At 36.6% G+C, this 72089-nt stretch overlaps 1 pseudogene; it reads left to right on the top strand.

Annotated features, from left to right (window-relative positions):
• The first annotated feature begins 36339 nt into the window (after positions 1-36339).
• Positions 36340-55893, top strand: LOC103266439 (annotated as a pseudogene).
• The last annotated feature ends 16196 nt before the right edge of the window (positions 55894-72089 follow it).

Raw genomic sequence — 72089 nt, 5'->3', positions numbered from 1 at the left:
TGTATGTATCCACTACAGGAGCACCAGTTTTTGTAAATCAACTACTAAGTAAACAAAAAGAGGACATTGACTAACACACAATCATAACTGGAGATTTGAATATCCACTAACAACCCGAGATAGAACATCAAGGCAAAAAATCAATAAGGACACTCAGAACCACAACTCGATGCTCATCCAAATGGACTTAAAAAACATCTTACAGAAGACTTCACCCAACAATTACAGAGTATACATTCTACTTGTCAGCATATAGAAAATAGTCCAAGATCAACCATATTCTCAGACATAAGTCAAGCATAAGCGTATTCTAAAAAATTGAAATAATACCATGTATCTTTTCAGACTACAGAGGAATAAAAATAAACATCACTGCCAACAAGCTCCCCCCACAACACACAAAGACATGGACACTAAACAACATACTGCTGAACAACTCCTGGGTAAACAATGAAAGCAAAACAGAAATTAAAAAATCCTGGAAACAAATGAAAATGAAGATACATGTTATCAAAATCTCTGGGATGCCATGACAAAATCATTTAGAGAAAAGTATATAACTCTGCATACTCACATAAAAAAGTTGAAAGATCACAAGAAAACAGAATAATGTCACACCTAAGAAAGCTAGAAAGGCAAGACTACCAAAATCCTAACCTCAGCAGAAGGATCCAGATCACCAAAATAAAGTTGCAGTTGCAGGATATAGAAGATAAAAATATCATCGAAAAAATAAACAAGGCAAAAAGCTGGTTTTTTGAGAAAATAAATAAGATCAATGAACCCTAGCCTGATTGACAAATAAAAAAAGAACAAAAACAAAAACAAATACAATTAGAAATACAAAAGATGAATTTAAAACTGACCCAGAAGAAACTCAAAAGATTATCAGAGATTACTATGCACATGTATTTGCAAATGATATTGAAAACCTAAAGGAAATGGAGGATTTTCTGACATTACACAACATTCTACTCTTGAAGCAAGAAGAAATTGGAACAAGAAAGAATAATAACAATCCAGGAAATGGACTTCATTATAAGAAAGCTACCTAAAAAATAATAATAATAATAATAAAAACCTCTGGACCAGATGGTTTTCCAGCTAAATTCTAAAAACATACAAGGTTGAGCTGACACCAATCTTATTGAAAGTATTCTGAGCAATCAAGAAAGATGGAGCACTCCCCAAATCATTTTAAAAAGCTAACATCACACTGATACTCAAACCTGGCAAAGACCCAACAAGGAAAGAGAACTACATGCCAATCTCCTTCATGAACACAAATACAAACATTCTCAATAAGAACCTAGCAAAGTGGATCTGAAAAACACATCTGAAAAATCATACAACATGATTAAGTAGGATTCATTCCCAGGATACAGGGCTGATTCAACATCCACAAGACCATAAACATAGTTCAATACATCAACAGATATAAAAACAAGAAACACATGAGACACAGAAAAAGATTTTGACAGAATCCAGCATCCCTTCTTGATTTAAAAAAAAAAAAAAAAAACCCTTGAACACATAGGCACAAAAGGAAAATTCCTCAAAACAATAAGAGCCATCTATGATAAACCCACAGTCAACATAATGCTCAATGGACAGAAGGTGGACGCATTCCCCCAGAAAATGGGAACAAGGCAAGTTTGCCCACTTTTACCGCTTCTGTTCAGCATAGTGCTGAATGTCCTAGCTAAAGCAAGCAGGCAGGAGAAGATAATCCGGTGTATCTAAATAGGAAAAAAGAAAGTTAAGCTATATCTTTTTGTGGACAACACAATCCTATACCTTGAAAATGCAAGGGAGTCCACCAAAAACCTTCCTGTGCTGATAAATGACTTTGGTAAAATTTTGGGAAACTAAATCAACATGTAAACGATACATGCTGTATTTCAGTATATCAGTACCAAACAGGCAGAGAATCAAATAAAAAGTACAATCCTATTCAAAATAGCTGCCAAAAGGAAGGAAGGAAGGAAGGAAGGAAGGAAGGAAGGAAGGAAGGAAGGAAGGAAGGAAGGAAGGAAGGAAGGGAGGGAGGGAGGGAAGGAGGGAGGGAGGGAAAGAGGAAGGAAGGAAGGAAGGGAAGGAGGAAGGAAGAAGAGAGAGAGAGAGAGAGAGAAAGAAAGAAAGAAAGAAAGAAAGAAAGAAAGAAAGAAAGAAAGAAAGAAAGAAAGAAAGAAAGACTAACTTTGGAATCTTCCTAATCAGAGAAATGTACACCTTTACAATGAAAACTACAAAACATTGCTCAAAGAAGTCAAAGAAGACACAAACAAAAGGGAAAGTATTCCATGCTCATGAATTAAAAGAATCAGTATTGTCAAGATGTCCATCCTACCCAAGGCAATGTACAGATTCAACACAATACCTATCAAATTATCAACATCATTCTTCTCTGATCTGGAAATGACAATATAGAAATTCATATGGAAACAAAAGAAGGCAGGAATAGCCAAAACAATCCTCAGCAAAAGGAACAAAGTGGGAGGTATTACTCTTCCAGACTTTACACTTTACTACAAGTCTACAATAATCCAAAAAGCCTGTTACTGGTACAAAGGTAGGCATATAGACCAATGAAACAAGGCAGAGATTTCAGAAGCAAAAACCTGATCTCTCAACCAATTCATCTTTGACAAAGCCATCAGTAACAACCATGGAGAGAAGGGACCTTATTTGGAAATGGTGCTAGGAAAACTGTCTGACCACATGCAGAAGAATAAAACAGGACCCCTACCTATCACCATATACAAAAATCAACTCTAAATGGATCAAAGACCTAAACATAAAACTTCAAACTATAAGAAGAAAACATAAAAGACACACTTATGCACAGAGAAGTAGGCAATCAATTCACGACCCAGTCTCCAAAAGTAAATAACATAAAGGCTATGATAGACAAGACAAATGGTAAAACTAAAAAGTTTCTGCACCGAAAAATAAACCATCAAGAGAGTGAGGAGACAACTCACACAATGGGACAAAAAATATTTGCCAATTGTGTATCTGAGAAGCACCAAACACAAGACCAACAAGGAACTCAGATAAGCTGAAAGGAAAAAATAATAATAATCCCATTAAAAAGTAGGGAGAAGACATGAATAGACACTTCCCAAAAGAAGACACAGGAGCAGCCAACAGACACATGAAAATATGATAAACTTCCTTAATCATCAGAGAAATGCAAATCAAAACCACTTTGAGATACCATCTAACCCCAGCAAGGATGGCCATCATTAATAAATCAAAAGGTACCTGATCTTAAACCAGAAGTGAGGACCAGTTGGAGGTCCAAAATAGTATGGTACTGGTACAAGAGTAGACAAATAGACTAATAAAACAGACTAGAGAATCCAGAAATAAACCCAAATTTCCTCAACAAGGTGATCTTTGGCAAAGCAGACAAAAACATACACTGAAGAAAAGACATTCTATGCAAGAAATGCTGCTGGGAAAACTGGAAAACTACATGCGGAAATATAAAACTTGAACCATGTATTTCACCATATAATTCTTTTAAAATTATTTTGCTATGCAGAAGAAACAATGAACAGGGTAAAAAAGGCAACCCACAGGATGGAAGAAGAGATTCACTAACTATACGTCCAATGAAGGACTAATATCTATAATCTACAAAGAACTCAAGCAAATCAGCAAGAAAAAAGCAATAGCCTCATTAGAAAGTGGGCAAAGAATGAACAAATATCCTTCAAAAGAAGGTATACAAATAGTCAACAAACATTTTAAAATGCTCAACATCACTAATAATCATGGAAATGCAAAGTCAAACCACAATGAGACATCACCTTACTCCAGTCAGAACAGCTATCATTAAAAAATAAACATAAATTTAAAAATAGATTTTGGTGTGAATCCAGTGATACTGAAACATATAAACACTGTTGATGGGAGTGTAAATTAGTGCAACCTCTATGAAAGTCAGTATGGAGATTTCACAAAGAATTACAGTTTAAGTAGATCTGCCATTCACTCCAGCAATCCCACAACTTGTATCTACTCAAAGGAAAAGAGGTCATTATATAAAGAAGACACCTGCACTCATATGTTTATCACAGCAGCATTCACTATTGCAAAGATGTTGAATCAATCAAAACACCTATAAACTGATTAGTGGAATATATATATTAGCTGATTAGTGGAATATATCATCTTAAGTGAAGTAATGCAGGCATGAAATATATATATTAACTGATTAGTGGAATATATCATCTTAAGTGAAGTAATGCAGGAATGAAAAACAAAATATAGCATGTTCTCACTTATAAGTGGGAGCTAAACTAAGAAACTACAAAGGCATATAAAATTGTACAATGGACACTGGAAACTCAGAAGGAAGAGTGTAGAAAGGGAGTGAGGGATTTAAGGAAAAAAAACTGTGTTTTTCCTGAAAGGAGTCATAAAGTCAACTGGAAAGATTCATATATGGGAACCAGTTGAACTTGATTTGAAACCCTCATCACAGAAATGACCTTAGGCTTTTGGTGTTTTTTCTTACTCTAGAGACCTCTCATAATGTCATTGGTGTTTTATAGTTCTTTTAGAGATATTTCCCTTCCTTATTTAGGGGTATTCCTAGGTAATTTATTCTTTGTGGCAAGTCGAAATGGGATCGAGCTCTTAATTTGATCTTTGACTTGAGCACTGTTTGTGTCTAGAAACACTATCAAGTTCTGTACATTGATTTTGTATCCTGAGACTTTACTGAGGTCATTGATTCAGGTCTAAAAGCTTCTTGGAGGAGTCTGGTGTGCAGCCACTGAGTGCCCAGAGGTGTGCTTTGGTAAGGTGTTAGGGGACCTCTGCTACCTCTAGTTCTCTTGTCAGGAAAAAGAGTACAGTCTGAACTCCAAATTTAGAATAGTGGGAACTCCAGGTACCTGGAGTTACATCTGTGTGTTGAGCACAGAGAGTAGTGGAGTACCAAGGACTCTGCCTCTGGGGAGAGGGTGGTTCCGGTTCCTACTCCAGGTGATTGGAGCACAGGAGGCCTTGCCTTGTTGTGCATGGATGACTGCCAAGGAAGTGTGGGGAAGTTTAGGCTAATAATCCAAGTGTGTAGAGATGAGGGTCACCTAACTGTTGGTGCTAGGGACTGGGGTACACTTACCCAACAGATTTAGGGGGCTAGGCTGTTATGTCCCACAGTGACAACTGTAGCTCCATTCTGGGTCACAGAACTGACCTTGGCTTCAGGACTCACTACCTGGGAAAACTACAGTGTTAAAACTCTCCCACCCCTCAGACTGCTGATTCAAATGCAGAGGGGTGTGCTGTGTGAGAGACTAGACTTGGTATGGCTGGAGTCATGGGGGTGAAAGACATTTATGAATTAAGAAAGGTAGATTTATTTTTTAAAAAATACATTATGCAGGGCACCACGGGCATAGGCATCAGAGAGCAATCTTAAGGCTGCTGTTTGCTATCTGCAAAGAGGCAGAAGCTAGATGGAAGTATTTATAAGACCCCACCAGGGTCCAATGTGGGTGGAGGTGGGGGGTTGTTTTAGGGGCAGCTCTGCAAAAGGAAATGTCCAGAGGTTTGTGAAGTGGCTGACTGATTGCAGGGTTTTTATTCTTTAAGACGGGATTAATTGGCCGGGCGCAATGGCTCAGCCTGTAATCCCAGTACTTTGGGAGGCCGAGGCGAGAGGATTGTCTGAGCCCGTGGGTTCGAGACCAGCCCAGGCAACTTGGCAAGACCTCTTCCTTACAATAAAATAAAATAAAAAATTAGCCAGGCATGGTAGCGCATGCCTGTAGTTCTGGATACTTGGAAGGCTGAGACGGAAGGATTGCCAGAGTCCAGCAGTTTGACGTTGGTGTAGCCGTGAGCATGTGTGCCTCTGCACTCCAGCCTGGGCGATGGAATGAGACTCCAACTCAAAAAAATAAAAGGGTTAATTAACAGCAGTAGTTAACAATAGTTAATTGCTTCAGGAAAAGGTTAACAGCAAATGTTTACAGCTGGTCAGTAAGCTTTCACAACTCTTGATGTTATCGGTCAATTACTTTGCAACATTTATAAAATCTCATCCTGAGATTTTCTTTCTCAATTAACCCAATTAATGCTGGTCTTGTAGGGCCTCATATTGCTCCACAGTGAGGTCTCTCCTGTTGGTCTCTTTCCACTTAAACTGCTTTCCCAGTTGTGCAGGAGTGGGGGTTCCCTCCTTTTCCTCAATATTACTGGGACTCACCACCTCAGCTAGTCTGGGAAGGAGGCTGGGATTCTTAACAGTGGTGCTCACTGAAAAGTTCTGGGTTGCAAAACTGGCATAGACCATAGGATTCACTGTTCATGAGAAACCATGACCGCTACAACTTTTCTTCTGCTCATGCAGGTTTCAGAGCATGGGAGTGGGTGCTCCCTGATAAATGCCTGTTGTTTAGGTTGTTATTCTGGGAGTTCCTTGGTATTGCTGGGTTCCCTTGCTGCAGTTGCCTGGAGGAGTGAGGCAGGGTGGAATGTCTAGGCAGTGGCACACACAGACCAATTCTGGGTCAAAGTTCCAACCCTGGCAACTTATCTCTCTGAGAGGGAAACACAACTTGCAGGTGTGCTCTGCTGCTCCCAACCACAGACTGGAATGAGCCCAGATTCAGTTCTAAGCCCTAAGGTGATCTCCATGCTTTGTTCCAAGTGTGGGAAGTCCCTACACCATTTCAGAGCAAGCAGCTTTGTCTCTGGGCTAAAACCCAAGTGCCTACAGAGGCCATTGTTGGTGCGACAGTGGTCTCTGATCAAAAAATGGTGTTTTCTTAACTGACTCAGATTTGGGAGAATGCCTGTGGCTTTACTGGGTGTCTTTCCATCTCACCAACACTTGGCTTTCCCCTGAGATAGCTCCAGGGCCCAGGAGAAAAGGGGTGTCCTCCCATGGCCTATGTTATGCAGAAACTTTTCAAGTATGTCTTGAAAGGAAGGTTTCAGTCCTATCACTTGGCCTGGGATTTGCACTCATTTTTTTTGTTTTTTTCTGAGAATCACCTGTACAGGAACTTTTCACCTGTCTTCTGCTGAGATGGGCTGTCCTTTCCCATTCTCATGATTATCTATATTTCTTTTTGAATTGTGGTTCACTGTGTATGGTGTGTGTGTGTGTGTGTGTGTGTGTGTGTGTGTGTGTGTGTTAACACTATTTCACAATTTTCCAATGGCATGCTGGAAAGCCTCCAATCTGCCAAACCACAAACCATTTCTAAGTGAGTTCCATAACCTAAAACTTGTTCATTTCTCTTTTGTCTTCAAGATTGAATAATAGACCAATCTAATTTTTTTTCTGGAAAATTTTTATAAGTTGAATTGAAAAGGTTTCCAATGATTTTTCTAGCTCCTCTTGACCTTTCTCATGAAGAGGTTTTGAGGGAGTCTTTAATAGCCTCCTCGGACTTGTTCCATTCTACCACTACTATCCATTTTTAAGCCTCACCATGCCACCAATATCATCTCAATAAATCAGTAAATGTCAGGGAGTCTTGGATCTTAGTTTTAACTGTCTATGAAAATGCTAAATTCCTCAGAAAACTTTTAAGGATTTTTTTTCCCTGGAACAGGAAAGACCTTTCCTTGGAAAACTCAGTTTTAGAATATGAAGTGAAGGTGATTACAGCAGGCAGGTATGGCTGATTAGAAGGTTTTAATTTTTAAGTTATCTGTCTAATAATCTGATCTTATTATTTTCAGAGTGAAAGTGTAACTTAGCAAAAATCTTCATAGAATGAGAGTTTGTAAGTAGAGACCAATAAATAAAAGGGATAACCAAGGCTATTTCAGTCAGAGAACAAACCTCTTTGGCCATGTCCTTAGGCTATTAAGGTTTTTGATTGCTTTTTGTAAATAATCTTTTAAGAAGGCAATTTTTTATTAACTTCATACTTTAGAATTCCCATGTACTAATGAAAGACTATATCCCACTGTTTCTATGAGTGTTTTGACCCCCTTTTTCTAATATGACTCAAAAATAAACAATTTTTCACATAATTAGAAGTTTTCCATTACAGTCATCTTAATTCTAAGTTTTCTGTACTAAGGATAACCCATTTTTTTCTAAAAATGCACATAATTTTTATACTTACAATTAGTTCTGGGCCCATAATTTTTATACTTACAATTAGTTGGAGTCCCAGAAATTGGAATACCAGATTCCAGTTTGAGAAAGTAAATCTTTTTTGGTTGTTGTTGTTTTTTTCTGTTTTTGTTTTGCCTTGGTTTGTTTTGTTTTGTTTTTCTTTTTGTTTTGTAATTTTTATTTTAAAAATGTGAGATATAATTCAGAATTAGGTATACAAATTAGGTATGCAAATATATACCTGTATAGGTAAAGCTTGGGCCTGGCTTTGATCCCCACTTCACCTGGTTTGTAATCAGGTACCCTTATTGATGAAGTATGCTTCCCCCTTTCCTGGCAATTTCCCATTACTGTCAATCCTTTTCTTATAGTATTATGATAAGTGTTTAGGATCTACTTATGAGTGAGAGCATGTGCTACTCAGTTCTTTGTTTCTGTGATAGAACACTCATTACTGTAGATTCTAAGTCCATTCAGGATGCTGTGAAGTTCATAATTTTGTCTTACATTATGGCTGCATAATATTCCATCATGTATATATGCCTTTTTTTTTAATACAGTCCACTTTCAATGGACAGCATGGTAAGTTAAATGGTTTTACTATGGTAAATAATGCTGCAAAAAAAAATGCGTGTGCAGATATCTTTTTCATAGAATGATTTGAGTTCCTCTGTGTATATTCCCAGAATGGAGATTGCTGGGTTGTAAAAGATTTTTAGATCTTTTAGGAATTGCTACACTGTTTTCCACAGAGGTTGTACAATCCCACCAACAGTGTAGAAGTGTTCTCTTTACACTGCATTCTCTCCAGCATCTGTTGTTTTTTGAGTTATTGATGATGGCCATCCTGACTGGAGTTAGGTGGTATCTCAGTGTGGTTTTAATTTGCATTTCTTTGATGATACATGAGACTGAACATTTTTTCATGTATGTGTTGACTGCTTGTATGTTTTCTTTTGAGAAGTGTCTATTCATATCTTTTGCCCACTTTTTAATAGGACTGTTTGTCTTTTTCTTTGAGGCACATTTGAGTTCCTTGTAGATTCTAGATGTTAGGCCTTAGATATACAGTTGGAAAATATGTTTTTCACATTCTGTGGGCTGTCTCCTCACTCTCTTGGTGTTGTATTTTGCTTTGAAGAAGGTTTTCCGTTTAATGAAGTCCCACTTGCCTATTATATCTCTTATTGCATGGACATCTGGGATTTTGACCAGGAATTGGTTGCCCACTCCAATTTTGTAAGGGCATCTCCTGCATTTCCTAAGATTCTTACAGTTTTAGGTTTTACGTTTAGGTCTTTGATCCATTTAGAGTTGGTTTTCATGTTGATGATAGGTAGGGGTCTTGTTTCCCTCTTCTGCCTGTGGTCATTCAGTTTTCCCAGCAACATTTACTGAATAAGTTCTCCTCTCCTCAGTGGTTGGTGGGGGAGGCTTTGTTGAAGATTAGTTAGTAGAGAAATTGAGGCTTTGCTTCCAGAATCTATACACTGTTCTATTGGTCTATATACCTTTTATTTTGCCAATACCAGACTATTTTGACTATTCCAGTCTTACAGTAAAGTTTAAAGTCTGGAAGTGTGACACTTCTCACTTTGTTTCTTTTGCTGAGGATTATTTTGGTTATTCATAGTTGCTTATGTTTCCACATGAACTTCTGCATTGTTGTTTCCAGGTCTGAGAAGAATGATGCTGGTAATTTAATGGGTATTGGGTTAAATCTGCAGATTGCCTTGAGTAGGATGGATTTGTAACAATGTTGATTCTTCCAATCCACGAGCATGAAATATTTTCCATTTGTCTGCATCATCTTTGATTTCACAAAGTTGAAATCAAAGTTGTTTTCAGTGTTTTGTAGTTTTTGTTTTAAGGGTCTTTCACTTCTCTGGTTAGGAATATGCTGAGGTATTTCTTTTTTTGGTATAGTAATGTAACTATCCTTTGCTAGTTGATTTTGTATCCTGAGACCAAAGTCGTTCATTGGTGCAAGAAGATTCTTGACAGATTCTCTTGAATTTTCAAGGTATAGAATCATATCATCAACAAAAAAGGACAACTTGACTTCTTCTTTTCCTATTTGGATGCTCCAGATTTCCTTCTCTTGTCTGATTGCTCTAGTTAGGACTTCCAATATTATGTTGAACAGTAAGGGAGAAAGTGGACAGTCTTGTCTTGATTCAGTTTTCAAGGAAAATGTTTCCAATTTTTGTCCATTTAGCAATATGTTGGCTGTGAGTTTATCGTAGATGACTCTTACTATTTTGAGGTATGTTCCCTCTATGCATAAGTGTTCAAGAGTTTTTATCAAGAAGTGATGCTGGATTTTATTGAAAACTTTTCCTGCATCTAATGATATGCATTATCATTTAACATTTCCTGCATCTAATCATATGATTCCTATTTGTACATCTGTTGTTGTATTTAATTACCTTTATGGTCTTGTGGATTTTGAAACCTACTTGGTCATGTTGGATGATTTTTGAGATGTGTTGTTGGATTCAACTTGTTAGAATCTTGTTGAGTATTTTTGCATCTGTTATCTATCAGGGTTATTAGCCTGTAGCTCTCTTTCTTTGTTGGATCTTTACCCAGTTTGGGTATTACTGTGATGTTAGCTTCCATAAAGGATTTGGGGAGAGTTCCATCTTTCTTGATTACCTTGAATACATTCATAGGATTGGTATCTGCTCCTACTTGTATGTTTTATGACTTGTATGGTTTTTTTTTTGGTAATATATATATTTTTTAATGATGGAGTCAATTTCCTGGGATGTTGTTGTTCTATTTAGGGTATCAATCTCTTCTTGTTTCAATCTTGAAAGATTGTGTGATGTTGGAAGTGCTCCATTTGATTTAGGTCTTTGAGTTTGTTTCCATAAAGGTGTGCGTAGTAATCTCTGATAATCTTTTGTATTTCTTTGAGATTGATTGTGACTTGATCTTTTTCATTCTGATTGTGTTGTTTTGGGCCTTATCTCTCTTTATCTTGGTCAGTCTGGCTATGGATTCATCAATGTTGTTTATCCTTTCAATGAACAAGCTTTTTGTTTTGTTGAAATGTTCTATGATATATTTGTCCTCTATGTCCCATTTTTGGATTTTTATTTTGGTGATCTGGATTCTTCTCCTGAAGTTGGCTCCTTTAGGTGCTTTGTTAGGCTGTTAAGTTGAGATTGTATATTTTCTTTACATTTGTGCATAGAGCTATAAATTCCCCTATTATTGCTTTCATGGCTCCCAGAGATTTTGGTAGGATGTATCTTTGTTTTCATTTGTTTCCAACAATCTTTTCATTTCTGTTTTGATTTCTGTGTTGACCCAGGAGTTGTTCAGCCTCATGCTGTTTACTGTCCATGTCATTGTGTGTTTTGGGAGGATATTGCTGGTGGCAATGTTTATTTTTATTCCACTGTGGTCTGAGAAAGTACCTGGCAGTATTTGATCTTGTGAAATTTCCTTATGCTCGATTTATGCTTGTTGATCTTGCAGTATGTTTGTTTCATGTGGTGATGAGTAGAATGTATACTCCATGGTAGCTGGGTAGGGTGTTCTGTAGGTATCTATTAAGTCCATTTGTTCAAGGGTCATGTTGAGGTTCTTGATCTCCTTGTTGATTTTTTGCCTCAGTGATCTATCTAGGATTGTTAGTGGAGTATTTTTTTTTTTTTGAGTTGGAGTCTCACTCTGTCGCCCAGACTGGAGTGCAGTGGCCGCTTCCAGTCACCGCAGCCTCGACCCACTGAGCTCCGGTGATCCTTCCGCCTCAGCCTTCCGAGTGGCCGGAATTACAGGCGTGCACTACCACACCTGGCTAATTTTTTTGATTTATTGTAGAGATGAGGTCTTGCCCGCCCAGGCGGGTCTCGAACCTTCGGGCTCAGGCAACCACTCACCTCAGCCTCCCAAAGGCACGGGATTACAGACTGAGCCACCGAGCCCAGTTCAAGTTAGTGGAGTATTTAAGCCTCCAATTATGCTAGTATTAGAACCAATGTCCTTTTTAAGTTTACTTAGTAGTTGTTTTAAAATCCTGGTGTTCCTGTGTTGGGTGCATATGTGCATAAGATAGATATTTATTGTTGATGGACTGAACCTTTTGTCATTATGTTGTGTCCTTTGTATTTTTTTAAATTTTTGATAGCTTGAAGGCTGTTTTGTCTAATATTAAATTCATGACTCCTCCTTTTTTTGTTTTCCATTCACCTGAAAGTTTATTCTTCATCCTAAAACTTTAAGTCTGTGGGTATTCTTTGTCATGAGGTGTGGTTCCTGGAGGCAGCATATTATTAGGGCATGCTTTTTTATTATTTTCTATTCTGTGTCTTTTCAGCTGTTTATTTAGTCCTTTCATGTTCAGGCTGATTTTTTTTTTTTTTTTTTTTGAGTTGGAGTCTCACTCTGTCACCCAGACTGGAGTGCAGTGGCCGCTCCTGGCCACCACAGCCTCGACCTGCTGGGCTCCGGCGATTCTTCCAACTCAGCCTTCCGAGTAGCCGGAATTACAGACATGCGCTACCACACTCGGCTCATTTTTTTGATTTATTGTAGAGATGAGGTCTCGCTGCCCAAGCAGGTCTTGAACCCGCGGGCTCAGGCAATTCACTCACCTCAGCCTCCCAAAGGTGTGGGATTACAGGCTGAGCCACTGAGCCTGGCTAGGCTGATTATTGAAATGTCAGTTTTTCCCTGTCACAAGGCTCTTATAAGGTTGTTTTGATTTCTTTTAGCTTTTGTGTTCAAATACATGTGCACTTTTCTTTTTGTGGGTGTGCTGTGTGCTATATTGCTTCTGTGTTTGTGATCTTGTGAAGTATATGGTCTTTCTTTTGTTCCTTTTTTTCTGTGCAAAGCACATTTTTAAGAACCTCCTGTAGAACTGGTCTGCAAGAAGCATATTCTCTTATGGATTGGATGTCTGGGAAGGATTTTAATTTTCCATCACTTATGAGGCTTAGCTTGGCTGGGTAGGAAATTCTTGGTTGAAATTCTTTATCTTTGAGAGCATTAAAGATTTGGGTCCAATCCCTTCTGGCCTGTAGTGTTTCTGCTGATAAGCCTGCAGTGATTCTGATTGATCTTCCCTTGTAGGCAGTCTGACCTTTTTCCCTTGCTCCCTTTAGGATTTTTTCTTTTATACCTAGTCTGTATAGGTAAATTACTATGTATCTAGGGATTGGTTTTCTTATAAGATATCTTGCAGACATTCTCTTAGTCATCTCTCTGACCAGATTGTCATCTCTCTGATCTGATGAGAAAAGTTTTCTTTAGTGGTCTAATGGACTGCTTATTTCAAGGTGTTTTCCATTTTTCTTTCTATTTCAGGTATACAGATCAGGCATAGGTTTTGCTTCTTGATAAAATCACACAACTCTTGGAGAGTTTCTTCTTTCTTTTAAAGTTTTTAATCTATATTTTTAGTATTTTGTGTTATTTCCATATTTTGTTCTTCCAGCTCGGAGATTGTTTCTTTTCTGCTTGATCAGTGCTGCTTTCTATGCTTGTTGGTTTGTTAATTACTTCTTGAATGGAGTGTTTTATTTCTGTTATTTCTATGTATGCTTTCTTGAGTCTATCCAACTCCATTGCAATTTCATTTAGTTGTAACCCTTGCAGTTTTTATATTTATTCATCCTATCCAATTAGTCTCTGACCTCTGTAATTACGTTCTAGGTACAATTATTTTTGGAGATAGTTTTTGTGCTCTAATAGCTGTTCTTTCAGGCACTGTCACTTTGTTGGGGTTCTGAAGGCTACCAGTGACTTCTTGCTTGTTTTTCTTCATTTGTTGCAGTTCTCTTCTCTTTCTCTTTAATTCCATTGCATCAGAAGCAATCACTTCCTATATTTGCGCTACTTGCTGTCCTTCCCTGAGGCAGGCATCTAGGTTTATTCAATTATGAAATAGAGATGTAAGTGGGGTGTTGTGCTATCTCTTTGTAATTTTGAGCAGTTCCTAAGGGGTGAGGGAATAGCCACAAATATTAAGAACCTACTGATGAGCCACAAAGCTACTATCTGATGAACGAGCCACCTGGGATTTGCTTTCCATCTCTACACAATATGACCTTACAATGAGTATTCCTGTGTAGCACCTGAGTCCAACTCTGAGTATAAGAGAGAAAAGAGAGGGAAGAAGGAGAGAAAAAAGGGAAAGGAGAAAAATAAATAAAGAAAGCATATACAGAGAAACAAAGAAGGAAGAAAGAAGAGAGAAATCCAATCAACAAGCAAACAAAGCCTGCTAACAAGAGAAGAAAACTAAAAAAGTGCAAAAACAAAACAACAAAAAAGCCAAAACACCTGCTGATAGAGTTTTTTTTAAACCTTTAGTATATCACTTTGAAAGGGGGAGCACCCTCTTGTGGTGGGTTCTGCAACTGCTGGTGTGTTACTACAGGTTATCTCATCGCTGTTGAAATTTGAGATATTAAAATCTTCACCACCTGCTGCCTGCAGCTGATAGCTAGCTCGTGCCCTTGGGGAGGTGGGGAAGTAACTTGACTCAGCATCTCCAAGGATCTCTTCTCCTTCCTCTCCCTGCATGATCACAGCTCCCAAGGCGTTCAGTTTGCAGTGGGGGAATGGGGCCTCTGGCCTCTACCCTGCCATCCTGAACTCTTTTGCTTGTTACTATGGCAGGGGAGTGAATCAGCTAGGTGTTCAGCAGCTTCCTTCTCAGCCAGGTCTGCTGTTCCATGGAGACTGCCCTGGAGCACTTCTCTGCCCAGGTTTTAGACTGACTGCTCAGTTTCTCTACAGATTGTTGTTCTTGCTGCATACCAGGTCAGGAAGAATAGCTCCCTCCCCACCAAGCAGCACAGGCTCTGAATCTCAGGTCCCAGTGGCAGAGCCTTGCAGTGTAGTCTGGTGCTGAAGGTGGTGGCAGCAAGTGGAGGTTTGGGATGGCTGCTCCCTGCCATTTCTTTGGGATTCTACCTCTGGATCCCTTACTGTTCTCCCTCCACAATCCTCACAGTCAGTGTCCATCCTGATGCTGTGGTGGGGTGGAAAGTCTGACAATGGCAGTCACTCCAGCAGCTTCTTACTGGGAAGGGCTTTGTTTATTTTAGAAAATGGTACTCAGCTTCTGCACCCTGGGAGATATTAGGGTCCAAGGAGAGTAGTTGGTGGCATCAGCTACTTCACCAGGAGAACGCTGACCACTGAGTTCCTACTCAGTCAGTCACTCACACACACACACCCAAAATTGTCCATACACTCACTCACACAAGGACTCATACAGTCTGACTGGCTCCACTTCCATCTCCCCAGGACTCTTGAGACTAATTTTCTATTCCCTCAGAACCCGGTTGTCCCAACCCTCCCATAACACCAATATGGGAACATTAAATTATTTACCATGTTCATAAGTAATACAATACTCATTTTATTTTAAACTTAGGCACACTAACTGACCAAAATAAGGAGTATTGCAAATATATGAAAGTTGCATGATTTTATTCAAATATTATATTTCTAGTAAAATGAATAAATTAAACTTCCTGAGTGCTCAAAGTCCTCATCAAAAATATACATCAGGGAAGTGGTATTTCACCAATGTGGTGTAGGTTGACAAAAACCTAAATGTCTATATTGGTGAGAAAACCATCATTCAAATCTCACAACAAATATTATCTCATCTATATATGCAAAGACTTCTTCTAAAAATAAACAAAAATTTTGATGCTGAGAGAATTATAAATTAAGTTCAGAGCAGAATTTTCTGTGCAACTTATCTAGACAATGGATACATTTTAAAGGAAAATGTAATAAATATAGTCTCATAGTAGATAGTATTGTTAAATAATGCATAAAAGCCTTAATTAACTTTCTCAAGCTTATCCTGCAATACATGCAACAGATTAAAAGCTTATCTGAGAGACCTGAGTTGGTTCACCAAGTTCTGCTCACCCTACAACCTGGGACCCAGAGGTGATTGCCACACCTCTCTGGGATCAGCCATCATTGTTATAGAGAGAAAGTTTCAGGAGCAGACACAGAGAGATAGACACCCCACACCCATGCTGGACCAGGCATGGACACCTCTGATCTGAGGAGGAGACTTGGAAACAGCAGCAGCAGTGGAAGAGTTGGATGAGTATGGATCTGATTCACCCTCCTCCCACAGCAGTTCATGTGACATCTGACCCATGCTAAGAGCAACCCAGTTGCTTTGCACTGAGAGTGAAGAGGATGGCGGAGATACTGGAACCTACTCCCTACCACAGCTGTGGTCAGAAGCAGCAGTGGTACTTGGGAAAGAAACCTGAAGTTCTAGAAATGGCCACAGAGGGAGTTCTTTTTCTCTCTGTTTTAGTTTATGCTTAAGTATTTGGTTTTTTATTTGTTTGGTTGGTTGTTGTTTTTTTTAATGTATTTTTTCTGTTTGCATATGGGTATTTTTGAGGGTGAGTGCATCATCAGGTATTTTTTGTTTGTTTGTTTGCTTGTATGTTTTGGGTTTTTTGTTTTTGTTTGTTTCTTTCTTTCTTTGTTAGTTGGTGTGTCTGTCTGTTTTCCTTCTCCTTCCCTCTCTTCATCTTCCTTTCATCTCCTTTCTTCCTTTTTCCATTAATTTACTTTTTAAAATCTCAGTTTAATTTCAGGGGGCATAAATACACCCACACTACATGGACAGATTGTAAGGTAGTAGAAAGTGGGTTCTGCAAACCTGTCAGCAGATACTATGATCTGCAGATAAATCCTGAGCAACAGCTCCCCCATAATACTTTAACTCTCCAAACTACAAAAAGCACAGTCCACCATCCCCAATTCAGCATCAAAATTAAACAAATCCAGAGGATATACATAAGTAAGAATTGGGGACTGAGGAAACAGAAGTGAAAGCTAATCCCCATCACTGAGCAATGGAATTAAAGAAAGGGGGAACAAAGGGAAGAAAAGCCATCACAAATGAAGATGACTAAAAGGAAGAACACAGGTCACATGCAGACCTCTGGGAAGACATCACTTGAGAATACAGACTAGAGGTTCCAGTAAGATGGCGACAGAATAGGCAAGACCCTGAGATTCTCCGAAAGTGAGTACCCAAAAAGAATCTTACTTTCCCTCCCCCACCCCTCTGCCCACCGCCAGCAGCACCAGTCCGAGGCCTGAAGACCCTCAGACCCACACAAGGCCAGCAATTGAGGCCTCTAGGCTGCTACTGCTCCACTATAGGCGGTTCCGAGCCCCAGCTCTGTGAAGAGTCCAGTTACCTCCCCAGTTACAACATTTCACCCGGTGGTCCTTGGATACCACCTTGTGGAGATCTGGGTTCCCTTGTTGGCTACACTGATTCGCCCAGTACTCAGCCACTGTGAGCTCTCTCCCTGACATGGGCATCCAATCCAGAGGGCCCAGTGCTCACTTCCCAGAGTTCCAGCTCTCCACCCTGGGTTCTGGGCCCCTGCCCAACCCTACTTCAAGCCACCGTCACCCAGCGAGGCTCTAGGCACTTGCCCCTCAGAGATACCAGCTCCATTCCTGGCTGAAGTGCCCTGTGTGGGGCCCAAAACCATTGTCACAACTCACCACCCACCCTTTGGATCTCTGGTCCCTGCTCTGGTGGAGGCACCCAGCGTGGGACCTTGTGGTTGTGTAAGGGAATAGTATATCTTAAGAAGGTGCTGATCAGCTGCTCTCAGCTCTTGATTCCAGAAGACGAACTCCCAGCTCCCTCCTCCAACCCAAGCCACTGGTGGCACACCAGATCCAATGCCCAACTGTATGCCTGACACTGGAGACACTCCACCATAGCCCGTCATACTGGATCACCCACAGACCCCGGCGATTGAAGAGAAAGGACAGGTGGAGAGAAATGATCCTCGAAAGAGGAGCTGCCCTCCTTGGTCATTTTCCAGGCAGAGACTTGCATTGCTCTGCCCATCTACAAGCAGTCTTCACCTTGGTTTCTAAGGTAGCATCACTAAACAGGAGACAAAAGCCCACCCTCCCATCAGTGGCCTGGGTTGGAGGAGAGAGCTAGGAGTCCCCTCTTCTGGAATTGAGAGCTGAGAGCAGCTGATCAGCACCTCCTTAAGATATACTGTTCCCTTACACAAACATGGGGTCCCACATTGGGTGCCTTAGCCAGAGTGGGGACTGGAGTGCCAAAGGGCAGATGGTGAGTGGTGAAAGCAGCTTTGGGCCATGCACAGGGCACTTCAGCCAGGAATGGAGCTGAATTAGAAAAAGGCCACTCAGGCCTGTTGCAAACCTCTCAGGCAGCAAGAGGAGGGAACCTACCCAAGCTTGGAATAAATCTATCTGCTGGCAATGAAAGCAAAGAGGAGAGGCTAGAGATCAGAGCTCAAGAGACTTTAGACACTCAAGAAAGATTTCAGAGCTAGTATGGTTTCTTATTTTGATTTCTGATTTTATTGTTTAGACTGTTTGCTTTGCTCACTTTTGTTTGCTTTTTGATTTAGACTACCTGTTTGTGTTGGGGGAAATGCATCAAAAGGCATGATTTTATTGGACTGACTTTATGTAATTACCAGTATGATTTAGGGAATTTTGTTTGTGTGTCTGTTTCTCACTCTTTTCTGGCCTTGTGCCTTGTTTTCACTTGTTAGTTGGTATATATGCCTGTTTTCCCTCTCACTCTTCTTTCTCTCTAACTTCCTCCTGACTTCCCCTTCTTCCATTATTTTCCTTTTTTGTACTTCCTTTTGTTCCAGGGAACAAACCTAAACCCTGCTACACAGATAGATTGTAAGGCAGTGGGAAATGGGTTCCAGTGTGCCCAATGGTGGATATTGGGATAACAGATAAATTCTGATTCACAGCTTCCCCCTCAATTAAACTTCAAAATTGCAAAAACTACAGCCCCCAACTGACAGTCCAGCCTCAAAAGTGAACAAAGCCAGAGGAACCTCAAAAGGAAGAATGGGAGATTTAACAAAAGAAGTAAAAGCAACCTTCCCTGAAAAACAGAATTAAAGAAGGGAAGGGAAAGGGGGAGAGACAAAAAAATCTACAAAAAATGAAGAAAAGCCAAAAGAAAAACATGGGTATCTCCCAGATCCCTGGGAGGTGAGACACTGAGAAAACTGACTTCAGAATGCAACCAATGAAGAGCCCCCAGAATGACTAGTCTCAAATTACAAACCTAGATATCAAGACATTAATGGAGAAATTAAAAAGAATTGAGGAGAGACAAGAAGAAACTAGAAAGGAGTTGATAACTGAGATAGCAGTAGTAAAGAATACTAGAATGAAATAAATAACAAACTGATAAGCATGGAAAGCAGAATTAGCCAAGTAGAAGAAAGAATCTCACAGCATGAGGATTAAAATAAAGAACTATCCCAAACTGTCAAAAACATAGAAAAGAAGCCTTAAAAGACAGAAACAAAGCTTCAAGAGATGAGCGATTACTTCAAGAGACCAAATCTAAGAGTAATTGGACTTCCTGAAAAAGAGAGACAGAGGCCACCCTGGAACAAACATTTCATGAGATTATTGAAGAAAACTTTTCTCATCTCATCAGTGGTGCGAAAATTCAAACATAAGAGATTCAGAGAACCCCTGCAAGACAACAAATGAGAAGACCAACTCCAAGACACATAATAATTCACCTAAACAAAGTAGGTATAAAAGAAAAAACCTAAAGGTAGCAAGAGAAAAAGGCCAGATCACCTACCATGGAAGATCAATTAGAATAGCAGGAGATTTATCTACAGAAACCCTGTAGGCTAGGAGAGCTTGGAGCCCTAGCTTCAAAGATCTAAAAGATAAAAATTTCAACCAAGAATTACCTACCCAGCCAAACTAAGCTTCATCAGTGAGGAAGAATTAAAATCTTTCCAGACATCCAATCCCTAAGAATTTATGCTGCCACCAGGCCACCTCTATAAGAAATAATTAAGAAAGTATAAACACAGAAGGAAAGGAAAAAAGAACAACAATGTTTTTCACAAGATGACAGGAAAAGAGTAAAATACACACAAACAACCCAAAAACCAAAAGAAAGACAACAAACAAAGAGAAACAACAACAACAACTCAATAAGAACTTTATGATAGGGATTAACTCTCATATTTCAATAATTAGTCTGAATGTGAATGGACTAAATGCACCACTGAAAAGTCATAGAATGGCAAAAATGATCAAATATCACCAGGCAACAATATATTGCCTTCAAGAGACCCATCTCACTAGAGAGGACACTCACAGACACAAAGTAAGAGGATGGGAAACAAATTTTCAGGTGAATGGAACACAAAAGAAAGGAGGAATCATGATCCTACTTACAGACAAAATATCATTTAAACTATCAAAATTTAAAAAGATACAGAGGCCACTACATAATGATAGAAGGTTCACTCTAGCAACAACAAATATATATTCTAAACATATGCACCCAACATAGGAGTGCTAACTTTCTTAGAGCAGCTTCTAGAAAAACTCAAAAAAAGATATTGACTTTCATAGCTGGGGACTTTAATGTCCCACTCACAACCCTAGACAGATCATCAGGACAAAAAATCAGCAAAGAGTTCTGGAACCTCAATGGGACTCTTGACCAAATGGACTTAATTGATACCTACAGAACACTCCACCCAACAACCACAGAATATTCTACTCATCACCACAAGGAACCGACTCTAAGATCAACCACATACTTGGCCATAAATCAAGCATAAACAAATTTCAAAAGTTTGAAATTTTGTCATGCACCTTCTCGGACCACAGTGGAATAAAAATAAACATCAACAACAACAAGATTCCCCCAAAACTCACAAAAACATGGTCACTCAATAGCATGATGCAAAACAACTCCTGGGTCAATAATGAAATCAAAACAGAGATTAAAAGATACCTGGAACAAATGAAAATGAAGAAACATCCAACCAAAATGTCTGGGGCGCCATGAAAACTGTAGTAAGAGGGGAATTCATATCTCTATAAACACACGTGAAGAAAATGGAAGGATCACAAATTAACAGCCTAACAAATCACCTTGGTAAGCTGGAAAAGCAAGACCACTGAAACACTAACTTCAACAGAAGAATCCAGATCACCAAAATAAATGCCCAAATCTGGGACATAGAAGACAAAAAGATAATATTAAAAAATCAATGAAACAAAAAGCAGGTTTTTTAAAAGGATAAACAAGATCGATGGCCCCCTAGTTAGACTGGCCAAGAAAAAAGAAAAAAAAAGCCCAAATAAATACAATCAGAAACACAAAAGATGAAGTCACATCTGACCCTGAAGAAATACAAAAGATCATTAGAGACTACTATGTACACTTGTATGGAAACAAACTTGAAAGCCTTAAGGAAATGGAAGACTTTCTGACATCACACAAACTGCCTAAGTTGAAACAAGAAGAAATCGAGATCCTAAATAGTCCAATACCAATCAAGGAAATTTACTATGAAATAAGTAAACTAACTACAAAAAATAGCCCTGGACCAGATGGTTTTCTAGCAGAATTCTATAAGACGTTTAAGGAGGAGCTTATACCAATCCTACTGAAAGAATTACAGGCGATTGAGAAAGATGGAACCATTCTCAAATCATTTTATGAAGCTAACATCACATTGATACCCAAGCCAGGTAAAGACCCAACAAAGAAAGAGAAATACAGGCAAATATCTTTGATGAACACAGGTGCCAAAGTTCTCAACAAGATCCTAGCAAACTGGATTCAATAACACATCTCAAAAATCATCCATCATGACCAAGTAGGCTTCATCCCTGGGTTGCAAGGCTGGTTCAATATTTGCAAGACAATAAATGTAATTACATACATAAAAAGATGTCAGAACAAAAACCATATGATTATATCATTAAATGCAGAACAAGCTTTTGATAAAATCCAGCACCCCTTCTTGATAAAAACCCTCAAACATCTACGCATACATGTAAAATACCTCAAAATAGTAAAAGCCACCTATGAAACCCACAGTTAGCATATTCCTAAACAGACAAAAATTGGAACCGTTTCTCCTGAAAAGTGGAACCAGACAAGGATGCCCACTTTCTCCTCCTGTTCAATATAGTATTGGAATCCTGGCTACAGCTATCAGAAAAAAGAAGGCAATCAGTGGTATCCAAGTAGGAAAAGAGGATGTCAAGTTGTATCTCTTTGCAGTTGTTCTCTTGAAAACCCAAGAGAATCTGTCAAAAGCCTCCTTGCACTGATAAAGGACTTTGGCAAAATAAATGTGCAAAAGACAATCACATTTCTTTATACCAATAATAAACAAACAGAAACCCAAATAAAAAGCACATTTCCATTAACAATAGCCACACACACACGCAAAAAATACTTTGGCATCTTCCTAACCAGGGATGAAAGACCTTTACAATGAAAACTCAAAACACTGCTCAAATAAATCAAAGACGACACAAACAAGTGGGAAAATATCCCATGCTCATAGACTGGAAGAATCAACATTGTGAAGATGTCTATCTTACCTAAGGCAATCTACAGATTTAATGCAATACCCAACAAATTACCAGCAACAATCTTCTCAGAGCTAGGAAAAAACAATACAGGTATTCATATGGAAACACAAATGACTAAGAATAACCAGAAAAATCCTCAGCAAAAAAAAAAAAAAAAAAAAAACCCAGGAGGTATCACATTACCAGATGTCAATCTTTGCGATAAAGCTACAATAATCAAAACAGCTTGGTATTGGTACAGGAACAGGCATATAGACCAATGAAATAGAATTGAGATTCCAGAAGCAAAACCTCAATTTCTCAACCAACTCATCTTCAAAAAAGCCTCCACCACCTACCACTGGGGAGAGGAGAATCTATTCAGTAAATGGTGCTGGGAAAACTGGCTGCCCACATGCAGAACATTCAAACAAGATCCCTATCTATCCCCATACATAAAAATTTACTCTAAATGGATCAGAGACCTAAATGTAAAACCTCAAACAATAAGAACCTTATAAAATGCAGGACACACCCTTATGGAAATTGGAGCTGGCATCCAATTCATGAACAAAACCTGAAACGCTCAGTCCATAAGAGATAAGATAGACAAGTGGGACCTCAATAAACTGACAAGCTTCTGCAAAGCCAAAGAAACAATCAAGAGAGCAGGGTGACAGCCCACAGACTGGGAAAAAGTATTTGCCAACTCCAGGTCTGACAAAGGCCTAACATCTGGGATTTACAAGGAATTCAAATGTACTGAAAAGAAAAAAACAAACAACCCCATTACAAAGTGGACAAAAGATATGAACAGACACTTCTCAAAAGGAGACGTACGAGCAACCAACACACACATGAAAAAGTGTTCAACCTCACCAATCATCAAAGAGATGCAAATTAAAACTACACTGAGATACCACCTAACTCCAATCAGAATGGTCATTATCATTAACTCCAAAAATAACAGATGCTGGAGAGGATGTGGTGAATAGGGAACACTTCTACACTTTTGGTGGCTGTGTAAACTAGTGCAACCTCTGTGGAAAGCAGTGTGGCGATTCCTAAAAGCTTTAAATATCAATCTCCCATATGACCCCGCAATGCCCCACTGAGAATATACCCTGAAGAACTCAAATCACTCTATCAAAAAGATACCTGCACACATATGTTTATCGCAGCATTGTTCACAACAGCAAGAACCTGGAAGCAGCCATGATGTCCATCAAAAGAGGACTGAATTTTAAAAATGTGCTACATATACACGATGGAATACTATGCAGCCATAGCAAAGGACAAAATCATGAATTTTGCAACAACCTGGATGGAACTAGAGTCTATAATACTGAGTGATCTCTCACAGAAACAAAGATCTGAGTATCACATGTTCTTACTCATAAGTAGATCTTGAACATCTATCATAACACTATAAGAAAAGTATTGATAGGGGCAGGAAACTTTGGGGGGGCAGGTAGGGGGAGGTTGATGGGATTAATGGTATTCAATAGCTGTCTGGAGATGGGGGTACACCCCTTATCAACAGGGGTGACTTAATGATGCATATTTGTATACCTAACTTTTAACTGTACCACACAATTTTAAAATAAAAATATATGTTTTTTAAAAAAAGAGAATACAGGCTTCAGAAAAAAAACAATGAAGAGCCACAGAACAACTGTTCTCAAGCCACAAACTTGGACATTAAGATATTAATAGAGAGAATGAAGAGAAATGAAGGGAGACAAGAGGAAAGAATGAAGTTGATAACTGACATGATGGCAATAAGTATGTAGTAAACAAAATAAATAAACTGACAATCATGGAAAGCAGAATCAACCAAGCAGAAGAAAGAACCTAGAGTTTGAGGACCAAAATAAGGAACTAACCCAAACTATTAAAAATATAGAAAAGAAGCCTTAAAAGAGAACTAGGCCTTCAAGAGATGTACGATTATATCAAGAGGCTGAACCTATGATTAATTAGCATTCTTGAGGCAGATAGGGAAAAAGAGACCACCTTAGACATACATTCCATGAAATTATTCAAGAAAACTTCCCTCATCTCATCAGGGATGTGACCATTCAAATATAAGAAATTCAAAGAACCTCCACAAGACATCAAATGAAAAAAACAAATCCTAGACACATAGTAATTCACTTACATAAAGTAGCTACAAAAGAAAAAATCCTAATGGCAGCAAGAAAGAAAGGTCAGACTACTTACTGAGGAAGACTAATTAGAATATCAGCAGACTTCTCTACAGAAACAGTATAGGCTAGAAGAGGCTAGAGTCCAATCTTCAACGTTCTCAAAGATAAACAATTCCAACCAAGAATTTCCTACCTAGCTAAGGTAAACTTCATCGGTGATGGAGAATTAAAATCCTTCCCAGACATTCAATCCCTATGATTTTATGCCACCTCCAGACCAGCTATACAAGAAATATTTTTAAAAGTATTAAACACAGAAGGAAAAAAAAGGGACAACCATGCTCTTTCTAAGAATGCAGGAAAAAGATCAAATACACACATATATCAACTCCCAAATCAAAAGAAAACCAAACAAGAAACAAACAACAACAGCAACTAACCCTATAAGGATCTCATGACAGATACAAACTCTCACATCTCAATAATTAGCCTGAATGTGTATGTACTAAATGTACTACTGAAAAGATATAAAATAGCAAATTAATTTTTAAAATGACACAACAATGTGCTGTCTCCAGAAGACTCACCTCAACAAAATGACACTCACAGACTCAAAGTAAGAGAATGGAAAACAATTTTTCAGGCAAATGGAATATAAAAGAAAGAAGGAGCTGTGACCTTAATATCAGACAAAATATCCTTTAAGCTATCAAAAATTAAAAAAGATTTGGAAGGACACTACATAATGATAAAAGGTTCAATCCATCACCAAGAAATATTTATCCTAAGCATATATGCACCCAACATAGAAGCACCAACTTTTATAAAACAGCTTCTAAGTAAACTAAAAAAGAATATTGACTCAACACTATCATATGGCTGGGGACCATAAATACTCTACTAACAACCTTAGATAGATCATTGAGGCAAAAACCAACCTGAACTTGACACGTGACCAAAAGGACTTAATATATACCTACAGAACCCTCCACCCAACAACCATGGAATATGCATTCTATTCATCATCACATGGAATATACTACAAGATCGATCACATCATTGGACATAAAGCATAAACAAATGTAATAAGATCAAAATACTGTCATGCATCTTTTCCAACTAGAGGGGAATTAAAATAAATAACAACACCAATAATGCTGACCCAAACCCCACAAAGACATGGAAATTAAACAAAATGGTGTTGAACAACTCCTGGGTCAACACAGAAAACAAAGCAGAAATTAAAAGATTTCTGGAAACAAATGTAAATAAAGACATATCTTATCAAAACCTCTGGAAAGCCAACAGAGAAGTACTGAGAGAGGAATTCATTTCTTTACAAACACACATCAAGAAAATGGAAAGATGATAAATTAACAGCCTAATAAATCACCTAAGAAAGCTGGAAAGACAAGACCACCAAAACCCTAACTTCAGCACAAGAATCCAGATCATCAAACTAAAAGTCCAAATACAAGACATAGAAGACAAAAATAACACTGAAAAATATTGATGAAACAAAAAGCTGATTCTTTGAAAGGATAAACAAGATTGATGAACCTCTAGCCAGCATGCCCAAGAAAAAGGGAGAAAAAGTCCAAATAAACAAAATCTGAAATGCTAAAGATTAAGTCACAACTGAACCCCCCCAAATATATAAGATTATCAGAGATTACTATGTGCACTTGTATGAAAAGAAACTTGATAACTAAATGAAATGAAGGACCTTCTAATATTGCACAACCACCCAAGGATGAAACAAGAAGAATTTGAGATCCTAAATAGACCAATAACAACCCAGAAAATTGACTCTTTCATAAGAAAGCTACCAGAAAAAAAAAAAGAAAGAAAGAAAGACCTGGGTCAGGTAGATTTCCAGCAGAATTCTACAAGACATACAAGAAGGAACTGATACCAATTCTATTAAAAGCATTCCAGGCAATTGAGAAAGATGGAACTCTCTCCAAATCATTTTATGAAGCTACAGTCACACTGATATACAAACCAAATAAAGATTCAACAAAGAAGAGCTACAGGCCAATATCCCTGATGAAAATAGATGCAAAAATTCTCAACAAGATTCTAGCAGGCAACTTTCTCGAGTTACCTCCCACAGTGAAAGCTGTTATGTCCACTCAATAAATCTTACTTTCTAAAAAAAAAAAGATTCTAGCAAATCCGATCCAACAACCACTAAAAAATCATCTACCATGACCAACTAGACTTCATCCTCAGGATGCAGGGCTAGTTCAACATCCACAAAGCCATAAATGAAATTCAATCCATCAACAGGTGTAAAAACAAGGACCACATGATTATATCATTAGATACAGAAAAAGTGTTTGATAAAATCCAGCAACCCTTCCTGATAAAAATCCTTGATCACTTAGGCGTAGAGAGAACATACCTCAAAATAGTAAGAACCATATACTAAAAACCCATAGCCAACATAGTTTTTTTTTCTTTTTTTATGAAGATGTGGGGTACAATTCAGAGTTAGGTATACAAATGTCTATTATGCAGGTACTCTTGTTGATAAGGTATGCCCCTCCCTCCCCTAACAGTTTCCCTCAACTGTCAATCTCACAGCCCCTCCCCTGACAGTATCCCACTACTGCGAATCTCTTTCTTATAGTATTATAATTGTTCAAGGTGGCTTATGAGTGAGAACATATGATACTCTGTTTTGTGTTTCTGTCATAGATCACTGAGTATGATCAACTCTTGTATGTTTTGTAGAATTCTGCTGGAAAACCATCCAGTATAGGGCTGTTTTTTGTAGGTAGTTTTCATATGACAGAGTCAGTTTCCTGGGATGTTATTAATCTATTTAGTGTCTCAATGTCTTCTTGTTTCAACCTGGGGAGGTTGTGTGATGTCAAAAGTTCTCTGTTTCATTTAGATTATCAGGTTTGTTTTCATATTGGTGTACATAGTAATCTTTGATAATCTTTTGTATTGCTTTGGGGTCAGTTGTGATTTGATCTTTTGTTTTTCTGATTGCATTTATTTGGGATTTTTCTCTCTTTTTCTTGGTCATTCTGGATAGTGGTTCACCAATCTTGTTAATTCTTCCAAAGAACCAGCTTTTTGTTTTGTTGATGTTTTTAATGATATTTTTGTCTTCTATGTCCTATATTTGGGCTCTTATTTTTATGATTTGGATTCTTCTAAAGTTGGAGTTTTGTTGGTCTTCTCTCTCCAGCTCCCTTAGGTGTTTTGTTTGGCTCTCCATTTGAGAGTTTTCCATGTTCTTGATGTGTGCTCATAGAGATATAAATTCCCCTCTGAGAACTGATTTCATGGCATCCCAGAGGTTTTTGTAAGATGTTTCTTCATTTTCATTTGTTTCCAGGAATCTTTTAATTTCTGCTTTTATTTCAGTGTTGACCCATTAACTGCTCAGCATCATGCTGTTTAGTGTCCATGTCTTTGTGAGTTTTGGGGAAACATTGCTGGTGTTGATATTTATTTTTATCCCACTGTTGTCTGAGAATGTGCATGGCAAGATATCAACCTTATAGAATTTGTTTATGCTTGATTTATGACCAAAGATATGATCAATCTTGGAGTATATTCCACGTGGTGATGATAAGAATGTATATTCTGTGATTGTTGGGTGGAATAATCTGTAGGTACCAATTAAGTTCATCTGGTCAAGTATCAAGTTAAGGTTCTGGATTTCCTTGTTGGTCTTTTGCCTTGATGATCTATCTAGGGCTGTTAGTGAGGTATTCAAATTCCCTGCTCTAATAGTGTTAGAGTCAGTTTTTTTTATTTTACTTAGTGGTTGCTTTATAAATGCTGGTTCTCATGTGTTGGGTGCATATATATGTTTAAGATGAATATTTCTTATTGATGGATTAAACATTTTATCATTATGTAGTGTCCTTTTGCATCTTTTAAAATGTTTGATAGCTTAAAGGTTGTTTTGTCTGATATTAAGACAGCTACTCCTTCCTTCTTTTATGATCAATTTGCCTGGAAACTCATTTTCCATTCTCCAACTTTGAGTCTGTATGTGTCCCTTGTAGTGTGATGAGTCTCCTGGATGCAGCAAATAATTGGATCATGGTTTCTTATTCAGGTTGCCATTGTGTGCCTTTTCAGTGGTGCATTTAGTCCATTGACATTCAGACTGATACTGAAATAAAATTGTGTATCCCTGTCATGAGGTTCTTATAAGGTTTTTCTTTGTTTGTTTGTTCTCTTTTGACTTTGGGGTTGATGCATGTGTATGTTTTCAAGTTTCTTGTTGCACTATATTCTCTGCTGATTCTGTGCTCTGCTGTTCTCTTGGGAAGTGTGGGCTCATTCTTTGTCTTTTTCTCTTTTACGCATAATACCTTTTGAAGTGTTTCCTATAGAGCTGGCCTGGAAGCTCTATAATCTCTTAGGGATTAGATTGGATGACTGGGAAAGATTTTAATTCTCCATCACTGATGAAGCTGAGCTTGGTTGGATAGAAAATTGTTGGTGAAAATTGTTTATCTTTGAGGACTTTGAATATAGGGCTCCAGTCCTTTCTTGCTTGTAGTGTTTCTGCCAATAGGCCTGCTGCTATCTGATTGATTTTCCCCAGTAGGTAGTCTGACATTTCACTCTTGCTGCCTTTAGCATTTTTTTCTTTTGTGCCTACTTTGTGTAGGTGAATTACTATGTGTCTAGGGGTTGGTCTTCTCATTTAGTGTCTTGTGGGAGTTCTCTGTATCTCTTGTGCTTGACTGGTCACATCTATGGTGAGATGGGGAATATTTTCTTGAATTACCTCTGTAATACTTGCTCCAAGTTGTTCTTCTTTTCCTTTTCTTTTTCTGGGATACCAATCAGGCAGATGTTCGGCCTCTTGATATAATCGTACATCTCTTGTAGGCTTTGTTTTTTTTCTTTTTGCGTCTTCTTTCTATATTTTTTATAGAGCGGGTAAATTCCATGTTCTGATCTTCAAGTTCTGAGATTCTTTCTTCGGCTAGATTAATTCTGCTTTCCATGCTTGTCATCTTGTTATTTCTTTGATGAAATTTTTTTATTGCTAAAATCTCTGTTACAAGTTTTTTCAGTGTTTCATCTTGTATTTCTTGAGTCTTATTCACTCTTTCCATCCATTCCCTAATCCCTGCCACGTTCTGGTGCCAGTCGTTGGTGACTTCCATTGTGTGGGCACCAAAGTCTGATTTTTGAGTTTTGTCTTTGGTACACTTGAAATTGCCTGTGGTCCCTTTGGAATTTCCTCATTTGTGACAGATCTCTTGGTTTTCTCCTTGGTTCTCCTATTCAGTGTCAGTGGGAGAGTCTTTCCCTTCTGATGCTTGCTCAGTCCTCTATTCTTCCCTGATCTGGGTTCTGGATTTGTTCTATTTTGAAGTAGGTTGGTGGATGGGAAGCTTGGCTGTCTCTTGTAGTTTTTGAAATTCAAATAAAGTAGGGGTTGGAGCTCTAGGATTCAGAAACTACTTGCAAATTACCATGTTCTCTTATTATGGTATGTGTTCCCTGAGACCCACTCCCCACCCCCACTCTATAAGATGATGCAAAGCAGAAACCAATGTAAATAACCATTGAACACACACACACAGAGAGAGAGAGAGAGACATACACACACACACCCAAACGAAGTGGAATAACAAAAAAGTGAAACAAAACAAAAAACCAAGAAAACTAAACACACACACACATGGCTAGCACAAAGTGAATAAATAGGGAAGAAAAACAGAAAGACCAGAGCAGGGGAAAAAAGGAATTCAGGTCAGACCCTCACACATATATCGACACATACCTTTAACTATAAAAAATGAAAATAAAAAAGCCCAGAAGAACAAAAGATCAAAAACAAGCCAACAGCAATAACAAAACTGAAAAATCAACACTCAATTATTCACATACACATATAAACAGAAAATGACAAATAAAAGAAGAAAGAAACAGAAAAAGAAAAGAAAAAAATTTAGGAGAATGCAGATCAAGCCCTCACATACACATTCATGCACAAAGGAAATAAATTTTTTAAAATTAGATGAACTAACAAACAGTCAAAAAATTTAAATTCTTTTAAAATTAAAATTAAATTACATTTTTTTTTTAAATAAAAAAAACCTGCCCTCTTGTGGATTGGTCCTCTAAACAGGTCTCTCCTGCAGAGCCAACTCTTTCACTCTCTCCTCAGTGTCTTAAGCAGGGAAGGAGGAGGGGCAGTGGAGGTGGGTGGGGCAGCAGTTCTCCCCTCTCTCTCTCTTATGGTCAGGGAAAACTTCTCTGGTGGAGAGATGTGGGATGTCTCTTCCCCAGGTATATGCTCGCAGGGGGGTGTCCCAGCCAGGTCTATCCTGGAATGGAGTTCTCCTATTGTGACTGATGTCCAGGCTCCACCTGGGTTGTTCTTCTCAATTATGGCCCAGCTATGTAAGTCTGACATTCAGAGGATTGCTGGGGAGGAGGGTGTTTGGTCGGACCCAGACTCACCACTGATCTCTTTGGAGTCCTTCCTCATCCTTTTCTGGCCACACCCTTTGTTCTAGGGAAGAATCAGGGTAGGGAATGGGGCCCTTGGAACTCAGCACTCGTTGGGTCCCTTCCAAGTTTGTGCTTTCAGGATATTCTCTCTGGGTCACAGTCAATCCCTGAGTAGTTGATCCACCAGTCACAGAGATCGGGTCTGTTGCTCTGTGGTGAACAAGTTGAAGCACTTTCCTGCCCCACCTTCAAGATTGTGGTGGAGTGCCTCTCTTGTTCTCTTCTGTGAAACTTTGCCTCTGGACTCCCTCTGCAGCCCCTGCTGCCAGTGCCCTGCCAAGCACTGAAGTGGTGAGCTAACACCTGGAGCCAGCAGTCTCTCCTGCTGCAATGGTGAGGGAGAGCCTGGGGAAATAGTTTCTTCCTGCCATTTTAACACAGGAAAACTTATGTCCATTAAAAAAAATTGTGCTTGGCTTCTGGGACCTGGGAGGAGCCAAGAATGAAGCAGAGAAGCTGCAGCACAATCTGTTGCACCAGGGGCCTGGTCACTTTCTCACAAGCCCCCTCTTAGACAGTCTCTCCCAGCATTTTCTTCCCAGGAAGGGTTTATTGATTTAAAAATAAAAGATAAAGAAAAGAAAAAAGAGAATGGTGCTTTGCTTCTGCATCCTGGGAGTTACTAAAGTCCAAGTCCAGCAGATGTGGTTCCAGCAGCCGCACCAGGAGAACCCTGGCCACTAGCTCCCTCGCCCTCACTCAGTCAGCTCCTCACATGCCCACTCACTCACTAGTACAAACACAAAATTTTCCTTACACTCACTCACACTGAGACTCACATAGTCCGAATGGCTTAGCCACCATCTTCACAACCTCTCCACCAACATAATTCTAAATGGAGAGAAATTGGAAGCAATTCCCCTGAAAACTGGAAAAAGACAAGGCTGCCCACTGTTACTCCTCTGTTCAACATAGTGTTGGAAGTCCTAGCTAGAGCAAATAGAGAAGAGAAGAAAATCAGGGGCATCCAAATATGAAAAGAGGAAATCAAATTATCCCTCTTCACTTGTGATATGATTCTATACTTCTAAAATTCAAGGGAATCTGTCAAAAACCTTCTTTCACTGATAGAGGCCTATGACAAAGTCTCAGGGTACAAAATAAATGTGTAATGAGAGTTACATTATTTTGTTTTTTCTTTTTCTGTTTTGTTTTCGTGTTGGAGTCTCACTCTGTCATCCAAACTGGAGTGCAGTGAGACACTCAAAGTCACCCCATTGTTGACCTGCTGGGCTTAGGTGATCGTTCTACCTCAGCCAACCAAGTAACCGGAACTGGGAGATATGTGCTACCAAGCCTAGCTAATTTTTCATTTATTGTAGAGATGAGGTCTCTTCAAGTTGCCCAGACTGGTCTTGAACCCATGTCTCAGGCAATCCTCTCACCTTGGCCTCTCAAAGTGCTGAAATTACAAGTTTGTATCACTGCACCCAGCCTAATAGTTGCATTCTTACACACCAAAAACAAGCAGGCAGAGAACCAAATTTAAAAAACATAATCCCATTCACAATAGCCACAAAAACAAAATGAAATCCCTTGACATCTTCCTAACTGGAGAAGTGAAAGATCTTTACAACAAAAACAACAAAACACTGCATAAGAAGTCAAAAATGACATAAACAAATGAAAAAATATTTCAAGCTCACAGATTGGAAGAATCAGCATTGTTAAGATGTCTATTCTCCCACAGATAATCTAAAATTCCACGCTATTCCCATTAAACTACCAACATCATTCTTCTTAGCCTGGAAATAATACAGAAATTCATATGGAAACAAATAACCATGAATAGCCAAAAGAATCCTTAGCAAAAGAAACAAAGTGGGATGTTTCACACTTCCAGACATTAAACTACAATAATCAAAACAACTTGGTATTGGTATAAGAACAGGCCTGTAGACCAATGAAACACGATAGAGACTCCAGAAGCAAAACCTCAGTTTCTCAACCAATTCATTTTTGACAAATCCTCCAGCAACAATCACTGGGGAAAAGAGTGCTATTCAGGAAATGGTGCTGGGAAAACTAGCTGATCACATGTAGAAGAAAAAAAGGATCCTTATGTATCACCATACACAAATATTAACTCTAAATGGATCAAAGACCTAATGTAAAGTCCCAAACTTCAAGGATCATAGAAAATGCAGGAGACACTCTTACGGAAATCAGAATAGGCAGCCAATTCCTGATAAAAATCCAAGATGTCTATATCATAAGAGATAAGATACACAAGTGGCACCTCATGAAACTGAAAAGCTTCTGCAAAGCAAAAGAAGCCATCAAGAGAGTGGGAGACAGTCCGTAGAATGGGAAAAAATATTTGCCAAGGACATATCTGACAAAAGCCTAAAACCAGAAACTACAAGGAACTCAGACATGCTGAAAGGGACAAAACAAACAGCCCCATTAAAAAGTGGGCAAAATACATGAATAGACACTTCTCAAAAGAATTAATATGAGCACCCACCAGACACATGAAAAAATGCTCAGCCTCACTAATCATCAGAGAAATGCAAATCACACTGAGAACCTTCTAACTCCAGTAAGAATGGCCATCATTAATACAACAAAAAACAACAGATGCTGGTGAGAATGTAGAGAAAAGGGATCACTTCTACACAGTTGATGGGAATGCAAGCTAGTTCAACCTCTATAGAAAACAGTGTAGTGATTCCTAATAAGAACTATGCATTGACCTTCTCTATACTATCCAGCAATCTCCCTTCTGGGAATACACCCAAAGAAAATCAAATCACTCTACAAAAAAAATACTTGCACATTCATGTTTATTGCAGCACTATTTACAGTAACAAAAACATGGAACCAACTGTGCTGCCCATCAAAACTGGACTGGATTTTTAGAATGTGGTATATATGCATGATGGTATATTACACAGCCATAAGGAAGAATAAAATTATGGACTTTGCAGCAACATGAATGCTTTTAGAGTCTATAGTACTCAGTAATCAATTACAGAAACAAAGAACTGAGTACCACATGTTCTCACACATAAGTGGACTCTAAACACTTACCATAATAGTATAATAAAGGGATCGGCAGTATCTGAAAACTGCCAGGAAAGGGAGGGGGGCACATAACATTAATAATGATACCTAATTTCAAACCAGGCAAATTGGGGACCAAACGTAGGCCCAAACTTTGCCTGTACAATGAACACTTTCATACCTAATCTTGAATTGTACTCCACATATTTAAAATAAAATAAATTTTAAAAATAAAAAGGTTGATAAAAATAGAACAATCATAAAATAAAAAAGTTGGAAAACTTACTCATCCTGCTTTTAAAACCAAATGCAAATCTACAATAAACAAAAGAGTGTAACACAGGCACGCAGATAGACATATAGATCAGTACAATCAATTCTAGAATCTACAAATATACCCACATATCCATGGATAATAATAAAGATGCCAAAGCATTTTAATTAAAAAATTATTTAACAAATACTGATAGGAAAACTGATTATCCACAAATAAAAATGTGAGTTGGACTTTTTACTTAAATGTTTACAAAAATTAATTCAAAATATACCAAAAAATAAATATAAAGGGTAGAACTCTCAATCTCTAAAAATAAGACACAGAGGTTAATATTTGTGACTTTTGATTGGGAAATGATTTTTTTTAGAAACAACACCCAAAGTAAAATCAACCAATTTAAAATATATAATTTGGTCTTCATCAAAATTAACACTTTTGTGCCTCAAAGGACACCATCAATAAAGCAAAAAGACAACTTACAGAAATAAAGAATATATTTCTGATATGATATTTCAAATATCATACTTGCTAAGGAACTTGTATAAAAAATATAATAAAAACACAACTCACTAGTAAAAGATAAATAATTCATTTAAAATTGGCAAAGGATCTGAATATAAATTTTCCAAACAAACTATACAATGACTACTTAGCACATGAAAAATGCTCAAAATCACTAGAGGTCCAGAAAATTTAAACCATAATGAGACATGTCATCAATCTAACTGGCTGTAATAAAAAGATGCAAACATGTGGCAAAAAAGAAGATAAATTGAAGCCCTTATGCATTAGTGGAGAAAATGGAAAATAATGCAGGCACAACACAAAATAGTCTAGCAATCTCTCAGAGGCTTAAACATACAATTACACTATGACTCAGAAATTTCACTTTTAGATACATACTCAAGAGAAATGAAATCTTGTCCACACAGAGTTTACACATGAATTTAATAAACATTTATAATTGCCAAAAACTAAAAAAAAATCAATGTTTACCAACCAGTGAATGAATAAATAAAATATGTATTTCTGTGCTATATGGCCATAAAATGAAATGGGATTATTAAATATGCTATTTCATGGATGAACCCTTAAAGCATTATACTAAGTAAGAAAAGCCAATCACAAAGGACATATATTATATGATTTAATTTATTTTTCTGAAGTCCAGAATAGACAAATTTATACAGACAGAAAATAGGTTAGTGGTTGCCTAGGGCAGGTGGATGCAGAAACTAGGATTGGGAAATAAAGGCTAAAGTTTACAGGGTTTTGAGTGGGGAGACTAAACTGATTGTCGTGGTGGATGCACAATTCTGTGAATATGCAAAGAAACACTGAATTTTACACAATAATTAGTAAGATATAGTTTATATGGATTATATTTCAACAAAGTTTTACATTAAAAATTCCTAGCTGGGCGTGGTGGTGCATGCCTGTAGTTCCAGTTACTTAGAAGACTGAGGCGGAAGGCTTACCTGAGCCCAGCAGGTCAGAGGCTGCAGCGACCATGAGTGTGCCACTACACTCCAACCTGAACAACAGAGGGAGGCTCCAACTAAAAAAAACTCAAAAAATCCTTGAACCAAGATAGCCAAGAAATACTGATTCAGCTGGAAAGCTACATAAGAGCAATGATTTGTCTTTGCAAGATTATTTTAGCTAAATGGTAGCATCTATAAAATAACAGGAACATTAAACATAACTGTGTAAATAGGAGGCCATTTACCTTGTTTCTCTCCTTGCCATCTCTCTGCTCCAAGTATTTATGTAATGCATTAACAACAAAGTTCAAGAGTTATATTTTAACTTGATTATTTAACCTTATAAATATAAGAATGGGAAATAGAATTTAAAAAGGCAACTGGAAATGAAGCCTCTGCTGCACCAGGATGTCTATGAAGTGGACTTCAGTTCTTCTGCTGATACAGAAGAGTTGTTACCTTAGCTCTGGGAGTTGTGGGAAGGTGCTGGTGTGGCCCACAGAATACAGTCATTGGATGAATATGAAGATAATCCTGGATGAAGTTGTTCAGAGAGGTCATGAGGTGACTGTATTGACATCTTCAGCCTCCATTCATGTTGATCCCAGCAAATCATCCACTATTAAATTTGAAGTTTATCCCACACCGTTAACTAAAGATGACTTTGGGGGTGTTTTTGTGAAACTGGTGGACAGATGGATGTATGATCTTCCAAAATATTCCTTTCTGTCACATTTTTCAAAAGCACAAGAATTGTTTTGGAAATATTCTGAATGTATTAGACATCTCTATAAAGATGTTTTGAACAAGAAACTTATGGCAAAACTACAAGAGTCAAAGTTTGATGTTATTCTTGCTGAAGCTATTGGTCCCTGTGGTGAGCTGCTGGCTGAGCTTCTTAAAATACCCTCTGTGTACAGTCTTCGCTTTTCTCCTGGCTACACACTTGAGAAGTATAGTAAAGGACTTCTGTTCCCTCCTTCCTATGTACCTGTCATGCTGTCAGAATTAAGTGATCAAATGACATTCATGGAGAGAATAAAAAATATGTTATATGTGCTTTATTTTGACTTTTGGTTCCAAGTACTTGACACAAAGAAATGTGATCAGTTTTACAGTAAAGTCCTAGGTAAGTTATATTTCCAATTGGTGGTTATTAAATTCTAACTTTCCACATGACATTGAAGATGAGATTGTATGAATATCAAGTCAGAGGAGGAGATTTCTTTAAGTGATATGATGAAATGAAAATATGTGATGACCTATCAATCTCACAAATAGTATGGACATCTTACACAGGATCAGTTAGAACCCAGGGACCATCACTTCTACAGGAAAATCCAGGAATTCATAAATCTGCAAATTGAAGCATTTGTGATTTTTTAAACAATCATATGTTCATTTTACTATACTTTTATTTTTAAAAAGTCAATAGACACATCAAAAAAAAATCTTGAAGAAGGCAAATATATCTTTTAAAAAGTTACACATATTTCTAGCACAGTTTTCATGGTAGCATTAAGAAGCTGTTTCTCCTTGTGTAATTCAGTTTGTATATTAATAAATTAATTATTTTTCATATAACCCAAAGGAGTCCTTCTCATTTAAGAGACGTGATGGCTGTATTGCAGAAACAGAAACTAAAATAGTTTGACATTTGTAATATTTATACATTCTTTAACAAAGAACTTGAAATTATTTGGGGACTAAATTCTCATTGAGGTGTGAACATCTTTGTTTTAAATCTCTATTTTATTACATTATACCTCTCAATTAAGGAAAATATGAGCCAGATTGAGAAGTAAAAAGTATCTAATTCAATAATTTCTGAATATTCCCCAGCTGCCATTTGTAAATATATTTATTTTTAACTAACTAATATCATCACAATCTTAATATAAAACAAAAGCAGTGCTGAGTATAAAAATTTCAACCATACTCTCCAAAAACTAAGAGTTTACTTGGAGAACTAAGGATCAAGAGACTAGGTTATTGCCTTCTAGAAACTAGACTTAGTACTTCTTAAAAAGTTGTTTTCATAGTTATGGTAGTATTAATTGATTGTGGAGTGCAAAGATGTGATTAAGTGAATATTTGCTACTTTTGCAGTATCTGAGAGTAAACAAATACAGGTTTAATAGTACAATGACATTAAATAATTACTTATATATACTGATGTGATGCTAGAGATGGGGTTACTTCACAATTATTTTTAACACTTTGTCAGTTTATATATTCATATTAGGAACACATATATTACTTGAACGTTATATTATGCTCATATACAAATGTGCATATGTTGTTCTATCAAAGCATAGATGCTCTATATGTCTTTAGCTACATTATTTCACGTCTTTTAAGGAAAATACCTATATAGTACATGACAGGTCTCTAGTGTCATGCACCATAGACTTTTTTTTTTTTTTACTTTTTGTCATTTTGCTTTCCTTCAGGAAGACCTACTAAATTATATGAAACAATGGGGAAAGCTGAAATGTGGCTCATTCGTACTTATTGGGATTTTGATTTTCCTCATCCATTCTTACCAAATGTTGATTTCATTGGAGGACACCACTGTAAACCTGCAAAACCTCTATGAAAAATAAGCATACTTCTTTGATTTTATTTTGTTTGCTTTCCATTTTCAGAAGGAATGACTCTATTTTTCATTCAGAGTGTTTGATTTACAATAAGAGAAATATGGGAGGTCAACCAAAATGACTTGCCATTCGAAACTCATATATTTCTATACCATCACAAATTTGTGAATTTCATTATCATTACTGAATAAGGTTGGATACTAGGATACTTAAGAATTGGTTAAAATAGGACCTACATTATGAAATCTATTTGAAAGTATTAGTCATTCATTAAAAGAATATCTATAATGCAACTGGCTAAAACAATGGGTCGGTACTGGATTTTCAGAGAAACAAAGTAGGTACAGTTTCTGATCCTACACACCTTACATTCCACTTTGAAAAATCTGAAAGTGCTATAACTAAAGACCACAATGATAAGCAACATCCAGGACAGATTTCCAAATCATTAATAATTAAGTTGGGCCCTGAATAATGTGCAGGAATAGATGAAAGGATGAGGGAACAAGGAGCACACAAAATAAAAACAGGTAGAGAAGTAAGGATGTGTCCCCAGGCTCCATGTTTAGTTTGCAGGAAAGGACTGAGTATAAAGGATGATGAAGTTAGAGAGGTGAGTTGAAGCCAGATACTTACAAGAAGTTTGAGTATATATTAAGTGCATTGAAGAGATACTGAATAGATTTAAGAAATGAAGACAGCGGGCTCAGTGGTTCAGCCTGTAATCCCAGCACTTTGGGAGGCTGAGGTGAGTGGATTGCCTGAGTCCGCGGGTTCGAGACCCGCTTGGGCAACTTGGCGAGACCTCATCTCTACAATAAATCAAAAATTAGCCAGGTGTGGTAGCGCGCGCCTGTAGTTCCAGCTACTTGTAAGGCTGAGGTGGAAGGATCACTGGACCCCAGCAGGTCAAGGCTGCAGTGGCTGGGAGCAGCCACTGCACTCCAGTCTGGGTAACAGAGTGAGACTCCAACTCAAAAAAAAAAAAAAGAAAGAAATGAAGACATATCAGATTTTCTTTAATCAAAAAACAAAAACAAAAAACAAAAAAACTCCCAAGATATTCAATAGATTGAATTGCAGAAAGGCAAGACTGAAAGAGTAGACCATTTAGGAAATTTTGCCTACGTATATTTTAAAAGAATAAAGCACTTGGAAAACATGTATCAAGAGTTTTAAAATGCATATAGTCATTGCCTTTCTAATATATTTATATGCAGCTATACAGAGAAAAAAATAAATCAAGATGAATGGATTCAATATTTGTGAAATATGTCCACTGATAGAAAGTGGAATAGAATGCTAACAGGGAAAATTACCCTTACTTTTACCAAAATAGCAACTTCATATTGTGTTGTGTGGAAAAAAATATGTTAATACACTGAAACAGGCAAAATGTTCCTGACACATAGTGGTCCAGAAGTATTATAGATATCATAATTATTGTTATTTTTGTTAGTAGTGTTATCAAATAGATAACACATATCAGCCACATGAGTTGAAATTATTCACTTAATAGAAACTGATTTGCCAACATGTCAAGATTATATGCTCTCTAGCAAAGTCCTTGATAAAAATACCTTGTGGACTTGTTTAAATGTAAATTTTTAAATGTTGTCAGTAAGATGAGCAAGCTGAAATGCTAAAATGTTATTGTAAGGAATGAGGCTCTTTCCCAGTATTCTAGCTTAAAAAAGAAAAACATTTCTCAATAACATAAATTTGTGCCCCTGAAAAATTTCCAGCCACACCCAATGATTACTTGCTTTCGCTCCAAGATTTCAACCAACCATCAATGAGATCACAGAGTTTTACCTCTTAGAACATATACGGGATGGTTTATCTCATCAGAGTAGATGTTTTCTGCCTAATGCCAAGCGTATAGTACACCTCATTAAAGCTACCTTGGGGAACTTGAACTTCGATCTCAAAATTGTCTGACATAGAAGCATAGAGAAAATGTAAATGCATATATAATAAAAACTAAATAATTTCTACCCCTTGTAACTGAAAACTGACCTTAGGTCTGAATTACTAAAGAATTCTGTCAGCATGGAGGATGATATTCCTTATGAAGGAACACAAGAACCTAATATATTTTACTTTAATATCATACTTCTATGACATAAGTAGAAATCTTTACTACATTATTGTAAAAAAATCTCTTAAGAATTTGTCTATCTTCTTGTTAGCAGCAACATAAAACTGAAATTTTTTTGAAGAGATAAAATTCAATATATAGGTTGAATGCAAATGGTTTAGGCTGTCTATATATAATAATTTTTACAAGGGGTAAAAGCAGAGGTAAGAAAAATGAAACTTCTAGGCAACCCCCGGGTCCCCTCCCACTGTGGGAGCTTTCTTGTCTTCTCAATAAATCCTGCTTTAAAAAAAAAGAATAATGAAACTTCTATGCAATCCAACGTAGTCTCAAAAAAGTTTCCCTTTCATATGGAAGGAAACTGATAGGGCCACAGGGAGGGAAAACAAAGTAGATGGAGAAAGAGGACAAAGGGAAGAATGAGTACTAAAACACTAGGCATAATTACTTTTATTGGCTGTTGTTATTAATTAAACAAGGAAGATTTGAATCCAAGTCTATAGTTGTAAAATTTCTCTTCTAATTCTTTATTTTAAAAAATGTTACCCTAAATTTCTTGCTTTTCATTAAGTATTAGATTCTCAGACAATGTCTGTGTATTTTAAAAGAATAAAGCACTTGGAAAAATGTGTCAAGAATTTTTAAAATGCATATAGTCATTGCCTTTATATTATATTTATATACACTTATACAAAGAAAATAAATCATGATGAACAGACTCAATATTTGTGAAATATGCCCTTAAAATAAACATTGCAATAATTCATATACCTCATATGAATAATTGAATACAAACTTGTATCAAATACATAATGAGTACAAACTTGTACTATGTGCATACATCACCATTAAATTCATGTTATCAAAAATATTTATTACACTGTCATCCATAGTGTTAGTTTATTTGAAAAATCAAAGGCAAAAGGAGGAATAGAGCAAGATCACAATGTTTGTATATTGAAAACATATATATATAATAAGATTAAAATATCTAAATTTATGTTACATGTATACATTGAGTTATATAAATAAAATAAAAACTACAATGAAAGCACATGCATTTTAAATCAGGACATTCCCTAGACAGAGAGTATAGGAGAAATTTATTTTCTTTTTAAAAATGGTCATAATTTTACATTTCTCACACTGATCTTATATTACCTTCTTAAGATATCACAGAATGAGATCAGTGACACATCTGTAAGAAGAGGGCATATAATTTCAATACCAGATGCTGGATGTTCAATGGATGACCTGAAATAGTAATAGAGTGACTCTCCCCTAAATGTGATATCATTGGTTCAAACAACATTTCTGAAAAATGCTTGGCAATATGTGTGTGCACAGTCAAAATTTAATTTCTTTTATTATTTCAACAATAGTTTGAAAATAAATTTTTACCCTAGTGATTAGCACATGCTTGTTATTTTGAAAAGAATTGGTCAGTATTTTACAGTGAGAAAAACTAAATAATATATATAAAACAAAAGGAATAATAGTGAAACTATTAGTATACACATTTGACATTATATTCAGGAAAGTTTTGTCTCTACATATTTTATTTGTTTGTGGGTAAATATATTGATCAAGGTGGAATACAATCCCTCAGTGCTTATATTCAGGAAATGGCTCCAATGTCTCCAACTAGAGAAATTCTATAGAAAAAAGCTGCCTGAAATAAACTTGTCATTTAGTAGAACTACAATGACATAGAATTAAAGCCAAGTGGCGCCAGCTTCCAAGACCCTATATTAGTAATTACAAATGATAAATGAAGAGTCTGAGTATAATATTTTCTAGCATTATCTTCTTTGACTACAGTGTAATAGCTCTGTTTCATTTTACCTTTCACACACATGTATACATGCGTGCGCACACGCACACACACACACAAGTTTAATATAAAAATGAACAATAGAGGCCATTTATCTCATATTACAAATTTCCTTCCTAAGAAACTGAGTGATTAGGTCAAACACATCCATTACTGCAGAAAAATTAATAATACTTGATTTTCTATCATACTAAATTGCAAAAATGTTTTCAATAGCGTTTGCTGAGCTATCTCCTTTTTGTGACAGTGCAAAATTTTTTTCACAGGAAATGGAAGACTTTGTCCAGAGCTCTGGAGAAAACGGTTTTGTGGTGTTTTCTCTGGGGTCAATGGTCAGTGACCTGACAGAAGAAAAGGCCAATGTGATTGCTTCAGCCCTTGCCCAGATCCCACAAAAGGTTAAATAAAGTGTCTCAATGTTGGACAGCCACTGAATAAGCCTGCTAAACTCTATAAAGAGTCCAATTATAAAAACATACTACCAAAATGTTAACTGATAGGATAGCTCTAATTATCTTAGATATCAATTAAAATCAAATATATATATATATATATGATGATAAAATAGTAAAGGGGAGTTTGATTTATCATCACTTTGGCATTAGCATTGTGATCAGGAAGAAATATGCTTACGAAGTGCAGGTGAGATTTGGGTATTACTATGACATTCCAGGCAGGTACAGAGAAATCACCAAATTCTTCCCTGTTGCTTGCTTCCTATGCCTACAAGTTTCCTGAGGACACTGTGCACACTACAGATATTATCAGAGTTTAATTTTAATGAATAATTGCACTAGTACAATAACAAGTAGGTATTGAAGTCTGAAGTGCATCATGCAGTTTAGGCCTGCCATGTAATCTGGCCTCCTGTACGTTTTGGAATAAGTCTATTTAGTATGCTCTTTGGGATGCAATTCAGGTAACAGATGGCCTGAGCTGACAAACCACCAGTCCGTGTATCCACCTAGGTACGTGGATTTAGAGAAAGAGCAAAACTTTCCTGTCCTTCTGGACTGGGTCGTGTTAATGTCTTAATGATAAAGATATAATAGAAAGGATGGAGATCAAATACTGCCCTTTGTGTAGACTCTGCATTATAAAGTGTGGCTCTACAAGGACTCTGCTCTAACCATCAAATGAATGCCTCCTCCATATTGAGGAAGGAAAAGGGTATAAGGAGTCAAGCAAAAGGAAACCAGCCATAGAAAGAGTTTCAGATGCTTCCCTCCATGAAATATAGTAGAAATTTACTTTCTAAATTATAGAATTCATCCACATTATTTGTATTTGTAAATTACTTTTTCATTTCCTATCTAACATAAACTTCTTTTACTGACCTATATTTTTTATTCTGAAACCCAAAGCTACATTGCACACATAGCAAATGGAATGCATATAGTTGTAAACTATACTCCTGTTTTTAGAGATTGCTAGGGAATTCTAGAATAATTTCGGTACTGTGCATGGCAATGTCTGGGATATACTGAATCATATTAAAAATTGCTGACAATGCTTTGCACTTAATTATCTAAGTGTTAATGATCAGGTAAGTAACATTTAGCAAAATACCATTTTATCCTTTTCTAACAGCTGTCTTGTTACTCATGCATTGCCAGCTGGCTCTTTATTTCTACAATGAAAAAATTTCCAAACCTAACAATACTGATAATACTTTGATTCATGTAAAAAATTGCATTTTGAAATTTTTCTTGGAAGTACAACTTAATAATTTGAAATCTAAAAGTGGTTATGCATGCTATCCATGCAGCATTGATTTATTTCTCACAAGTAGTTGATTTTATAGATTGCAAATCAAAAAGTCAAACTCTAATAAAATAACTTATATGCAACTATATATAACTAAACTACTCATAGCATTAAAAAATACATTAATATTAAATTAGAATTATGACTAGTAGTGAATACACAAAGTTATAGGTCACTATTAGTTTGATGCTGCTTTTGTACTATTATTATAATGACTGCCAACAATTTCTTAAATACCTGAAATTTTCATGAATAATCTAATTTTCCTAAATTGTTATGTCTAAAACATCATGATTTCCTTATATGGCAAATTTATTATATAAGTAAGCACAAGAAATGTGAATGTTCTCTTTACCTCAGACTTGTAGTCATTCTCATTAATTAATATTCTTATTTCTTCATCTTTTATATATATGGAATTTAACTAAATAACTTCTAAACTTTTTTGAATTCTAATACATTATAACTTTGGAGTTTCACTCATGGAATAAATTGTTTTTTACCCTAACAGGTTTTATGGAGATTTGATGGCAAGAAACCACATACTGTAGGACCCCATACTCGGCTGTACAAGTGGTTGCCCCAGAATGACCTTCTTGGTAAGAGTCAAGAGAGCAAATACTGAATATATGAGAAATAGCCAATTGCGGTGATTAGAATTCAATAGAAAACAAGATTACTGCACATAAATTATTGAAAATTCAAAACCTAACTAGTTCACATTTATTTCCCAGTACTAGGGGAAAAAACTGAAACAATAGGTATTTTATTACAAATATACTCACATATTTTATGACCAGAATCAAAGTATCTTCATTTCAGACAAAAAATTATCTCATAGAGAGTTTTTCAATAACTACTTAAGTTGTCTCTGTCTCCTATGTCCATAAGTCTACACCTGTGCTTTCTCTTACTGTACTAAATTTCATTATATCCAATGCCACTAAAAAAGTGATAAGATAGACAAGTGGACCTCTTTAAACTGACAAGCTTCTGCAAAGCGAAAGAAATCCTCAAGAGAGCAGGGAGACAGCCCACAGACTGGGAAAAAATATTTGCCAACTGTATGTCTGACAAAGGCCTAACATCTAGGATCTACAAGGAACTCAAACATGCTGAAAAGAAAAAAAAACAAACAGCCCCAATAAAAAGTGGGACAAAGATATGAAAAGACACTTCTCAAAAGAACATACACGAGCAGCAAGCAGCAAACAGATACATGAAAAAATGTCCAGCCTCATTAGTTATCAAAGAAATGCATATTAAAACCACACTGAGATACCACCTAACTCCCGTCAGGATGGCCATTATCAATAACTCAAAAAACAACAGAAGCTAGAAAGGATGTGGTGAAAAGGGAACACTTCTACACTGTTAGTGGGAGTGTAAACTAGTATAGCCTCTGAGGAAAACAGTGTGGAGATTCCTAAAAGATCTAAAAATCAACCTCCCATATGACACTGCAATCCCCCTACTAGGAATATTCCCAGAGGAACTCAAATCACTCTATGACTCTATGAAAAAGATACCTACACACGCATATTTATTGCAGCATTATTCACAATAGCAAAAACATGGAACCAACCGTGCTGCCCATCAAAAGGACTGGATTTTAAAAATGTGGTACAAATACACAGTGGGATGTTATGTAGCCATAAAGAAGGACAAAATTATGAATTTCACAGCAACTTGGATTGACTTAGTCTGTAATACTGAGTGATCCATCACAGAAACAAAGAACTGAGTATCACATGTTCTCACTCACAAGTGGACCTTGAACAATTTATCGTAATACTATAAGAAAAGGATTAGCAATAGTGGGAAACAGGTCAGGTGGGGTGTGGGATTAACAGTAGTGAGAAACTTCCAGGGGAGGAGCAAGGCACACCTCATCAACAAGGGTACCTGCACAATGAACATTTGTATACCTAACCCTAAATTGTACCCCACATCTTTAAAATTAAAAATTAAAAAAATATATATTTGTTCTCATATTATGTCTACAATTCTTGACTTGTCCTTTCCCCTACTGTACTAAATGTCATTATTTCAAATGCCACTAAAAATAACAGTTCTCATATTACTGGTAACTATGCATTTTCTATGGAATTGAACCTACAGTCTTTATCATGATGTGGTAACACACTTTATGATAAAGTGTAGCCTGTCCTTCCTCTGAGTTCAGCACGGCTAACACCCTATTCCTTGCTGCCCTCGACATCCTGCGTATTAGACACGGTGTCTGCACTATTTAAAGGAGAACATGATTTTACATGGCAAACATTTTTTCTTTTTCTTCTTCCAATTTTTTTTTCCTTTATCTGAAATGTTATTTTTTATGTTTTCCACCTGGTACTCTTGTATTCATGTTTCCAGTCTTAAGTCACACACACCACTACTTTCATGGAGCCTTCGCTTGCCACTTCAGCAGAAGTAGGTGCTTCTGTCTCTGAAATCTGTAAATGATTTTAATGCAATTTCATGGAGATAATTATCTAGAAAATACTGCCCCTTTCAGTATAGGTTATGCATTTCTAATTTATTTGTAAGACTTATCATGGATAATTTTACTAAAATTCATCCAAGCCTAGGTCACCCCAAAACGAAAGTTTTTATAACTCATAGTGGAGCCAATAGCATCTATGAGGCCATCTACCATGGGGTCCCTATGGTGGGCATTCCTCTGTTTGTGGATCAACCTGATAACATTGCTCATGAGAAGACCAAGGGAGCAGCCGTTAGAGTGGACTTTAACACCATGTCAAGTACAGATTTGCTCAATGCGTTGAAGACAGTCATCAATGACCCTGTGTGAGTATAACAATTCTTTCAGTAGGTGGTATTTATAGATATGTACTCTTGTCAACAGTGAATATGAGTTTCATCTGTTTTTTAAGAGACTAATATTTCTCTGTATTTCAATAGCTTTAATGGGTACAAATAGTTTGGGGTTACATGGATGCATTTTATAATGGCAAAAATATCTGTAGTTCAAGAGTATCCACCACTCACACCTGGGCACATTGTACATAGTAAGTGATTATTAGTCTCTCCATCCTTCCCACGCCTGCCCCTGGGTCTCCAGTGTCCATTATATCATTCTCTGTGTCTCAGCAGATGTTTAGCTAAAGTTCCACTTACAAGTAGGGATGTGTGGTGCGTGGTTTTCTGTAACTGTTATTTCACTTAGGATGATGTTCTCCAACTCCCCTCAAGTTGCTACAAAAACATTAATTCATTTTTCTAATGGCTGAATATTGTTTCGTGGTATATTTATATCACATTTTTATTTTCATTGATGAGTTGACATGCAATTAGGTTGATTGTACCTCTTTGCAATTGTGAATTTTACTGTTATTAACATGTGATTGCATGTGTCTTTTTGTGTAACAATCTCCATTCCTTTGAGTAGATACCTAGTGGTGAGACTGCTGAATCAAATAGTAGATATCCCTTTTACTTCTTTGAGAAATCACCATTTGGATTTCTACAGATGGTATACTAATTTATACTCCCACCAACAGCATTTAAGTTTTCCCTTTTCTCTGCATTCATGTCAGCACCTATTGAGTTTCTTTTTAAATTTTTTTTTAATATTGGCCATTCTGACCGGAGAAAGGTGACATCTTATGGTGGTTTTAATTTGCATTTTCCTGATGATTAGTGATAATGAAAATTTTTCATATTTTGTTGGCCATTTATTTTATTTTATTTTATTTTGAGAGAGAGAGAGAAGTCTGTTTATGTCATTTGCCGACTTTAATTTTTTTTTTATTTTAAAGATGTGGGGTACAATTCAGGGTTTAGTATGCAAATATTCATTATGCAGGTATCTTTGTTGATGAGGTGTGCCCCCTTCCCCAGGCAGTTTCCCACTATTGCCGATCCTTTTCTTATAGTATTATAATAATTGTTCAAGGTCTTCTTATGAGTGAGAACATGTGGAAACTCAGTTCTTTGTTTCTGTGATAGATTACTCAGCCATAAAGGACAAAATTATGAATTTTGCAGCAACTTGAATGGACTTAGAATCATTTGCCCACTTTTAAATGAGGTCATTTGCTTTTTTTCATGCTGATCTGTTTGAGTTTTTGTAGAGCCTGAATATTAGTTCTTCGTCAGATATATAGCTTGCAAATATCTTCTCTCATTGTGCAAGTTGCCTATTTACTCTGCTGATTATTTCTTTTGCTGTGTAAATGCTGTTTAGTTTAATAAAGTCCCACTTATTTTATTTTCGTTGCATGTGGTTTCAGGAAATTAACCACAAATTCTTTGTCTAGGTCAGTATCCAGAAAACATGTTCTTAGATTTTCTTCTTGTATTCTTATGGGTTTATTCATGCCTGACCATTAAGTCTTTAATATATCTTGGGGTAATTTTTATATATGGTGAGAGATAGGGATCAAGTTTCATTTTTGTGCTTAGAGCTATCCACTTTTCCCAGCACCACTTGTTGAATAGGGGGTTCTTTCCTCCAGTGTATGTTTTATCTGCTTTGTCAGATATCAGTTGATTTTAGATATTTGGGTCTATTTCTTGTCTACTCTGTTCTGTTCCATTGGTCCATGTGTCTGCTCTTTTACCAGTACCATGCTGCTTTGGTTATTACAACTTTGTAGTATAATTTGAAGCAAGGTATTGTGGTGTCTTCAATTTTTTTTTTTTGCTTAGGACTGCCTTGACAATTCTGGATCCTTTTTGGTTCTATATGAATTTTAGAATGTGTTTTTCAGTTTTGTGAAAAATGATGTTGGTAGTTTAATAGAGATTCTATGAAATCTGAAGATTACCTTAGGTAATATAGTCATTTTAACAAGGTTGATTTTTCCGATCCATGAGCGTGGGATTTTCTTGCTGTTGTTGTTTTGTTGTCTACAATTTCTTTCATCAGAATTTTGTAGTTCCCCTTGTATACATCTTTCATCTCCTCATTAACTACATTCCCAGGTATTTTAGCTTTTTGGCAGCTATCACAAGTGGAAATTAGTTCCTGATTTGATTCTCACCTTGATCACTTTGTTGTATAGCAGTGATACTGATTTGTGTATCTTGTTTTTGTATCCTGAAATTTTGCTTAATTCATTAATTAAGTGCAGGAGTCTTTTGGAAAAGTATTTAGGATTTGATAGGTATATAATCATATCATTGCCATACAGATTTAATTTCTTTTCCAGTTTGGATATCTTTTATCTATATTGTCTGATTGCTCTGACTGTGGCTTCCAGCACTATGTTAAATAGGGAGTAGTGAAAGTGAACACCCTTGACTTGTTCCAGATCTGATGGGAAATGTAGTCAACTTTTCCCCATTCAGGATGAAATTGATTATGGGTTTGTTGTGTATAATTTGCTAATATTTTGGGTGATGTTCCCTCTATGCCTATTTTGCTGAGGGTTTTTATCATCAAACAATGTTAGATTTTGCCAATGCCTTTTCTGAATCGAATGAAATTATCATATGCTTTTTGTTTTTAATTCTGCTTATGTGGTGAATCACATTTATTGATTTGTATATGTTGAACCACTTTGCATTCCTGGGATCATGATCATTATTTTTTTTATGTGCTGTTGAATTCTGTTTGCTAATATCTTGTTGAGTGTTTTTGCTTTGGGGATATTGGTCTCCAGTTTGTTGTTGCTGTTATTATTGTTGCTGTTGTTCTGTATATTTTCTTGGGTTTGGTATAAGGGTGATAATGGCTTGTGCAAGGAGTTAGGGAGAATTCCCTCTGCTTCAATCTTATGAAAAGCCTTCAGTAAAATTGTTAACAGCTCTTCTTTGAAAGTCTTGCAGAATTTGGCTGTGAGTCAATCAGGTCCTGGACTTTTTTTATTGGGGAGACTTGCCATTCCTGTTTTAATCTCACTAACTATTATTGATCTGTTCAGTGTTTCTATTTCTTCCGGATTCAAAATTAGAAAGTATTATGTTTCCAAGAATGTATCCATTTCCTCTCTATTGTCTAGTTTATTCAAATTGCGGTGTTGATAATAATCTATGACAATTTTATGTATATCCATGATATTAGATATAATGTCTCTATTTTAAATTCATACTAACTTAATTTCAATCTTATTTCTTCTTTGTTAATTAATCTAGCTAGTGGGCTATTAATTTTGTTTAATTTGTTCAAAAAAACAACTTTTGTTTCATTGATCCTTTGTATTTCTTTCTTTTTTTTTTTCATGTTTTACTAGATCCTTGGGTTGTGACTTTGTTTTTTTTTATATGTGATCATTCAGTCTTATTAATGTAGGATTTAAACACTATAAATTTTCCTCTGAGCACAGCTTTGACTCTTTCCCAGAAGTTTTGATAACTTGTTTTGTTGTTGTCATTTATTTGAAAGAATGTTTTAATTTCTATTTTGATTTTATTGTTGATTGAATTTTATTCATTCACGAACAGATTGTTTAACTTCCATGATGTTTTTGTCTGGTTTTGAGAGTTCTCTTGGGGGTTAATTTATAGTTTTATTCCACTGTGGTTTGAGAAGATGCTTGATATTATTTCAATTTTTTTTTTAATTTACTGAAGCTTTATTTGAGGCCTATCATATGGGTTTTTTTTGGAGAATGCTTCATGCGTTGATGAGAAAAAATGTATATTCTGTAGTTTGGGGTAGAATGTTTTGTAGTAATTCCCTTTGCTCTAGGGTCCAGTTTTTCTTTGCTGACTTCAATTTTTCTTTGCTGACTTTTGCCTTGATAATCTGTGTATTACTGTCAGTGAAGTGTTTTAGTCTCCCACTATTATTATATTGCTGTCTATCTCTTTTCTTAGATCTAGAAGAGTTTGTTTAATAAAGCTAGCAACTCTGTTGTTGGGTACAAGTATATTTAAAATTGTTATATTTTCTTGTTAGATTGATCCCTTTATCATTGCATAATAACCTTAATCTTTTTTCATTGTTGTTAATTTAATATATGTTCCTCTGATATGAGAATGACTACTACTTCTCAATTTTTATTTTTATTTAAGTGGAATCTTATTTTCCATCACTTTACCCTGAGTCTATAGAAGTTGTTTTGTTAAGTGGGTCTCTTGAAGGCAACAGATATTTGAATCATGAGTTGCTTTTTTAAAATCTATTTTTCCAATCAATATCTTTTAAGTGAGGTATTGAGATCATTTATATTAAGGTATAGTGATGATATGTAAGGTATGATTGTATTTATTATGTTGATTATTACCTGATTATTGCTTTTCTCTCTCTCTCTCTCTCTCTCTCTCTCTCTCTCTTTCTCTCTCTTTCTCTCTCTCTCTTTCTCTCACTGGTGTTTTATAAGCCCTGTGAGCTTTATAATTTCTGGTACTTTTTAATGGTATATTTTGATCTTTTGTTTCAATATTTAGATCTTGTTTGAGTATTTCTTGTTGAGCTGGTCTAGTGGTGACTATTACTCTCAGTGTTTCTTTGTCTGAGAAAGATTATTTTTTCTTCATTGATGAAACTTAGTTTTGAAAGATACAAACTCCTTGGTTGATTGTTACTCTCTTTGAGGAGATAGAAAATAGGACACTACCTCTTCTGATTTATAGAGTTTCTGCTGAAAAGGCTGCTGTTAGTCTGACAGGTTTACCTTTAAAAACTATTAATATTTGGTCTCACTCTTCTTAAAATTATTTCCTTCACGTTAACTTCACATAACCTGATGACTATTTGGGAATGTTCTTTTTGCAGTGTATCTTCCAAATGTTCTTTGGGCTTCTTGAATCTGAATGTTTAAATCTCTGACAAGGTCAAGAAAGTGTCTCAATTATTTCCTCAAACAAGTTTTGCAAACTTGTTTGTTTTTGTTTGTTTTTTTCCTCAGAAAAACCTATAATTCTTAGGTTAAGACATTTTGTATGACACCTTTCTAGGAGACTTTGTTCTATTTTCTTAATTTTTTAAAAAAATTGTTGTCTGAGTCAGTTAATTTTAAAAACTTGTCTTCAAGTCTTGCAATCTTTTCTTCTACCTATTTGTTAAATCTCTCCCTTGCATTTTGTACTTCCTTTCCTTAGTGTGCCTTTCATTTCCAGAAATTCAGATTAGTTTATTTTCTCTGTTTTGAGAAGTTTTCATAATCTGAATTATTTCTATTTTTATAGTTGTTTTTAATATTCTGTTAGATCTCACTAAGTGATTATACTCAATCTATTTAATTCTATATCTGGCATGTCAAAGATTTTGCTTTGGTTGGGATCCAATGCTAAAGAGTTAGTGCAGTCTTTGTGGGGAGAATAAAAACTCTTTTTTTATTGTCAGGATTGTATTTCTTGTTCTTTCTCATTTAGTAGATTATCTCTTCTTGTTATTATTTTTAAATTTGTTTTTATTTGATTATTTTGTGAATGTATGTATTTTCTTTGGTTATCACCCCCACCCCCAGGATGTAACTTTAATGTGTACACTTTATGTTTATCTAGCTTTGGATCTTGGTGGTATAGGTTATGAATGTGGTTATAGAGAATATTTGTGTGTTGACTCTCTATGATGTTGCTTGCAGTAGCAAGTATTGAGTGTGTGTGTATGTTCACTGGCTCTTGTAGATCTAGAATGGCACATGGTTAATGAAACTTATTTTGTTCCCCAGTAGCATGGTGTGCTCTTTGTGCAATCCCAGTATTTTGTCCTCTGAGTTGTACCTTTGAGTCTTCAGACCATGAGGAGGCATTTGTGGGTGAGAACAAGTTTCAACTAGAGCAGTTACTTGTATGCAATGCCCTAATAAAGGACTAAAGTCTCCCCTGATGAAAACAGTTGGGGAAGCTCCCAGTGAGATTCAATGAGGTCTTTGTTAATTTTTTGTCCCATGGAATGTTCCCTTTTTGTGATGCACTCCACCTTCCCTTAGTTCATGAGAACCCACCCATTGTGAGTTCTGCAGTTCTTCTGTATCTAGTTGCACTATGAGGCTGACAAAAATAGGCACATGCTGGAAAGTATCTGCAAGGAATTCAGTGATGTAAAGGCACAAGGGTTGAGTTCTAAGGAGAGTAGGTTACTGACATCTCTTGAGGAACTTCTTGAGAAGCTCTCTGATGACTCAGTCTATGAACTATCAGTACTCTAGGTTCCAAGTGGCACTTGCATATGTCAGGTCTAATTGGGCTGGCAGGGTAATTACATAGCGATCATAGAGTTTCCTTGGTTGTACATAGATATAGTGTTGTAGCTATCTCAGTCGCCCACTGTGATATTGCCGTACTGGGCACAGGCACTGGCTTAGGATCTCCTGAGTGTCTGAGGCAGCTTGAGTAGTGATGCTAGTTGAGGTCTGGGAGGAGACCTTCCCAATGGTTGTATTCTTATCACAGATGTTATACTGGGCTTTGACAGTTGACCTCCAGCATTTGGAGCCAATAAGACCATCTAAGCTTCTTGTTTCTTTCTGCCCAGAGAGTTGGCCATAGATTATAGGCTACAAAGGTCAAGTTCTTGGGTGATGGCTCAATTGGAGCCATTCAGAGTTTGAATGAGCACACAAATCTTTGTAGGTTCTGGCAATGTGTAGGTGAGCAGAATCTAGGCCATTTCTCGTGTGGGACTAAAGTCTCATGAGGCTCAAGTGACCCTCCAAGTCTGTGGCAGGAGTGTCTGTCCCTAATTGCCCACACTTACCATTTGCCCATGTCCAGAGGTTGCTTTCTATTTCTGACTTTTTCAACAAAAGTAAGAGTCAACAAGAAAATTATAATTATGTGTGTACCTTCATCTTAGCAATTTATCTTTCATATATATATACAACATAAATGTATTCATATGTAACACTAATAAAATATGCAAAAATATTTTTTACCAGAATTATTACTAGTGTCCAAAACTATTAACAACTCAGATTGTCTTTTTTTTTTTTTTTTTTGAGTTGGCGTCTCACTCTGTCGCCCAGGCTGGGGTGCAGTGGCACACTCACGGTCACCCAGAGTTGACCTGCTGGGCTCTGGCAATCCTTCTGCCTCAGCCTTTCAAGTAGTCAGAACTACAGGTGCACACTACCACACCTGACTAGTTATTGCCTGGGCTGGTCTCAAACTCACAGGTTTAGGCAATCCACTCGCCTTGACCTCCCAAAGTGCTGGGATTGCAGGTTGAGCCACCGAGCCCAGGTCAGATGTACATTTTTATAAAAAGAAGAGATAATCTGTGGTATTTAATAGTCAGTAGAATATTACATAGCAACAATGTTCACCGATACTTGTACAAAAGACAGACACAAATGAAGGGCAAAATATATGATTTAATTATAAATTAAACAAAATTAATCTAGGGTGTTGAAAGTCAGGAAAATACTTGAGTTGACAATGAGTGTACTGAATAAAATGATCTACAAAATGAATGTACATGTAGACAAGTGTGAGATCATATATCAAAATCTGAGTAATAGGCTCATTAATGTCTTTGTAAGAATTTTTAGATTTATTTTAAAATTTTGAGTTTGCATATACACATTCTATGTATTTCATAAAGTATTATTTTAGAACATAACATATTTTAAAATTTTTGGAATCAAATAGTATAGAAACATAAATATATGTCTTAAAAATATAAATTATATATATATAATATTAATATAAAATAGTATAAAATACCAAACCAAGGAGATATACAAGTACTGCCATAGTGTACCGGGAAAATCCTTTCTTAGAGATAACATTTAAGGGAAGTCTCAAAACAGATAAAAGAAAGCCTATGGTCTTTGCAAAGGAGATCAGTCTTAAAGAAGGAGAGAGGAACAAAAAGTACAAAGATGCTAAGACGAAAACACTTTTGGTAGTTTCAAGAAGAATAGGTCAATGTATCTAGAGAACAGTGTGTAGCAGGGTTGGAAGGTGCCAGTGTCTGACCATATAGACCAAAGAAAAATTGGATTTTATCTTCCATGAGAAGATAAACCCAAAGATAATTTTAATCGGGGGGGTGTGATAAACTGACCTTAGTTTCAAAAAATATTTTGAATATTGTGTGGAAAGTAGACAGTAGAAGACCGAAAAGTAGAGTAGAACCAGGGAGAAGGTTAACAGACATTTCCCTACCATGACACAGCTCCTCTTAAGAAAAAAATCAAGATGGTCATTCCAAATTGCATTTCCACTATGTCACTTATAGCACTTAGAATAGTTCATAATATTACCTCTGCTAGAAAGACACTCATTTTTTCCCACCTGACCTTCCATTTTCACTTTTTAAGATATTTGTGCATGAGATAATTCCAATTTAAAAGCCAAACTTTCTACAATGACCTAATTTAATATATTAGAATTCTACATCAATTCTATGACATTTGTTTTGAATCATTTGTCTGACACTCTAAACACTTTTATAGACTTGACATGCTTAGACAATAACTTATGTTCAATTTTCATAACTTTATGGTTATATATCTTTCAGATATAAAGAGAATGCTATGAAATTATCAAGAATTTATCATGATCGGCCAATAAAGCCCCTTGATAGAGCAGTCTTTTGGATCCAGTTTGTGATGCGTCACAAAGGCGTCAGACATCTTTGGGTTGCAGCCCACGACCTCACCTGGTTTCAGTACCACTCTTTGGATGTGATTGGGTTCCTGCTGGCCTGTGTGGCTACTGTGATCTTCATTATCACAAAATATTGCCTGTTTTGTTTCTGGAAGTTTGCTAAACCAGGAAAGAAGGGAAAAAGAGATTAGTTGCATCAAAGGCCTGAAGCTGGGAGACCTGATAGACAAAAATCCTTCTGTTTATTCTAGCAAGAAGAGGTTATCTGAAATAAATTCCTTTTCTTCTATGATAAAACATCTTTTCACAATTTACTGTGTTATGCTAAAATGTGTTTATTATAGATTTAGTCATTATTTAAAAATTATAAAAATTCAAAGTCAAATATGTAAAAATTAAGAAATAAAAAATAATATAAATCCATAGGGATTATATTAAAATTTATTATTCAAATTCCCAAGTAATGCAAAAAAAATTTAACTATGTTTCACCGGGCTCGGTAGCTCATCCTGTAATCCCGCACCTTTGGGAGGCTGAGGTGAGTGGGAGGCTGAGGTGAGTGGATTGCCTGAGCCCGCGGGTTCGAGACCTGCCTGGGCAACTTGGCGAGACCTCATCTCTACAATAAATCAAAAATTAGCCGGGCGTGGTAGCGCATGCCTGTAGTTCCAGCTACTTGGAAGGCTGAGGCGGAAGGATCGCTGGAGCCCAGCAGGTCGAGGCTGCGGTGACCAACAGCGGCCACTGCACTCCCGTCTTGGCAACAGAGTGAGACTCCAACTCAAAAAAAAAAAAAAATTAACAATGTTTCACATGTTATCAGAAACATAAGAACATTACGAAGTCCACACACAATATCAATACTGTTTAAAGTTATTCAGAATACTTTTACTTCATTTTAAACAGATTTTCTTGTTTAAATGTTGTCAAATAAATTATTAGACAATTAAATGGTAAAAATTTCTCACTTTCCCTTCAATATTGTGGGACCATTATTGCTGCCTTGATTATATGTTACATCCAGACTCAGTGTCACTTATTCCCTACAAAATAAAGATGGCATGGTATTTTCTTTCCTCCAATCATGAGCTATTTTGGAAAGTCTTTGGCTTCAGCAACTTGCTTTGTGTGTGTGTGTATGTGTGTGTGTGTGTGTGTGTGTGTGTGTGAGATGACCCTTTTAAAGCATAGCCCTGGTTGCTTTCACTCTCATTTTCAGTCTTTGAAAATAAATGTAAGGTAAATTTTAATTTGTGATCCTGTGGAACCTTCAATCTAAGGCAATTGTCATGTAATCAATTCATTAGTGTCATTCAGAATACTTGAAATGATGACAGAGTTCTGGTATTCTACATTTGAAGAAAATATGATTTCCAGTTAGTCATTTCCCAGGTGAATTATATTGGAATTAAAAATCAAGACCCCTCTATGTTTTATATTGTAAAACTGGGCTATTTTGAAAAGTCTTTGGCTTCAGTAACTTGCTGTGTGTGTTTGTGTGTGTGTGTGTGTGTGTTTTATGACCCTTTTAAAACATAGTCCTGTTTCTTTCACTCACATTTTCAGTCTTTGAAAATAAATGTAAGGTCAATTTTAATTTGTGATCATGTAGAACTTTCAATCTAAGGCAATTTATTGAATTTGCATTCTATCAAAATATACTTACATATTTCCACTTCTTTCCAAGCAAAACAAAGCATCATTTAGATTTCTTACTGATGTGTAAAATCATTTTGTGGAAGACACTTTGAAATAATGATTACTAGCCTGCATAATCATACTGTGTATAAATCTAAATCTCTTCTCTCTCCTCAGAAGCCTGGTATCCTATCCCTCCCATAATCCTCATATGAATACATACTTTTTTGCATATTTAAAATAATATAATCATCATTTTTTTCTTGTAAACTTAGGCACATTGTGACAAACCAAAATCAATAATAATACAAATGATATACAAACTGTATAGTTTTCATAAGATGTAATATTTTTATGAAAAATGGGTAACTAAAATTGCAAAAAAGTTCAAGATCCTTGAGAAAAACACACATCAAAGAGCACTTTATGATCAAAGTGGTCTAGGTTGGCTAAAACTTGTGTGTCCTTAATGGTGAGAAGAACATCATCCAAATCTCACAACAACCATTCTCTGACCTATCTATGCATAATTTATTCTAAAATAAATTAAAACTTTGATGCTTAGAGATTTATAGGAATTTATAGGAAGCATTTAGAGCATAATTTCCCATACAATTTATCTAGATAATTGACATATTTTAAAGACAATTAGAATGAATAGAGTGTCATAGTAGATAATATTGTTAAATCACATGTATGAGCCCAAATTAATTTTTATCAATCCTATTCTACAACACATGTACCAGACAAAAGATTGTTCTTCAATGTATAGTGAAGCACTACATATCATGAACCACAATACAAATAAACCAATATGAAAACAGATGAAATATAGAAAGAGGCAATTCACAGAAGTATAAGATGGCCCACGTAGTTACAAGATGGCAAGGTACTGATATTAAGGAGCTGACATTAAGTCAATAAATTATTTTGGCACAGATCATTGGTCAATTGTAACAGTCTGAGAAAACTGTTTTTGAGGGAGTATAATGTAGAATGACACTTGCAAATAAAAAAAAATACTGGCCATGCAAATCTACATCTAGTTTTCTTTCAAATAAGTATCCTTGCACCTGAACACATGTACAATAAAAATGTTCCTTCCATAAAAGGTTGTCAATGACCTTACATACTTCCAACAAAAAAGTAGAGCTATACAGCAATTACAAAGAACAGGTTTATTACACACTGTATCACTGAATATTCTCCCTGTCATGCTGCTAAATGAAAAGAAATTCCAGAAAAAACAGTATGATATTCTTATTTGGAATAAAATAACATATGTAAACATAGAGAAAATGATCTGGAAGAATACACAAACTTCCAATGAGAAGAATTTTAAGTTTTACTCTATATACTTCATTTCCTATTTTATTGCAAATCTGTTTTTATATATTAATAATATGGCTTAAAAATTAATTCATGAAATAAACATATTGGTTTAAGTTAACAAATTCTAAGATTTTAATGTCATGCTATTAATTCATTAGTGTCATTTAGAATACTTGAAATGACCACAGAGTTCTGGCATTCTACATTTGAACATTTTGGAACCTATTTTAGGACTTCTATTTGAAATTTAATAATATAAATGAATACATATATTACAATATCCATTCACATTTACATACAAGGTAAAATATATGGCATTCAGTTATTTGTTTCTGTATTGTGATTATTTGTTCAGGATGATGTTCTCTCATTGCATCCATATTGCTGAAAAGAACATGATTTTGTTCTTTTTATAGCAACACAGTATTTTGTGGTGTATATGTACTATATTTTCTTGAAGGTTGCCACCATTAATTTAGTTGGTTCCTAGGTTAGTTCCTGTTTTTACTATTATGGATAGTGCTGTAATAAACATGCATGTGCAGTTGTCATTTTAGTAGAGCTATTTATGCTCCTTTGGGTATGATTCCAGAAGTAAGATTTCTGGGTCAAGTGAACTACTTTCCACAAAACTTTAACTAAGTTGCATTCTCACAGTACCGAAACAGTCCTTTTTCTTTGCACCCTACATTTTCTCTGCTGCCTATTTCTAAAGGTCATATTTGAAACATGAGAGCAAACACTTTAACAATCCTCTCGACAAGTCATGTGCTCTTCCTGTGAAATTTGGCTAACTTTGTGCTGTCTCAAGAAAAAATGTAGTGAATGTGAGTAGCTTAAATTCCAAAGTTCAGTAACAAAAGGAAATACGTTTTTTCTTGACTGCCTCTCTGTTCTCTCTGCCAGTTTCTTTCTCACACTCCCTGTCTCCCATCCCAACCTGCATGCCAACATATTTTGGAGCCCTCTGGCACAGTTAAAGTCCCCAGAATAAACATACTATTGGGTGGCAGGATATATAATTATGGCTAAGAAGTCCCAATTGCTTTACCACTCTAGTTGTTTGAAATTTTGATGCTACATATATGAATGACTTCGGATGATTACAGCCCAGTGATCTTATGACAGCAACTACTTGAGAAAGCCTGTGCAATAACCACCCAGCTAAGCTCAGTCAAGAATTAGAACTACAAGCAATGATAGTTTACAAAATTGTTCCAAGCCTTTGTATTTGAATGCAGTAGTCATGCAGTAATAGATAATCAGAAAAAATATTTGAACATATTTCAATTATATATTTGGAATACTATAATTAATATGTAGCTACAAAAGGTGGATAGCTATGTTACACATTGTAACTAACTGTAACCCAAAAAGAAGAGTCAGCATAGCATGGTGGTTAAGAACTTTGTTATTGATTAAAAAAAAAAGAACTTTGTACTCTGGACATGGAAAACCTAAATTATCTTTGCAACACTGCTACAGAATTATGTGGGTTAGGCAGATTTTCTACCAGGTCTATGCCTCAGCTTCTTCTCTGCTGAAATGGAACTGAGGTATGGCACTGACTAATAACTCAAAGCATTTTTGTAAGAAATTATTGTGTTATCATGGTACAGGGCTAAAAATAGTTTTTCTATGTAATTACTAGATATGAGAAAACTTAATTTGCTTTACTATTGTCATTATTGTATGGATAATGATATTTCCACAATTAATTTGACTTTGATGTATATTAATCTATTTTTTAAGATTTAACTGGTTTTGAATCATAACTGGTTTTGATTTTTAAATCATAAAAATACAGCACATTCTATTTAAATTTTGTTGGAATTAAATTTATGATATAAATAAATGCTGACAAACTACAAACTTGGGTCAAATCTTCTAGTCACCTGTTTTTTTGTTTTGTTTTGTTTTGCTTTTTTATTGAAGTAAAATTCACCTGACATAAAATTCCCCTCTTTAATTATATAAAAGTCTCAGTTCAGTGTCATTTAAGACATTCACAATGCTGTGCAACTGACACCACCATCTACTTTCAGAATATTTTCACCAACCCAAAAGGAAATCATTACGCAGTCATTTTCCATCTTCCCTCTCATCCAGAAACTGACATCCACTAATGTGCTTTCTGTATAAGGATTTGGCATCTTCTACTTATAATAACAGTTTTTCAGGATTCATTGATATTGTAGAATGTACCCAACACTTCATTTCTTTTCATGATGAAAACTAGTCTGCTGTTTAGATATACCACATTTGGTTGATCAATTTCCTATTTGATGGGCACATGTTTTCCACAAACAAGTAGTTATGAATTGTGCTGCTATGAGCATATGTGTATAAATATTTGTTTGAATGTCTGTTTTTAATATTGGGGGGTATATCCTTATGAATGAAGACTTATGAATGAATTACATAGTTATTTTGTGCTTAACCATTGGGGAAAATGCCAAACTATCTTCCAAAAGTTTGTAGTATTTTGTGTTTCAGCAGCAGTGTATGAAATTTACATTTTCCAGTATCTCTACATCTTCATCAAACTTATTTTCTATTTTTAAATTGAGATATTAGTTTATTTAGCATAATTGCAAAACAATGTTGACTCTCTTCTTTGTTCTCAAACTATAACTAAACTCAAGTATCATCAGTTACTTCAAGGTGAGGTACAAGATATGACCCATGAGTAAGCATGCTACACTCCAAAATGACTATTTGAATTTTCAAATATATGCAGGCAGAAATCTGGAGAACATTTATAAGGAAGTGTACTAAAGGCTAAGACAATGGTGAAAGAAACAAATATTAAAGAATTAAATACCCTACTTATTGATATGAGCTCATGAAGCAGACATTTGTTGTTTAATATTGTAGTTTAGGAAATAGAAAAAGATCGAACAGTTTCTTTGACTTGTTGGCGAAAACACAAACCAAAAGACGGTTCATAGTGTGTGACCACAAAACCTTTTATGGTTTAACATAGAGGAAGAAATTCCAAAAATCAGGGAGATTAAAATACTAAATTAGGGTTGTCACTTAAGACCTGTTCACCCACACTGGGAGGGTTCAGAAGCCATATCTTTCAGAGACACTCTGAGAAATAAATGTCTTAGAGGAGCCTCAGCACCCTTGAAGAGCTCCAAGTTTGCTCTTCTTTGTAAAGCAAACTGAGTAAAACTGCTACCATTCAATAGGGAATCAGATGTCAGTGGTGAATCCCAAGGTGGCAGGGGACCAAGTGAATAAACTCAATCACCAAACACAGTATAGATATGATTACCATAATAGACAGAATTTAAATGATTTTATTCATGCAGACAAATGGTGTCTACAAAGCACTGTAAAGGAAATTTTAAAATGTCCAATTCCATGAAATTGTGGCTTGAAATACTTAATATTGTTATAATGGCCATACTCTACTCCCCAAATGGATAGATTCAATGTAATTTCTATCAAAATTCCAGTCTTCTCTTTTGCATAAATAGACAAACTGATCCTGAAATCAACACTGATATTCAGGAGTCTTAGAAATATCAAAACAAGGTCAGTGCCTTGCTAAGCTACTGTGAGGCCATGTGCTCTTTGAGCTATAGTCAGGTCATGTTTTCTTAAGCTTTGGACCCCTCCCCTAACTTGGGGAGGTAAATTACCTCTTTCTCCCTCTCTTTAATTTAACTTTCTAAATAAACTATATTTTCTAGTCTAAAAAAAAAGAAATATCAAAACAAGACAGGTGTGATGGAATGCCCCTATAGTCCCAGCTACTCAAGAGACCAAGGCAGAAGATTCATTAGAGCCTAGATATTCAAGTCCATCCAAGGCAATACGAAGAAGACACACTCATTTTCAAAAAATTAAGAAAGAAAAAAAAGAGACAGAATAATCTTAAAATAAAAAATCAAAGTTGAAAAATGTGCACATCCTATCCTGCCTTTAAAACCAAATGCGAATCTACAATAAACAAGAGAGTATAGCACAGGCACATAGACAGACATATAGATTAATGTAATCAATTTTAGAATCTAGAAATATACCCACACATCGGTGGGTTGTGAGCAAGGTATGAAAAGGTACCTTTGAAAGGTAGGAATCCCAAGAATCTTAGAACAAAAGAATTTGGTAAAATAATCTTAGCAGTAGTGCAGCCATTTTGTCTCAGTCCTAGCTCTGTCATGTATTGCTGAGCCTTTCTGCTGAACAGCCTATTCTTTTACCTCTTAATCATTAGCAAGAAGTAAAACCAACCTCCCAGGGTTAAGACCTAGCACTTTTTTCAAGCCCCGTAAGCATGTCTAACCCTAATTGTTCTTCTAGGCATCTATATTTCTAGCAATGTTGTATTGTTATCAATCTTCCATAACCAACCTCTGACCCAGTCTTCAGCCCAGCCTCCAGGCCACCACATGGAGCCATAAGGTACCAGTGCCTGAGGATGTCCAGAAACTAGACTTTTGTGACTTCTTTATATCTACATCAAAGAACACAACCTCGGGATTTTTCCCCTAGCCAGAAGACCCTTAAATATACCCAGCCTCTCAGCCTTCGTGGCCAGCTTGCCTGTTGAGTGCTGGTCACTTTCTGACTGTGGAAAATGGATAGTAAACTTTGTTTCTTTCTGTTTTACAATTCTTTGCACCAGCTCACCTTGCCTCAGTTTAACCTTTATCTGATGGCCCATACAGAAAAAACATCCCAATATTTTTGCCCACCCCCCAACTCTTTCCTCATTCTCCTCTCTTCAAACATGTGCCTCCCTGTGGACTGTGCTGAAACTTGGTGGAAACTGATAGCTCATGCTGGGGTGGCTTCCCAGTGTATCTGAAGGCCCCAAGGAAAGGAAGCAGACTATTGTCCATGAGAGTGGGAGAATAAGGCCTATCCTTTACCACCTCCTGCAAGCTCTGCTCTCTAATCTTCTCCGTGTACCAGACTAGCTCTCAGAAGGCAACCGATGGCCTTTTCACTGGAGTGACTCCCTGGAAAGGAAAGAAGGCCCCGAAGGAAGGTCTTAGATGGCCATCGTCTATTGGGTGAGAGGCAAGGTACTTGGCTCCTCTCCTTTGCTATTTACTTTCTGCCCTCTCTACCTGAAAATGAGCTCACCAAGTGGAGCCTTGCATGACCTCAGTGTGTTTCTCGGTATGAAGTAACATCTCTGGTGAGTCCAACTGCATATCTAGTCTAGAAGGGATACAGAAACAGCTCTGAGAGGCTGCTCCTTTCTCTTTATATTTGGGAATACTTTTGGGAACACATTTGTTAGGATCCAGCACCCTCTGTGGAAATCTTGACCAAGCCTCCCAAACACATGCCCTGGGACTTGGGACCCTCTATGGCTAAGGTGCTGACTTCACTGGGTTGAGGAGATGGAGGACGCCCTCTCTCACTAATTCTCACACACACATAGACTCATTCCACTGACCCTCTACCTGGGACATCGGCTCAGGGCGTGGGTGGGCTCGTTCTCTCTCTCTCTCTCTCTCTCTCTCTCCCCCCTATCTCACTCTCAACCTCACTCTCTGTCTCTCTCTCAGACACTGTTCTTATGTTGCCTTCATTCTCTCTTCCAGAGATCCTCATTGGAAATTCTCAGTTGGCCATAGAAAAATATTCACCATTGGTATGTCTTTTAAAAAATTTAAAGACTTTTTCATTTGCAAAAGTTTTCTGCCCCAAATGTCTCACATTTCATTCCAACACAGCCTGGCCAGAATATAAGTTAGGCAATGGGGAAGTTTGACCATGCAGAGGCTCCCTGACATATAACACCTTAGATCCCACTTACCTAGATGCCCCTGATTCTCAGAGCCTACCTCTACCTCCTTGCCTCCTGCAGGCTCCTCTCCCAAACCTACCAGCCCCTCCTCCTTCTCATCCTCATCCATCTCTATACCCACCTTTACTTAAGGACATGAGTTCAACAGTGACGGCCATGACTGCTGATTCTAGTACTCTTCCTCCGTTCTCCACCTACACATTCACCTGCACACACCCTCTCTGGCAAGACTTTCTAAGCTCCCACTATCATCCACCAGTTCCCCTAAGGGAAGTTGCAAGAGCCAAAGGAATAGCCAGATTGCATGTTCTATTTTCTCTGATAGATCTTTCCCAGATTGAAACTAAACTAGGAGCCTTCTCTACTGATTCAACTAAATTTGCCAAGGAGTTCCAATATCACTCCCTCTTGAATGACCTCACTTGGAGAGACATTCAACATATTTTGACCACTAAATTTTAAAAAAATTAAACTTAAAAAAAGGAAAACTCTTATGGACATTGGTCTAGGCAAACAATTTATGGCAAAATCCCCAAAAGCAAATGCAACAATAGAAAATTAAATAAATTGAACTTAATTAAACTAAAAATCTTCTGCACAGCAAAAGAAATATTCAACAAAACAAACAGGCAACCTACACAAGAAATACTCAAAGGAGTTTTAAAAATTGAAGCAAAAGGTTGAAATACACTAATAGAAAGCAGTAGAAACCATAAAGGTCACAGCGTTTACAGAACACCAACACAATAGAAAAAGAAAAAATCAACAGCCAACATGTTGAATGAAATAGTACCTTACATATAAGTATTAACCATTGATTTGAATGGCCTCAGTGCCCCATTTAAAAGAAACAGGTTGGTAGAATAAATTTTTTAAATAATCCAAATACATGCTTCCTTCAAGAGAACCACTTAGAACACAAGACTCCTAAAGACTCAAGGTAAAGGGGTGAGGAAAATTATTTATGCAAATAGAAACCAAAATGGAGCAGGATTAGCCATTTTTATATCAGATAAAACAAACTTTAGGGAGGACCATTGGGACACACCAAGAGCAGAGAGGAGAGAGAATGTTCAGATTCTTTTGAAGCCAGGAAACCCCCTTTCTACTTGGCTCTTGTTTGAAACAGGGAGCAACCTCTGGATGTGAGAAATGGTGAATGTGGACAATTAGGAGGTGACACTCACTCCTGTCATGGACTGTGAGGAGCCTCCCAGGAGAGCCATCCCAAGGCTCCCTCAACTCTAGTCCCACATGGAAAATGGCCTAGATATAGCAGAGCTGTGTAATGTCAGAGTCCATGTGAAGCTGGTAACCCATTTGATCTTAGCACACCTATGCCCAAACCATCCCCAAGAACTTGCTCACTGCAGGCAAAACTCAGTGACCAGGTCCCAGAACAGGAAAGAACTCTGGCCTAACCACCTTTAATTATACCAAAGGCAGGTTCTGTCACTGTAATCAGCTCTGGTTTGGGGCAAGCTGCAACAGGAGACCCTATTACTAAAGTAACTTTTAAATTCTAAATGAGGTCAGCCTCTAGCAAGGGAACAAAGTCTGGAGGAACCCTATCATCCTGTAATCATATCTCTCCTCATGAATACTTCTGTGCAGCAAACAGCTCTCTCATTCTTGCAGTGCTGTCACAGAAGCCAAGAAGCCCATTCCCCCTTCCTTTATTTAAACTGGGTGCACACAACTAGGAATCAGGAATGTAGACCAGCTTGATTCAGCCTACAGGAAAAACACCACTGTAGAAAGATACTTTGAGTTCTGATTGTGGACAACCTCAGAAAAGGGAAGAGGAGTCAGGGATGGCTGGAAGAGGATAGGGGACCTGTTGTCCTGGTAACCCCTCTTTCCCAATGTGAACTCTTGTATAGCATAAATGTCTCAACCATCCCTGTACCTTGACCACAGTGGCCAGGGGACTCATTTCTTACTGGGATAGTCAATCATACTGGTAGGATGGTATTCAAATAGAGGTACAGTGCGATGTAGCCCTCCTCAGCCAGATTTTCTTCTCATTCTATTTAGAAATCTCAAAATCTGAGGAACTTTGGGAGTTGCCCCACCCTACTGGGTCAACTAAATAATTTCTGAGAAAACAAAGGTCAAGCAAAAAAGCCCACAGCCCCATCACAGCTGTCTGTCTCCTGCAAGCAGCACAGCCCATTTTAATATCTGAGAAAATAATATAGCACCTGAGAAGGAGACAAGACAAAGCCCATGCCACTGTATATCTCAAAGACTAGTCCATAGACCAAATTATCAGAGCGCTTAACCAGAGTATCCTCCAGAGATATCAATGACAAACTTCCCTTAGACTTCAACACAGGATTCTTGCAGGCAACTACCAACACCAGCCATATGGTAACAAACTCAAAGAGCAGCTAAACCCAGAAATATAGCAGGACCCACAGTTGTCAGGAACTCATGGGTTACCATCCCCAAGGGAAGGAGGAGTATACCACAAGATAGGAGCACTCAGTGGGCTAAAAAAGAAGTCCCACAAATGGTCACACCAACAGTGGAAATTAACTAACTAAAAAACAATAATCCAAAAATTAAAAAATTAAAAAAGAGAAGAATCTGTCATCATAGGTGAAGAAGAACCAACAAAAAAAACAGTGCTGCCCTCAGGAAACACATCTCACTGTATAATGAACTGTCACCTACATAAGCAACTCCCTGATCTCAAGCAATGAAACCCATGCAAAATGACATGTCCTTGTTGACAGACATAGAACTCAGAATATGGATGTAGACAGTCAAGAAAAGTCATGAAAAGATAAAATTACAGATCACTCTTGCAATGGAAACAGTACAGGAAATACAAACTGTACTTATACAAATTATACAAATTGTATAAGAAAGGTCCAATCTGATTTCCTAGAAAGGAAAGATTCTTTCTTGGAATTTCAAAGCACAATAATAACCCTGAACAGCACAATTGGCCAAGCAGAGAAAATAACCTCAGAACTTGAGGATCGAACTACTGAACTAAGCCAATCTGACAAAAACAAGAAGAAAAGGCATAGGAAGAATGAGAAAAACCTCCAGGAGATTTGGGATTGTGTAAAGTGATCAAATCTATGGTAGACAGAAATCCCTGAGAGAGAAAGGGAAAATGAGAACACCCTATAGCAAGCCTCCCAAGAGGTCATCCAAGAATATTTTCTCTATCTCACCAGAGAGATGACCATGAAGATTCAAAAGATCCAGAGAACTCCTGTGAAATACTACATGAGAAGACCATTCCTAAGACACATATTTCATCTCCACAGATGAGCATGAAAATAAAAATTCTAAAGGCAGCTTAAAAGAAGTGACAAACCTCCTACTGAGGACAACCCATCAGTATTGCAACAGACTTCTCAGTATAAACCCTATAAGCCAGAAGGGACTGGGGGCCTTTTTAGCATTTTTAAAGAGAAGCAATTTCAGCCAGTAATTTCTTACCTCTTTGATCTAGGTGTCATTAATGAAGGATAATTAAAATCCTTTCTAGCCATCCAATTCCTAAAAGAATATTCTATCTCCAGACCAGCCCTTCATGAGATGCTTAAGAAAGTTTCAGGTACAGAAGAAGAAGAAGAAAAATAAACAAAAAAAATACTATTCATTGCAAAAGCACAGAGTTTACAGACCATACAAATCAACAACAAACCTAAAAAGCAAAGCAGCCTCTTAGGTGCAATACGACAGGAATAAATGCATATATATCAATAGTTAACTAAAATTTGAATGAAGTGAATGCACCACTCAAAAGGCATGGAGTAGCAAATTGGATATAAAAACATGATTCATCCTTCTGCTGCATTCTGAAAACCCATCTTATTGCAAATGACACCACAGACTCAAGGTAAAGGGCTACAGAAAGATCTTCCAGGCAAATTAAAAACAAAAAAGAACAAGAGTAGTTATTCTTATATCAAACAAAAAACATTTTAAGTCAATAAAGGACTGAAGGCCACTACATACTAACAAAAGGCTCAGTCCACTAGCAAGAAGTATCCAACTTGAATATATACTCACACAACATGGGAGTACCCAGATTTATAAAACAAATCTACTCCAAGACTGACCAAATACTCAGGTATAAATCAAATGTGAATAAATTTCCAATTTATACCAAGTATCTTCTCAGATTACAGTGAAATTTAAAATAAATATCACGAAAAGAAAACCCTCATAACACACAATATATGAAAATTAAACAGCATGCTTCTGAATGACTTTTGAGTTAAATAGAAATCATGGCAGAAATAAAAAGATTTCTAGAAACAAATAAAAACAAAGACACAGCACACCAAAACCTCTGGGACACCATGAAAGTGAAGATGAGAAGGAATCTGAAGTAAACAGCTAAGCATCACAACTAAGAATGCTGGAAGATCAAGAGCAATCCAATTTTAGTAGATAAAATTGCAATTATTAAAATAAATTCACAGTTGAATGAAATAGATAACAAAAAATAGAAAAGATTGGCAAGGCAAAAAGCTGGTTATTTGAAAGCATTAATAAGATTGACAGACCCCTGGCCAAATTGACAAAAAAAGAAGTTTGTTCTATTAAACATAATTAGATATGAAAAAGGCAATGCCACAACTGACCCTGAAAAAATTTAAAAGATTATTAGAGATTACTACAAAAACAATTGCATTTCTATAAACCAAAAACAAGCAGGCAGAGACCCAAATTAAAAGCACAATCCCATTTACAATAGCCACACACAAAAATGAAATACCTAGGCATCTTCCTAACCTGAGAAGTGAAAGACCTTTATAATAAGAACTACAAAACACTGCTCAAAGAAAACCAAGAAGACAAAAACAAATGGAAAAATATTCCATGCTCATGGACAGCAAGAATCAACATTGTTAAAATGTCCACCCTACCAAAGGCAATCTACAGATTCAATGCAATACCCTTTAAGTTATCAATATCATTCTTCTCAGACCTGGAAAGACAATACAGAAATTCATATGGAGACATAAATGATCAATCCATCAATATGACTACCATGAATAATACCATAATATAGAGGTGTTACTTAAAAACATACATTAAAAATACTATATTAAAAGAAGAGTAAGACAATGTATGATAAAACATGATTTTAAAAAAGGAAAGAGTTAGACAACAAACATAAAGCAGGTTGGACAAATAGAAAAGAAAATAAAAAATAAGATAGTAGATTTAAATGTGAATATGCCGGTGCTTATACTAAATCTAAACTGACAAGATAAATGACAAAATAATCCTTAGCAAAAGAAACAAAGTAAGAGGTATCACACTTCCAGACTTCAAACTTTACTACAAGACTACAGTAATCAAAACAGCCTCGTATTGGTACAAGAACAGGGATATAGACCAATGGAACAGGATAGAGATTCCAGAAGCAAAGCCTCAATTTCTCAACCAACTCACCTTTAGCAAAGCCTTCAACAACTACCACTGGGAGAGGAGAACTTATTCAGTAAATGGTGCTGGGAAAACTGGCTGACAACATGCAGAAGATTGAAACAGGACCCCTACCTATCACCATACACAAAAGTTAACTCTAAATGGATCAAAGACCTAAATGTAAAACTTCTAACTATAAGAAACTTAGAAAACGCAGAAGACACCCTTATATAAATTGGAACTGGCAACCAATTCATGATCAGAACCCTAAGTTCCCATACCATAAAGAATAAAATAGACAAGCGAGACCTCATCAAACTAATGAACTTCTGCAAAGCAAAAGAAACCATCAAGAGATCAGGGAGACAGGGAAAAAATATTTGCCAACTGTATATCTGACAAAGACCTAACATCTAGGATCTACAAGGAACCCAAACGCGCCAAAAGGAAAAAAAAAACAAACAGCCCCTTTAAAAAGTAGGCAAAAGACATCAATAGACACTTCTCAAAAGAAGATATATGATCAGCCAACAGACACATGAAAAAGTGCTCAGCCTCATTCATCATCAGAGAAATACAAATCAAAACCACACTGAGATACCACCTAATCATGGTAAGAATGACCATCATTAATAAAACAAAAAACAACAGATGCTGGCAAGAATGCGGAGAAAAAGGAACGCTTCTATACTGCTGGTGAGAATGCAAACTAGTGCAACCTCTTTGGAAAACAGTGGTGATTTCTGAAAGAACTAGAAATTGACCTTCCATATGACCTAGCAATTCTCCTATTGAGAATATACCCGTAGGAACCCAAATCATTTTACAAAAAAGATACCTGCACACGTAAGTGTGTTGCAGCTCTATTCATAATAGTGAAAAACATGGAACCAACCATGCTGAATATCGAAGCTGGACTGGATTAAAAAAATGTGGTACATATACACATAGAATATTATGCAGCCATAAAGAAGGACAAACATATGGATTTCGCAGCAACTTGGATGGATGTAGAGTCAATCATATTCAGTGATCTATCACAGAAACAAAGGACAGAATACCATATGTTCTCACTCATTAACAGAACTTGAACAATTATAATACTACAAGGAAAGGATTGGCAGTAGTGGGAAACTGTCAGGGGAGTGGGGTGGGATTGGCAGTTGAGGGAAACTGCTAGAAGAGGGAGGGGTACACCTCATCAACATGGGTACCTGCATAATCAATGTTTGTATACCTAACCTTTTTTGTACCCCACATCTTTATAATAAAAAACAAACAACTCCATTTAAAAATGTACAAAGAACATGAACAGACAGACAATTTTCAAAGATATTCAAGCAGCCTGCAAACATGAAAAAAAATGCTCAGCTTCACCTATCATCAGAGAAATGCAAATCAAAGGTACAATGAAATACCACCTCACACTGGTCAGAATGGCTGTCATTTAAAAGTCAAGAAAAAAAAGCATTGTTGAGGCTGCAGAGAAAAGGGAACACTTCTATACAGTTGGTGGGAAGGTTTATGATGAACTGCCAAAATGTTTTCCAAAGGACTATCACCATTTTTTTTTATCACCACCAATAATACAAAAGTTATCTAATTTCTTCACACTGCTCCTAATACTTGTCATCATTTTCTTTTTTTATTATGACCATTCTAGTGGCTATAAAGTGATCTTACTATTGTCTTAAGTTACGTCTTCCCTATGTCTAACGATGTTCAGGAAATTTTTACCTGCCCATTGACTTGAATTTTCTTGGAAAATTTTCTATTTCAGCATTTGAACATTTTGCAATTTTAAATTATCTTATTATTGATTTATAAGAGTTCTTTATATGTGATAAACACAATATTTTATCAGATGTATAATTTTCAAAATTTTTTTCTACTCTGGTGGGATGGATATGTTTTACTTTCTTGATGATGCCTCTTGAAGCACAAAGTTTTTAATTTTGATGAAATAAATCTTTAATAATTATTTTTCATACACCGAAGAAAATAATGTAAAAAATACTTTCCTAGACCACTTATTAGGGAGCACATATGGTATACAGTTTTTTGTTTCTGTAATATTAACTCAGAATGATGGTCTCTATCTGCATCCATGTTGCTGCAAAGGAAACAATCATGTTTCTTTTTTATGGCTGTGAAGTATTCCATGGTACGTGTACTATAGTTTCATTATTTATTCTACCATAGACACCTAGGTTGGGTCCATGTTTTCAC

The sequence above is a fragment of the Carlito syrichta genome, unplaced genomic scaffold, assembly GCF_000164805.1.
Source record: "Carlito syrichta isolate Samal-C Ts95f unplaced genomic scaffold, Tarsius_syrichta-2.0.1 Scaffold307184, whole genome shotgun sequence".
Lineage (NCBI taxonomy): Eukaryota > Metazoa > Chordata > Mammalia > Primates > Tarsiidae > Carlito > Carlito syrichta.
Note: the sequence above shows the minus strand (reverse complement) of the source record. Positions and strands in the feature narration are given on the sequence as shown.